The 72,089-nt window shown below is 43.7% G+C and overlaps 2 protein-coding genes across 4 annotated transcripts in view; both read left to right on the plus strand.

Moving 5' to 3' along the window:
* The window catches only part of LOC117756647 (intraflagellar transport protein 43 homolog A), a 13,772-nt gene extending 2,359 nt beyond the window's left edge, over nt 1-11,413 (plus strand). For both annotated transcript variants that reach the window (XM_034577260.1, XM_034577262.1), the window contains 7 exons: nt 1,730-1,800; nt 4,183-4,218; nt 5,025-5,071; nt 9,770-9,842; nt 10,580-10,655; nt 10,784-10,846; nt 11,109-11,413. In XM_034577260.1, the coding sequence (XP_034433151.1) occupies nt 1,730-1,800; nt 4,183-4,218; nt 5,025-5,071; nt 9,770-9,842; nt 10,580-10,655; nt 10,784-10,846; nt 11,109-11,219 (477 nt within the window). In that variant the 3' untranslated portion in view covers nt 11,220-11,413. The remainder of the gene's footprint in view (nt 1-1,729; nt 1,801-4,182; nt 4,219-5,024; nt 5,072-9,769; nt 9,843-10,579; nt 10,656-10,783; nt 10,847-11,108) is intronic.
* Nucleotides 11,414-32,482: 21,069 nt separating this feature from the next.
* LOC117755923 (G patch domain-containing protein 2-like) lies at nt 32,483-58,309 on the plus strand. Of its 2 annotated transcripts, none has more exons than XM_034576101.1 (10): nt 32,483-32,606; nt 35,088-35,753; nt 41,822-41,883; nt 42,588-42,746; nt 43,144-43,223; nt 43,317-43,384; nt 43,467-43,506; nt 43,602-43,693; nt 48,433-48,521; nt 54,798-58,309. In XM_034576101.1, exons 2-10 carry the CDS (start codon nt 35,092-35,094, stop codon nt 54,899-54,901), a joined length of 1,356 nt encoding a protein of 451 aa, XP_034431992.1. In that variant the 5' UTR covers nt 32,483-32,606; nt 35,088-35,091; the 3' UTR covers nt 54,902-58,309. The 2 variants fall into 2 exon arrangements, with proteins under 2 accessions (XP_034431992.1, XP_034431993.1); XM_034576102.1 differs by having other exon boundaries at nt 43,320-43,384.
* Nucleotides 58,310-72,089: the final 13,780 nt, after the last annotated feature.

Below are 72,089 nucleotides of genomic sequence, written 5' to 3' on the forward strand. Positions count from 1 at the left end.
CTCGCGCCCTCTCTGACCTGTTGTGCACATGCAATACATTTTTCCAGAGTGTCGTGCGACTGGGTGGGTTTATTTACAGTCTTCGTTTATCAACCCCCGGCCTCTTCTGTCTAAAATACCCAACTGATTGGTCACATTCCAGACATCCTTTTAAACAAAGACTCAATTGCTTTTATGGGCTCGTAGGGTTTGGCCACCATCAGTTCCTTGCCCCGGAGACCATTAGAAAATCCTAAATTAGAAACCACATGGGTCAAACTAATTGCCTTAACAGCCATAACTATTTTACTACAGCTGTGAGGTTCATATTTGGTCATGCAGAAACGGAGGCACACATTTGTTTTGTTTCTCACCACACTTATCGTCCTTCTCATATTTGTTGAGTGAAATAATGTCAGATGAATTTATTACACTCAAAGTCACTCGACCATATTATCTTGTCTCGTGAAAATCGGTTGTCATCATAAACATGCATGTAAACATTAAACACCGGGGATTTCACATCACTGGAAGGAATTTCTGCAAAGTTGCTTAAAAAAGCCTCAGTTGTCATTATTGTAATCAGTTCTTGGTTTTAATAAAGAGACAGTTATTAATTACACGAATTGAATTGAGCTTGTTCGGCCTCAGCTCTTTTGATTAATGGTAATAAAGAGCGGAGCAGTGTGGGCTCCCTCTGCCCTGCTTAATGATGACATTCGGATTTAGTAATGGCTTTGGTGACGGAAGCAGCCCTGAAAGATGATTTCTTCTTTCATCATAAACGAAAAATCACGAGCAATTTGTTCTCTGCAGACTCAATATAGTAATGAGAAATGTTGGGCATTATTTTTTCCTCCTTTCTTTCTTTCTTCTAATTCATTTGTCTCGTGTCCACCCCTGTGCACTCTGAGGAATTCATTCATTCATGTGCCGGTCTCAGGCTCCCGGTCTCAGGATTGAGATGCTTACTGAGTTTACTATTTTCAGAATCAAAGAATGAGAGGGAGAGGGTCATTTATTTTTTATTTTTACAGTGAATCTATTTAAGGGTCAGACTTACAGGCCCCAGGCAGTTCCCACGCTCTGCTCCATATGTTTTGGTGTATTGAAAACTATAATAAAAAAACAATGGAGCGCGTAGAGATGATGGTGCTGCACATACCAGGCATATTGTTTATTGTACAAGAGCTTTTTCTAGCTTTTTGCTTAAATATTGGAGTTCAAGATTTAAGTAGATATTTGGGTTAAGCCAAACATTTATTAGGACAATTAAACATACTCTTGCCTTTTGCATTCATGCTCTTAAGCTTTGGCGTCTGCTTTTCCTCTTTGGGTCCTGATTTTCTGTTGTAGACAAGAGAGCCCCCTACTGGCAAATGTCAATTTTTAAAAGCTCACAACAATAGTAATTTACTCTTGTCTCTTGATTATACATTTATTATCTTCATAAAGGCCTATTTTTTCAAATTCTTTCATTAGGAGTAACGCCTTGACATGCATTTACTAAGAAATAGAGTAATGAAAAAAGCAACATACAGACAGGAAACAGAAAAAAAACTGATAATAACAAATCACTATATCAAGTTAATGTTGTTTAAAAGAAGTGTGACACAATTTAAGCTATATTCTATACATACATAGGTATAATAACATCAGAAAAGCTCACAAACATGACTTTTGGGTCTTTTGTGTGAGTTAGTAAACATCAAATGAAGCTGTTTGCTATTAAAGGTGTCTCTTCCTCCAGGCCCCCCCTCCTAAACCGGCTCGGCGGCAGGGTGGCTGGGCAGAAGAAAGCTCCGGGTCTGGATCAGCCAAGTACGTATCTTCACGTTTCCCCCACCCCGCATCTCCCGTGGCTGAACTGAAGGCACGGACCTCAAGCCGTGGTCCTGGGTTATGTGTTATTAATGAACTCTCATGCTGTTGAATGAGCTTATTTATCAGTGCGTATTTGGCACTCGGGCAGTGAATCAACAAGGTTAGAGGGAGCCTGTCTGAGCAGGCAACTCTCCATTCGTCTTCATCTGCGAGCAAGGCGGTAATTGACATGGTTAATGCATCAGCCACAGGAGGGCACTGTTAGTCAGCTAGCCACTTCATCACCGGAGTTCAAGCCACTTAATCACCCCTTACCACTGCGGTCTGCTCTTTACATGGGGAGCACAACATGGAGAATTCAAGAAATATTTGGAACAGATGGAAGCTGCTCTCCAAAAGCTTTTGGGTGCAAAGAACAAATATAAATATAAATACTGCACAAGACCAACTGAAGGTGAGACTTATTACTCCCCTGCAGAACTACCTCCGTTGTATTTCTCTTCCACCTGCCACTGTTTTTGTCTTGTCTTCAGTCTCAGTGGAGCTGAAAGCACAGGAGATGCATCGAAGTGAACAGGCCCCGCCGATTGTGTTTGTTTATTTGTGTAGTGCACGCAGGGAAAATAGCAAAACAGCAAACTCAATAGATCTTTCCTTTCTCGCAGAAGGTCAGCGTGTCGCTCCTCTGCATTTACGTAACCCGGCTTGATACCCTGGTCTCAAAGCGATTGAAATACAGGAGGTGTAAAAGGGGTTTGCACGTGCATTGATCGTCTCTAAAACAAAGTAAGTAATGGTCCCCCCTGGAACCGGCAAGGACTTTTCCCTTCAATGTCACCTCTCATGCTCAATCACCGCCATCCTCCTCCCACTAATCCCAGCGCAGAAATCCCAGGATTTGTCGATCTATCACTTCTAATTGACACTAAATGATCTGTCAGTTTATTGATGAACCTTTGAAACCAGGTTGTCACAATATATTTTATCCCTAACAACTTTTTCCAGACAGTTTTACCATGTCTATCGCTTTGCCTTACATGAGTCTTAATCAAGGGGCCTGTAATGTGTCTTAAGTGTCGCCACCCCCGCCCTCCAGACAGGACACAGTCCAAGGGCAGGCAGGTAGGCTCCCTCAGCTCCTCTTCGCCTTGCTGGACCCTCGCACCTTCGAGGCAGTCGGTCTGGGCCCAGGAGACATTGATAAGGCAGATAATTCAAGGGAAAAGATTATTGGCGAAGAATTGGTTTATAAGTTGTGTGTTTCATCATTGTCTCCTTTTGTTTTGTTTCCTGCTTCAAAAGGACAAATTAAGAAGGTTCTAGTTACTTTGCTTGGAAAATATATTATAATTTAAATGTTAATTTTATGTTTTTAGATTAGTCAAAGTAAAATTGTTATTTTAGAAATAAGTCCCACTGAATGTATTTATGCACAAGCAGTAAAATGTTTTCGGTGGTGAATGTCCAGCTTGGATCTGATGGTCAAGTCAAGACAATTTCTTTTTATGAAGCCCAATATAACAACATTTTCTCAAATAATTCACAATCTACAGCGTAAAAAACCTAAAAAGGGGAAATGTCAGAAAAATCAAGAGAAGACAGATCAACTCTTTTATGTGTCCACTACATTCATTGTGTCAGAAGCTCCCGAACATCGTCATAAGTATACATAAGATTTGAATCCCAACAATACAGCTGATCTATTAATCTAATAAACACTGGAAAATATCTGTGAATATATATTTTATATAAATCAAGTATTTGTTGAATTTTAATAAATACTAGATGTCTGTACTCCTGATTTTTGATTGTGTGAAAGTACTGGATGTATTACCTTATATAACCAGTAGGGGGCACTACTCAACCAGGAGATCAACCAAAAATAATTTAGTATCTTTAAAAAAACCTCTTATACACATTTTAGTCTACTGATCAAAACTTACTCTGCTTTGATCAGTTTCTTTTATGATGATTGATGATGGTTAAGCGATTAGCTGCAACCTAATCATGCAGTTATATGTTTCTTCTCAGATGTGACGTTCGACTGCTGCATTTCTTAATACAGACCGTGTGCTAAAAATAATGTGATGAGGTAGAGAAGAGTCCAAACATAGTGTTTTGGTGTCTGGCATCCTCTGTTCAAGCTGAGCGGTGTAAATGGAGAGAAGTCCGAAAATAGCTGCCTGATCCAGCAGGAGACGGTGGAGGAAACAGGGGAGAGAAGACAACTGTGGTCGACCCCACTGTGTCTAATATCGCAGGATTACTATAATTAGAAGTTGTCCCTTTCAGGAAGTTTTATCCAACCATTATTCTGCAGGAAGGGAAATGTCATGTTATTTAATTTGTCTAACAGTTGCTGTTTCTGCTGATTCACAGATCCTCAAGACGACCTGCAGCTGAGGATCTGGAAGAGTAAGTTGACTCAGCCACCTTTAAGATACATATTTGAATGTTTTTCAGTGCGGATACTGATTAAATTCAATGGGAGTTCAATGTTTGCGTTTATGGATAAAAATGGGTACGTTTGCATGTTTGTAGTGAAGTGGAAACGGCGCCGTACTTTCAGATTGTCCTTTGTTGCATCTAATCCCAGCCTTCCAAGAACAATCACTTAACATGATTAAAAAAACAGCGTGACTGGGTTGTCATCACTTTTATTGCTGTTAGGAGCCAAGTTTTCCTGTTATTCCATTTTTTTTCCATCCCCCTCCCTCGCATCCTTCTGTGACTAGAATAGACATCACCGTGAGGGGAGGCAGGTATAGAGGACGTATCCCGGGTGCTTCACTCAACGCAGTAGCCTCGACGGCTGCAGAGGCTTTTGTGTGAAACTACAGATTTTGCCCTACAGAAAAATCCCTTTCGTTGTGTCTCTGTCACGAATGTCTTGTCTTAGTAAGACTTACTCAGACGGCTGCCCCAGCTGGGTTTGTTTTTTAAAAAATTCCTAGAGGTCGTCTTGTCCAGAGCCTCCAGGTTGGTCACTCAGAAAGCGTCTCAATTCACCATCAGTGCTTTTTGTCAGAGGCCACTGTTCCAGTCAACACAAAGCACACAGAGCCAGCATCCTGTCTACCATGAGAAGAAGAAGGAAAAAAAACATGCCCATGATCAAAGCAAAGTAGCCCAGGAGCCGACTCACTCACTCCCTGTGATGACCTCACCATCAGGCTCCATTTTTGAAAGCATTAAATAATTCACACTTCCTGTTTCTACAGCCGCCGCCTGCAACCACAAACTCCCCAGGGATCAGATGATGAAGGAGGTAAGAGCACCCTTGCAATCCTCCGCTCTGTGTCTCCTCACGGGTAAAGAGGAGCCCTCCTCTGCCTCCCCGGCACATTCATCCTCTGGAAGTGGAGCAGATAAGCAGGCAGTCAGATCATGCTCGAACTCCATTTCTCTTTGGATCCAGCATGGATTTGTGTGTTTGAACTCTGCCTTTGACCACAGAGTGTGTGTTACACTGTATAATCAAGGCCTCTTTGATGAAAATGACAAGTGCATATGTGCATCAAATGAAGTCAGATTCATAGTTGATGAAGAATATTGCGACAGGATTCAAGTGTTTCCCTCACCACCCAGAGTGACACAGTTAAACCACACACAGAGAGTCGGGCAGGTGCAGTTGAATGCAGATCTTGCGTTAACGTTGCTGCTTCGACTCAGTCACCTGAGGGCCCAACTCTGTGCGCCACAAACTCCAACTCCAGCCTGTTTTGTTCAGTTCCATTTTCCAGTGCAAAGCAGCTGAGGAATGGGTAGAATAGCCAGAGGACAGACAGGTTAGCAGCACGAGATGTTCATCTAACAACCTCATTCACATCAGTATCTCATATATTATTGATTTATAAACAGTTGATGATGGATATTTTTTTAGATTGAATTCGATTTATCCTGATCAGCAACAAAATGTATTGGATTCTTCCTTGGCCCATGTCTCATCCTTTCACCGAGTTCTGTGGAAATCTGCTTCGTTGTTTTTGTGAAATCATGCAAACAAACAACAAATAGACAAAAAACAGACAGGCAATCTTAGCTAATCAGGACAAGTTAATTCAAGTTATTCAACTCAAAACCAAGTTATGATTATGGGATAATATTTTAAAGAATGAATTCATTTTCATAAAATCAAATTGCTCTTTTGTGTTTTATTAAAACAAATTCGTCCTCATTCCTCACCTCTTCCTCCTCATGAGAAAATGAGGATTTTAGAAATGAGAGATTGTAACATTTAATAATCATTCAACTCTAGTAAAAATGTCACACTACCTAGCTACAGTGTCATATTGTATAGTAAATTGTATTTTATTTGCTTTTTTAATTCTTACTTGCTGGTGCGTGATGTTGAAAGTCGGACATTATCACAAAAGTATTACAAACCTGAAAACGATAAATAACAATGAATTGCAGACATAAAGTGTAGTGTGAAGGGCGCTGTGGTTTTGTTTTTTAATACTCTGTTTCTGTTACATGTATGTGTACACACACATGTGAAGTGTCCAGAGGTTTGGTTCTCTTGCAGTTAATGCCGCCGGAAAGATTATTACTCTGTGGAGGGAAACCTCTTAATACAGAGCCGGAGGCAGGGGCATTGGAAATTACAGTGCTGAGGGTTAGTGAGATAGCCTCTGCCATCTTGATTATGTCCCCTACCCTTATCCCTTATGTCCACTGGCTACAAGCACAGAGCGAGAAAGAGAGAGAGAAGGCGAGCTCAGCCCCCTGCTCCCATCTCCCCATCAGCTGCCCCCACAGCCTCCTGCTGGTCACTTAAAATAGCCCCAGTATCGGAAACACTCATGTGTTTCATGTCTCAGTGTCTCACTGTCAGTCACTGATGTGTTGGATATTGTCCCATAAGCCATTTCAAATGGATTCTGTGCCTAGGTAATCATTTGCCTGGGCCGCTGCATAGTAATGCAGAGTGATGTCCTGTTCTCCAAAGTCGCTGACTGGCGTGTGCCTGCCGGGAGTACGTCTACATTCACAGCAAATTATCCCCTTTTGATATTTACATGCTTCAGCGAGGAGGCCGGACGCAAACCGTGTAATAGGGGTACGTGAGGCTCGCTCGCTGCCAGACAAAATCCACATTGATACATGTCCAGCTGAGGGGAGGAAGTCAGAGCAGGTGATGGGAGCCGTGCTGAGGGGAGACGTGTCGTCCTGATGGAGTTGCCCTTTGCATCAGAAGAAAACAGTGGCTTGTTTGCAGCTGCTTTGATGCCCTGCTTGACCTCCAGTAATAGGTTGAATTTGAAGCTCGTTTAAAAACCTTGTTCCTTTTTTCACTTAATAATAGACTTTGCATATAGACAGCATATGCCTCTGCGCTTCACACTCAACACTCATGGAGTGTGTTCATAGCACATTAGTCGCTGAAATGGGAAAAAGGGTGTGTGTGGACAGATAGACAACCCAGGAAGCTGTTTGCAAAGAGTTGGACAGCAAGGCTTTTTGATGTCATTGCACTAAGACCATTAAATTTGATTGGGGGTCCAGGGGGGACAGATTCTGCTGAACGCTGTGCTTTGTAAATGAGAGGACAAAGTGTCACCGGGGCCTCATGAATATGAAATACCCGCGCCTGCATTTATTTGGATATCAGAAACACAGATGAATCTTGTCAGCAGCTAAACGAGTGTGGCATTTTTAATTTGGTTTAATTAAAAAAGAGAAAAGAAATAAGTTATCAACACAGGGTGAGGTTTCGTAATCTGTGGAAAGTTTCTGGGTTTCGGTTTTTGACCAAGTCTTCCTCTGTCTGACAATTATGTTTTAGAATCCAAATAATTTCTCATCATTGGAACACTAACTGTCACAGAGTATAGAAATCCAGCGTCCCACCAATGATCGATACATTTCTTCAACTCCACTTTATTTCCAGGAGTTATTTTTGAAGGAATGGTGACACAGATGCCGAGATATTTCCCCCCACATCAGATGCAGACTTCCATCTCTTCACCTCTATTTAGCTCCTCTATTGACTTTCCCCTCGGGGTGCAGTACTGTGGTTAGAGATTACCGACAACCCTCTCCATGCAGTCCGGCTCCCTTTTTCCTCCCACTATCTGTCTGTTCCTCTCTCTTTGTTTGCTTCCTCTCCCCCCCCTCTCTCTGTCCGTGTCACTGTCAACACTCAGCTGTAGAGCTAATAAGGATGTGCAGTCTGCTGCCTCCCAGAGAAAACATTGTACAGGAAACACTCATCACAGCCGGTTTCTAGAAGGACATCTGTGAAGTTTTTTTTCTAACTGTACTACACAAAAATGTTTTGAGTTCCAGTTTTATTAGTCATATGTAAATAACGGTGCAATGAAATCTGTTGGACGAGAAAACAAGTCAGCTCAGCAATAGAATGACGATCCGTATGAAATAGAATATAAGATAAAAGATAAATGAATAAAGATGGGTTGAGTTATAAATGAAATATAAAACTAGATACACACAAAACATGAGGATTTATTGGATTTAAGTCCTGGTTCAATAGCAGCCGTCATGGTCCACTGCCTTTTTTTATGTAAGCAGTGCAGTAAACAGTGCAGTAAACAGGAGGCAGTGCTGACAAGCAGGTAAGCAAATATGCCATGTGGAATATTTAGATACATGAGTTGAGAAGCCTGATGGACCGGTGGTTAAAAACTGTCCTGAAGCCTGGTGATACATGGGGCCATGCTCCTGTGTCATCTCTCAGATGGTATGGAGGACAATGTGTGTGTGTGTGCTGGGTGGCTGTGGTCCTGATGCTGTGTGCGTTCTGCAGGAAGGTGGACGGCATGCTGGATGGCTGTGAGTCTGTTGCTAGTGATGTGTTGAGCTGCCACCACTCCCTGTTGGGATTTGCCGCTGTGGGAAGAGCAGGTCTGTATGAGGCCCATCAGCGAGCTCCCAGTGGTGCACCTGGAGTAGTTACTGAGGATGCTGGTGATCGCCAAACCTCCCCAGTCTCTCAGGAAATGGAGCCGCTGACAAGCTTTCTTGAAAAAAGAGTCCTTACGTGGTGTAGTAGGATTCCTCGACCCTGAAGCTGCTGACCCTTTCTACTTCAGCATTGCCCATGTACATGATGTGGGTGTCTCCCCCCGCTGTCTCCTTTACTGATGTTGAGACATGATAAATGAAAGATCAAATATTGGGGGAAACCTTTTTTCCCCACTGATGTTTGAGCCCTTCATTTGTCTTTAGCGATACAAAATCCTTTTGATAATATATGTATATGCAAATCTCAATCAGTCTCTTTGTCTATCATTAATCTTTTCCCAACCAGTTCATCTGCACTCCTCATCATGCCTCTCTAATTTCCCTGCTCCAGCAAATGTGCATCTGAAAAATGCTGTGAAAGTTTGCCCTGTCCTTCTTGGGAGTGGAGCCATCCTCTGTCCTGTTGCGTTTTGCCAATTAAAGTGGGTTCCCACTGTTTGAGCAGCGGGCTGGCGGCTCCTGGCACAACAGCCCCTGCCAGGCCGCACTGTGACTTCCGACCCCACACAGATGGGCCCACAAGCAAATACTCTTGCACATTGCTGGATGCCGCCCCAGTCGGAGTGGCAGAGTGGACATGGAGGTCGGCCCACCGGCCACTGCAGGTCCTGGAGGTGGGCGGCGCTGACAGGGCCCAAATGCTAAGGTAGCAGGGGGTGCTTTCTGGGGAGCCCCTGGCCAGCGGCCCTCTCACAGCAGGAAGAGCTGCCGCCTCACCTCCTGAATATTCATGGCCGCATGGCTATTGTGACAGGGCAGCTCTTATGAGGATGTAGCCAGAGAGAGGGAGGGGAGAGTGTGTTTATGTGATCTCACATAAACATACTCATGCAAAAAATATGTGTTCCTAGAAGCCATATATGGAGATTCACTGTATTTTTTTATAAATGATTCTAGGATTGTCTCAAATTTTGACATAACTTAAGATGTAATCAGATCATCTTTAAAAAGCTATGGTCTCTGTTTTTGTTTTTTTTAGATATTCCAGTGATTCCAGATCTTGAAGAAGTACAGGAAGAAGACCTCACCATGCAAGTTGCAGCTCCACCAAGGTAGTGTGTGTCCTAAACTCATAAAGTTGTCCTTTATCCTTTAGGATTCACACACGCACACATGTCCCCTGTCTCGTGTGTGTGTGTGAGACATTTGACCTCTGTCGGTGCACAGGGCAGATCAGTCGCTCGCTCTGGTGACTTCGATGGTCACCTGTCCTCCACTCGTGTCATTGCAGAGTCTCGCTTTATCGGCTGAAATGGAGAAATAACAGTTGGGTGTGATTTATGCAACTCCGTTACCTGGGTCCTTACTAACTGGGCCCTTTGATTTACAGGGCAGTGAGAGACACGCCGACATGTGTCGAATATGTAGCAAGGCTATGACAGCGGTGGAGGTTATTAGGCTGGGGCTTGCTCTCTGTGCGAGATAATATCCACATTGAACTCATTGTGGGGGCAATGTAGCGTGTAATGTGCAGTAAGTAGGACTGGCATGCACTGCTAGGCCCCGGCCACTTTGAGAGCCCCCCCCACACTTAATTCCAACCCACAGATAAGCAGCTGGGTTTCAATTTGAAGCGTTTACCACTTGGCAACCATCTCCTGCTCTCTGTGGTCTTAGAGCCTCAATGTGCACAAACTTCTCCACCTCCACTTCTCAGTCTTGGTTTGCTGATAGTGTGAAAGTACTGCAGTAGAGGTGGCTAGTACTTTTCTGTGATGTGTAGTCTTGATTATAATACAAGTCTATCAGTGTATCAGAGGCCTATTCTGAATTTCTGCCTTCTTGTTAGCATTCAGGTGAACCGTGTAATGACCTACAGAGATCTGGACAATGATCTGAAGTATTACTCGGCCTTTCAGACCCTAGTAAGTCAAGAACATGTATTTTTATATATTCCTGATATTTTCACGTCTCTTTTCGTCAAGGTGGTTCATTTAATATTTCACCCCTGTTTGTGCAAGTTAAGTACATTTTTACTTCACTCTTTCTTCAGGACGGAGAGATCGACTTGAAGCTCCTCACCAAGGTTTTAGCGCCAGAGCAGGAGGTGAAAGAGGTGAGTGAGTTTTTAGTAAATATAGCTTGTGAGCTCCCAGCAAAGGCCTGTCCAGCTGTTTCTAGAGCACCAGGGGAGGTTGCCACTCTGTCTCCCAGGTAATCAAGATTTATGATGTGTACATTAACACCCTCTGCTCTCCTTCCCCAATTCTCCTCTCTTTGCTCCCTGTGTTCCCCATGCTCTCTTTCTTGGTACGTCTCCTCCTGCCTCCTAATTCTTCTTCTTCTCCTCCCTCCCTTGTCTCTGTGTTGCGCTGCAGGATGATGTGAGCTGGGACTGGGATCATCTGTTTACAGAGGTGTCCTCAGAGCTGCTGATGGAATGGGATCAAGGAGAGAATGAGGAGCAGGCTGCGTTGCCTGTAACATGAGGAGAGGAGGTTTGGACTGAGACTTTGAATGGCTCCAGTGGGAACTGGGTGAATGTCCATTACACAGAAGGGCCAGTGACTTTGGTTATATTAACTTTAATTACTGTTTGTTATCCAGGATATATATTCTGTAAAGTGTATATACAGCATTTCTTGTATTTTCCTAAATAAAGTTCACTGTGTAGTGAACAGTGTGGTGTTGTCTGACCCTGTCTTTATATAGGTTTTAGAATTTCTCCTTTTTTATTGTTTGTTACTATTTAACTTAAACAGCTAAAAGGCAAACTGCTTGTGTTTGAAAAGCCCCTGAATCTAGCTGTCATAGATAAAAAATGCCCTCCCTGTACTGTCCGCATTATCAGCAACCTCATACAAGTCCAAGGTTGATAATCAGCTAAGCTGAAATCCAGTTGATTGTCTTCAAATTAACATTCCTCATTAAAGCCCACAACCTTATTGTTATTGACTGTGCCATTGACTTTATCTTCCAGCTCTTCGATAGGAGCAACCCCTTCTTCACTATTATCTCAAATGCATTGAACAGAGTTTCCTATTGACACCTGGGGGATTAGCATACATTATACCTTTTGGATAAAGAAGAACGGCCGTGAGTCTGGTAGAAGACAACTGCTGGTGTCAGGTATGTGTTCTTTAAGGTGAAAGAACAGAAACAATGTTAAAAACTCTGTATGAAGAACAAACACTGTATCTCACACACTGGAACAAAATCGGACCTAATTGATGAAATATATTGTTTACCATGCCTTCGCCGCATGCTGCCCTCATGCATCAGCATTCAGTCTTGTCTTTGGTTCATGTGTGTGAATATAAAAGCAGGCCTCCAAAGTCCGGCCAGGTCTATTAGGGAAACAGCTGTAACATTTACAGATTGTGATTAGGTTTATTTCTGAGGCAGACGGCAGTCTCCTGGCATTTGGGGATGCACAGCAAAGTCCTCAAGGACACGAGTTCTATGCATCTAACAGCTCAATCACTTCCCATCACAAATAGATCCAGATTTTTTTCATTTGGTGCGCCTTGAATCAACTTCATCAAGTGCACTAGCTCCGGATGAAGCCGTCACACGGGGTGTTTGTGCTCAGAATATTTGATCTCGGTGCTCAAATTCAGTGTGTGATCTCAGTTTCTGTTTCTCTATCATATATACAAATGCACATTTTTTTTTTTTTACCGCCTCCACAATTGGCTTATTTAGCTAGACTTAATGAATTCTGCCCATATGCCCCGAGCAGCTGCTATGTTGCCCCTTCCTCCCGCCCCTGCCGAGCTGCGAAGTGTCCATCCATGTAGAGACAACCTCTAGCTGTCTCTCTGGAGAAGGCTAAGCCTGCCACTCCTCTGCTGGCAGCCGGCCGGTGCTGTTTGAGGTGGACTGCGGACGGGCCGGGGACTCAGATTAGGGCCCAGTGATCACGGGTTGCGGCCGGCCTCAAATGATTGGCCCGAGCATCGGTGGATCAGAGAGGGGATTAACGAAAGAGAGAGAGATCCAGAGACGCTGTTTGGCATGTGCATGCATCCAGCTTCTCAAAGTGACCTCTCTCCACTCCCTCTTCCCGCTGCTCCCTTCTCCCCCTTTATTCCCTGCATGTCTCTCGGTGTATAGAGTGTATCCTGATGCTGCAGTGAGGCTCAGAGTGACCTCTCCCTGTCTGAGTGCCCTGAATTCAATCACATCAACAGCTGCAATATATACATTATTTCCAGTGAGGAAGGCAGTTGTGTTCTCGGAGAGCTTTGTGGTTATGACGGTAGATTTCAGATGAACATGGTGTCACTGGGAGGTTAGCAGAGTCTGACGCTGTTCATATCAGATCAGACGATACATGCCTCACATGGGTTTAGGGCGTCATTTGTTTTTCCTTGACATTTTTCTATTAAAATAATGGAGCCATTACTGCTGTAAAAATCCACATTGCTCCGACGCGTTCTTCTGTAATCCAACATTTCATTCAAAACGTCCCCGTAATGACACAGTGTTTAGAATTCTTTGATTTGTTGGGAAATATGTGACACCAAATGTTTTGGTTTATGTCGGAAAAACAAGTTTTCATGTTGCGAATCTACGGTTTATTTTTAAAGCAGCAGTTTGTTACTCAGGTCCCTGTGTAAAAGCTTTGAGGCCAGTATGGACCAGCTGAGCTCACAGAGTTCCCAGGCCACTGGGTTTAAATGGGTAATATATCTGTGTTTTTATTGGGTCCCTTGGTGGAAATGACTTTTCATTTTGTGGCAAAGAAAACAAATGCAAGGAAGTTATACAAGTTTAATAAAAACCAGACGACGGCCCCTGTTAATGTAATGTTTTCCTGCTCCTCGTCGCCAGCCTTGTCTTAATGTATTTTGATATTGGGCTCTAATTGGAGGGATAGAATAGAGATAATGTGCTTCCAGCTCTGGCTAATATGCCGTGGTGTTGACAGAAGTTTATACATCTTATCTGGTCTCAATATCTGCCTTCCATATGGCCCAGAAGCAATATGCTGAGGTGTAATTAAAGAAAATGGGGAGATGTGAAGATAACTTGCGCCCGATGTCGGGGCCCCTCTGACACAGAGTGAGGGGTGAGGACAGACATGCTAAAGCTCAAGGAATATTAGGACCACTTCATTCCACCAGGGGCCGCGAGCCCGTCACTGGTTCCCCGTCGCTGACCTGGCCAGCGGCGCGTCAGTCAGGTGCCACGAAGCAACCACAAGAGGATGATTATGAGTTTACACAGGCACGAACACAAAGACATCCCCCCCCCCCATTTTATGCCATGTTTTACACATTAATTTATAACATAAATACATGCAAGGTCAATTTGAATTCTGATAGTAGAAATAATGTGTGCAAATGCGACCATATTCAAATGGCTCTTGCGCCCTTTGAAACGAGCCTCAAACAGCAGCCACTGTATTGATTTACCACAAAGACTCCATGATAATTTAAGTTTAAAGGAGAAATCCTCACCACACAACTAAGGCGGGCAGATCAATATCATTTCTTGATCAAAAGGGGATTTGCCTTTGAAACAGCGAGATTAAACAGATGTTTTATTTTTCATATACTGCACCTTTAAACGCCCCCACAGGGGATTGTGGGAGAGGAGCAGGAATAGCTCCACTAAAGAGACAATGAAAGTGATGTTTTTTTAAGACCCTAAAGTTTGACGGGTTGAAAAGTGTTATCAGTTTTGTCAGCGCTATTTCACCCCCCCTCTCTTCTTTAGTTAATATTCTATTGCTCCAAATCCTTTTTTTGTTTACCCCAGGTGGGCTTGGACATGAAATGGCGCGGACGGTGGCAGCTTGGAATGCCCCTGGGCATCCTACGGCCGTCATGTTGTCAAAGGACCTGGGAGGGGGAGTCAGAGGGCCAGGAGTGTTTTTTTCAAGTATAATCCATGAGATGTGGGGAGAAAAAAAAGCTTGTGTTGTTTTTGTTACTGAATTCATTATTATTACGATTATTATTATTTCCCCTCTTTCTCCTCGTATGTTTTTAGTGCGGCCGAGGGCGGGAAGGCGAGACGGGTTTGGGCATGAAATACAGTCGAGCCCCACATTTGTCAGGTATTTTATTATTTCCCTTCTTCACCTCTCAGTCCTGTGCGCGGGGTCCTTCATTTTTCACATGACTGGTTTTCTTATCATTGTGGGCCCTCTCCGCTGGCCTATGAGTGACTTAAAGGCAATAAAACACAAAACATTCTGTAAAACACGGAAGCCTCTCTGGTCGCGGAGGCCCTGCAATGCCTCTCCGGGAAATTATGATAATAACTCAGTGGCGGTTGGTGTGTCCAGGTCGCCGTGGGGGGTTGGCTGCGATGGGAAAAGGTTCACCAAGGTCCTAGGAGCAGGGGCAGGTCAAGGTGGCGTGTTGGGCCTCACCACCCACCCCCTTCTGTCATAAACTCTTTCCATCACGCGGGATGCCGGCTGCAGCCAGGTATACTGCAGAACCTCTTTGTCTTGTAGCTGCTGGCGATAAAGAAAGGGCTGATGGGAGAGTGGTTGTGTTGCCCCTCTGGCAGTGGCGAGGTCAGCCGAGGAGCTTATCATGGCCAGCAGAGGAAAACGCCTGAGTCAACACAACTCCACTGTTTGCCCTCTGAGGGTCACAAACACACACTTCTGCCGCTGTGCTTTGAACTTGGTACTTTTTTATTTTCGTTCCTTACGACATGAAAGTCACGAGACGGCGAGAGAACTGTGCGGCCATAATTTTTTGTTGCCTGGATTTGCTGCTGGGTGGAGGGAGGGGCTGGATGTAGCCCCACAACACCTCTCAAGTGTGTGAATGAGAAGGAGCGAGGACAGGAAGGGAGCGAGGGCTCCACCACTGAGGTGCTGACAGAGGGGATCGAGGGGCTGAGATTGCACCTGTTCCGGCCCGGCAGCCTCTCAGCAGGGCCTCGCCCGAGTCTCAGCCTTCTCCTGGCATCTGTGATGGGGGCCAGGGCCAGTCCCACCTCCAGCGCTCGCTCCACCTCTCCTTTGCTCGTGGAAGGGAGACGAGGAACGCGAGAGGCTCCATCTGCCGAGGGCTCGCCGTGGTCTCTGTGGCCCGGGGCTGCTGGTCCTCCACGACTCGGGGGTCTCTCAGTGGTAGACCACAGCGAGACACATCACACGTCACATGCCAGCTGGCCAGGCTCTCTCCACTGTAAACAGAGACTAATGACCACTCAACACACACACACACACACACACACACACACACACACACACATCCTTGGTAGAATGGAGGAGGGGGAGACGTTGTAGGTGAAAAAGCTTGGCGTGGTTTGGATAAAGGAAAGCAGCATCCTGAGGTTATTTAACAGGATTTGTTGCTGCAGGAGACGCTGTTTGAGCCTGGGGAGGGAGCTCGCCGTCACAGTGGGACGTTGCTAAAGCTACTGTCTGGGGTCTGACTCCATCAGTCCACCACATCACAGTCCACCGGTTTGCTGCATGCGTGCAACATCACAGGCCTCCCATCGCTCCACAAGCCCCCGGGCTCAAGCTGGTCCACCCACTGAGTCTGCAAAGCTCTCATGCAGGATCCCTGTTCTGAGGAAGTGCACGTATGGATGTAGCTATGAATTCTGGGAGGGAAACGTGAACTGGGCCTTTTTTGATATTTTCAGTTAATGAGTCTAATTTGTTTTTTGAGGCCTTTTCTACTTGTGGGTCTCCAGAACTGTCAGAGCCTTCATCCCACTTTCCTTAAAAATACAAAATGCAACCTGATTTATCAGCATCTCTCAGCGAGCCTTACCTTTACATAAACTCTACCATGCATTTAGTGTATGGCAGAGCAGCTGTGAGTTGTGCGTCCCCAGACTGAAGGACATTTGTGTCATGTCACCTGTCCCGTCTCACTCAGGATCTCCATGTCCTCGTCTCCGAAGCTCAGTTTTTCTCAAGAATTCCCCTCTTTCAATCAAATTACAATTATTTTTAGCATCCCCCCAACCAGATAGTTTCATATATGTCCCGCTATCTCATTTTTCCCTGATGTGCATAACACATGCATTTATAGATATAAATATATATGGGGATATAAATAAAAATATCAAATACAGGATGGGAGTAATGTGACATTGAGTGTTATTCCCCAGTTAGGCAGGGAGCGGCAGGGAGGTCACTCGGCTACACTGAGCCACTGGCGGCCCGGGCCCCGCCGGTCCACTGGAGTGACTTGGCTTCATCTACAAACTCGCAATAAATATCTGGCCATCATTTATTTTAATTCACTCCTTTCTTGCTCAGATGGAATGAATTCTTAACCTTGTAGGACAAGGACACCCGCATGCTGCCTGCCTTGCCTTAGCTGCTAAATTATTCTTCATTCTTCGGGGGGGAAATGAAAAAAAAAAAGGGGAGTCCAGCGTTGCTCAAACTGTCAGCTCCAATGAAAAGCGCGCCTGAAAACGTTGTCACTGAACCCCTGGACAAGGAAAAGAAGGGGAGTGGGCAGCGGAAAGACAGAGTGAAAGGAGTGGAGTGGGGGGGGGGGAGAGAAAAGAGCAGGGGGAAGGGGGGAGTCAGCAGCCTCCAGAGTGATTTATTTGCCAAATCAGGACACAATGAGTCGATTATGAGTCCTCTAATAAGAGAGAGTGTTTGGGGACCCACTAATTGGGCATGATTGAGTTGCAGTCTGGGAGCCGGGCGAAAAGGGAACCTGGTCGGCGGCTGTCATGCAATCATCAGCTAATCAGAGCTTTGAAATTAAAACTGCGTGTTTAGGGTAGAGGACGGGATAATGGCAGGGACCTGCCTGAGCTCCGAGGCCGTCTGAGGAGGAGGAGGCTGTCACTGTGTGTGTGGGTGGGTGTGCATGTGTGTACAGTATAAATGTGTGTGTTTGCTTGTGCATTTGCGTGTTTGTAAGTACAGTACTTGTGTGTGTGCATAGGCAGGACAGATTTGTGTGTGTGTGTGTGTGTGTGTGTGTGTGTGTGTGTGTGTGTGTGTGTGTGTGTGTGTGTGTGTGTGTGTGTGTGTGTGTGTGTGTGTGTGTGTGTGTGTGTGTGTGTGTGTGTGTGTGTTTGGGGCCTCTCATCCCTGTCTATGGTGTTTGCTGGTCTTGATGTGGAAAGTGAAGGAGCTGTAATCAGTCCAGTACTTGCACTAATGTGTGTGTTTGTGTGTTTGTGTGTGCGTGTGTGTGTGTGTCCTCAGTTGTGTAGTGTATCGCCAGGTTTATGACAAAACCTTATTTTGTATAGAATAATGAAAATAATAAAGATTTTAAGGATTTGTTTTTCATATATAAAAAAACTTTTTGATCGTTTTTTCAAATGTAAAACTGAATTACCTGTATAGACCTTTTCTTGTGTTTAACATGATATGAAACAAAATTACAAATCGTAATTTTGTTGAAGCAAAATGAACCAGTGTTTGTCTAATACACCTTAATACGTCTTTTTTTATTCTGACAACAAGAGGCTTGTTGTCCTGTATCTACATGACAATGTAGGGATTCTGTTTCGGTTTGAGCAGCTGTATGGACGTGCTGCCACTAGGGGGCAGTGTTTGTCTGCAGTGCGTCGCCACAGAGAACTGACGGGGCTAATTAATGTCAGCAGCCTCCTCTGGTTGTGTGTTTTAAACAGAGCTGCACAGAACAATATTACAACAACAGTTCAATGTAATGAGAGCATCTGTGTGTGAAAATGTAAAACATTCCTTTTAAAGACAATCGCTGTTTCCCCCCCCTTCCCAATTTTATTAAGCCTACAGTATGTTCACATGCTGACCGGGATTGTGTCAACTTCATGGACACAGTTAAGGGACAATATCTGCAACCGCTTGTGGACTAGTCCTGTTTTATTATAAACTGTTATAAATATTAGCATTAACATAAATTTGATTAATTCATGAAAATAAATAATAGTGGTGACCTGTGATATTAAAGTCCAACTTACACAGAGAAATCAGTCATGTAACACAAAGTAAAACACAACAAATCAAGCTTTTGGTAACTATATAACATTTTATAACATATAAGGTACAATTTTTATTTATTTATTTTTATCCCAAACTTATTTTTCTCATTTATACTGAATATATTCAGTATAAATATATATATATATATTGATTTATAAAGGACAATTTATAATTTAATGTTTTTTTTCCTCATCACAGAAAACAGACTGGTGGACTGGTGTGTGTGCAGGGCTGCTTCGATTGCATGGACCACTGTAAGTGTCTGTCGTGTGTCCAATATCTTTTAATTGATAATATAAAATCTCCTGTGATTTAAGACATATAATGGCAATGACTCTAAAAAAAACAATCCCTGTAAATAAATGATGCTGCTGTATTCATATATTCATATCAAAGTCAATATTTTGGATTCTCAATAGAAGCATAGAAGTTTTCATTCATCACAATTAATATATTTATACATCTGCTTGTGGTCATCTATGCCATAATAATAAAATTAATGGAGCATTTAAATACCTTGGTCACATGACATTTAAGCACCTGACATTTGGTGCAGATGAGTCTCAATGACGTCTGATTTTCAAGAATAACGTACAGTTTTATCTGTTTCTGTATTTGAGTCACTTTTCTCAGAGCTCCCCTGTTTCCTGTCTGCGTTTCCCAGATTTCCCGCCAAATAAACCAACACGCACAATATTTCTTTCAATCCTCCCAAGGCCTTGTCTAATTGTAAATGCGCCTTACGTCTAAAGAGGGCCTCACTATAAAAATCTGAAGTGGGTTTAGGCACAAATGGGATTAATTCCCAAAGAATGTCCTTTGCTCTTCCTCCCATAATTTCATTTGCAGGGTCCACAGGATGAATAGCCAAGCAGGCAGTGATGTGGAACTGGAGGACAGGCCTTGCGGGGCCTGCGCGGCTACACTGCAGCCTTCAGGTTATGTTACCTTGATAATGTCACAGCTGCAGGAACCACACCGCCCACCGTACAGGACTCAGGAAATCCAATTATCCGCCGTCTAATGTGTGGGAATTTTTTACGCTCTCGTTTCTTAGACTTTGGCTCTGCCCGAGGACAAACTTACCTGGGGAAAGATTCCTGGGATTATTTATCTATTTATTTATTTACCAGGTAAAAATGTCCACTGGCTTTTTGAGTGAAATCAATATTATAGGAAAGTTAGCGGAACCGAAAGAAAATGTTTTTTTCTCAACAAAACTTTGTGATTAAGAAAAAAAAATCTGTTTAATGAACTTCCGTGAGGTCATTGTTGTGCTTGTTGTTTAAGTTTGGTTTGAGTTTCACAAATACACTATAACTACACACAGTAACAAATAGGGGAAGAGCAGCAGCCCTGATTCATCCTGGAGTCAGCCTGGTCTTTGTGACAGCTGTGTATTGGAGCAGGTCCCACCTGCCCAGACCCCCGACTGTTTTTTGATTTAATTAAACGGAAGAGGGTGCATCAATTTTAGCCGCGTGGCGGGGAGATGACAGTACACAAATTGAAAGTAAGCATCTCTGTGGAGCGGGGAGGGGGCCGGTCCATCATTAACATGGGAGACAATTCAGTGTGCAATGTAACAAGATTAGAAACATTATTATCATTCAACAGCTCAACATAAAACCCTGTAGGAAAAAAAAGAAAAAAAACAATCACATGAAGGCTCTTTACTCAGGACAGGGTGAGACAGGCTTGAAAAAACAGAGGGCGCAGCGTGGTCGTAACGATATTGAGCTGATTCACGTGCCTGCGCGGGGAAAGCACACAGCAGCGGTTGTGTACAAGCGTTTGCTTTTGGTCCGAGCTGCAGGAGGAACCCCATTAATGAACAGTAAAGACAGATGAGTCTCGCTCATGCCAAGCAGGTTGCCTCAATTGGATTAGTGAAGCTGAGATTGGGATGGATAGCTGTCGATGTGCCAAGTGGCCATTAGCTCGGCCAATAGGACTGTACACAAAACAGGCCCAGGATTCCCATCAGTGATCTCAACACTCGGCAGCTGTGGATTTCTGCTGCGTTACAACTGGACGGAAATATTTATGTCCAATAAACATCTATCAGCCGTGATAATATGATGATTAAACAGCTGATTTAATGGCTGAAGTCACCAGTTTGCTGTCATTGTTCAGGAAACACAAAGATCAGCATGCCATCTGTCAGCGGCTGTCACACTGTACGTTGTGAATGGAAAGCTGCCCATTCCTGGCACGTATCTGTTTCCGAAGGCTGATGTCATGTTCTCCGCGCGGCATTGACGGGCACTGTAGATGTCAGTGGACACCGGGGGCCCTTCTCCAACCAACTATACAAATGGGCATGAGTGTGAAGAGCTGGGGAAATGTTATCAATCACCCTGCGTCCCAGCGGAGGAGCTGCTGCTGTTTGTGTAGAGAGTCCCGCTCATACTGATCCATATAAACGGCTGTGTGATGTATTAGAGCAGATGAGCAGGGGCCGGCTGTGATGCGTGACTGACAGCTCATTTGACAGCCCCGGGAAAGTGTGCTGCGAAGTTTCAATCTAATCTAATGCTGCTGAAGGAATGAAATTGTGGTGTGAGATTGTGTTTTCATGTTATATCCCCTCTTGGACAACACAGGCCGAATGGGACGAATATGATGTGGGTGACCCCCCCCCCCAGTGTAGAAGGTACCCATGGAGCCACAGATGCCACGGTCGAGGCCTCCCGAGCCGCGACACTCCGCGCGGTCCACGTCAGTCCAGTGATTCAGGTTTCTGAGGAAAAAACAGGAAACTCAAGCCAGACTCAAAGCCATATCTGTGGGTAAACAAAAACATTTTTGTGTCATGCATTATCAATCAGCTGTCTCGTGGGGCTTTCCAAACAGGTAATCTCTGTCATTCAATCGCTCCACCGCAGGAGCTGGGTCCTCCCGAAACATGATAGCCACAAAACAGACATTAATATTAAGTGCAAGGCAGATCAGCTTCTCTTCAGGCTGCTCTCCCTTCTCCCTGTTTTCATAAGAGCAGAATATCTGGGTCAATATTCTTTATCCTGTGGTGTAGGTTTACAATAATGTGTAATTGTAAGCTATACGTTTTCGTATAATTTCATATTTGTGGACACAACATAAAATGAGCCAAAGCTTACCTGTATATTTCCACACACCAAACTCAAAGGTCACAAGAGGTCACAGGATATTTCTTAATTACAGCAGAAGTGTAAAATTATTTTAGCAGAAAACTATTAAACGCCAGGAGATTCAACCTCCCAATGCATGCTCCCGCTATGATTAATCTAGATAGCTAATTAGCCATTTTACAGCTATAAAACACTCAACCATTTTCATTATGCCCCATCTATTTTCCCACCATTATGGCCTTTCCTCTCTTTTTTTCCCAACTTTTGAAAGTTATGAGAAACTGCTGCCGCACTGGAAGAATAAACGCATCAACTTTCCACATTCGACGCGCCAGGCTTTCTTCCCCTCCGTCCACATTTTATTCGAGGAATGAGGTCAGCTGCTGGCCCGCGAGCGTTGAGTGTCAGTTGCTGTTTTTCCATTGAAACAGACTATACCCGGGTGTTTAGCCCTGAGACAGGCTTGACGTCGGCCTCCTAGCAGGCCAGTGACCACAGAACCTGATCCCACGCAATCAAGCGTCCGTGTCTGCCCAGTCTAAACTCACCTTTCTCAAATATGTCACTCACACACACACACGCTCGCACACACTCTAATCTCCGTCTTCTGCTTCCTTTAGCGTGCGACTCGTCCCCGTCTCCTCTCTCTCTGTTTCCACACTTCGGCTTTTCTTTGTGACGGCGTCCATATTTCCCTGCTAATTTCGCCGAAGCCCCGGGAACGTGCGTATTGTCTAAGTGATCATTAAAATTTATGGCAGGCTGACTTCATCCAGCTTGCGAGACCACGCTGGCATAAGTCATAATTATGTGATGACACTGTAAGACAGTGGGGTCCACGCTGGCCCTCTTGTCCGGGCCAGTTAAATGATATAATTAGCTCAGTAAGAGGTGAGCGCTCCAGATTGGATAAGTTATTAAATGTTTGGATGAACCTGAGCTCCATTTCCCTAACTATCTCCGCCGTCCCCTCGCTCCTGCTCCCCCCCTCCCCCCTCTCCTTCCTCCATTAGCCCATTAGCAGTTATGTGATACTATATGCTGATGGGGCAGTGGACAGAGAAAGTGGGTAAATTAAGCCTGACCACTGCTTGTGTTATGGACTGCTCCTATAAGCTGCCATTGAAGGACACAGCCCCAGACTCAAGAGAACGGCACGTCAGTGGGGGACATGTGACCACCGCAGCCCTGATGGTACAGTAATGTGAGCTCAGCTGAGTTTGTAAACTTGAAAAATGTCACTCTGACCTTTTGTTGCGATCCGAGACAGCGCGTTATGCTGATTGCTTTCATTAAGAACTCATATATGCACAGTAACTCACTCTTTTCAGCCCACGAAGCTGTGCACTGTACGACTGACACGGGTCAGACGGGCAAACATGTCAAATTTAACCCATCAAATTGCTCAATTTGTCCCCGGTTAAGCTGTAAAGGAAGGCAGAGCGCTGAGGTTGACAGTGTGCCTAGTGCTGGGCCCTTGAGCCTCTCTGTGTGTGTGTGTGTGTGTGTGTGTGTGTGTGTGTGTGTGTGTGTGTGTGTGTGTGTGTGTGTGTGTGTGTGTGTGTGTGTGTGTGTGTGTGTGTGTGTGTGTGTGTGTGTGTGTGTCGCGCTCCACCAGAGGGTCTCACCAAGCGTGACTGCGTGTTATTCACACTGACGAGTTCCACTGTTCACTGTCACCTCTCATTGCGAGGGGAAACAAGCCTGTGGAGAGAGCTGTGGTCAGGGGGAGGGTGAGGGAGACAGAGGGGAGCCCCCCCCCCCCACACACACACACACACCACACACTACCACAGCCCAGGAAGTAGTTTCTCCTTCAAGGAGACCTGAGCTCCCATCAGCCTCCTGGTCGTCCCTCAATGTCACATGACACTAGGCAAGCAGGTAGAAGCGGATATTCAGACGCAGCACGCTTAAAAGTCCGCTTGTGCTTCCTGACACATTCTTCCAGACAGTAGAGGAGGCCCGAGCCACGTGTGTGGCCATGTTTTGGGAGGGGGCTGGGTGTTATGGTGTTTGATTTGTTGTGAAGACTCGCAGCAGCAGGACCCAGCAGAGTCCAGGCTGGCCCAGCAGGCCTGCAGAGAGCGACACTTCCTCTCTCTGTCTCACCCTGCGGTGAGTCTCCACAGCGGGGACCTGGTGCTGAGCCGCGTCCCCCGTTCATCATCACCACAACCGACCATTGGTGGGTGGGGAGGGGGGGGTTATCTGTGTCACTGCCTTATCCCTCACCCCATCACCTCTGCCCCCCCTCCCTCCTCCTCCTCTGTCTTTGGCCCTACTCCAGAGAGACCAAAGAGCCACTCTCTCTGTCTCTCTCTTTCTCTCTCTTTCTCTCTCTCCCTGTCTCTGGGCTCCCAGATTGTTTTTGTTCCTGCGAGCAGACAAATAGAGTTTGGCCTCTAACAAAAGAAAATGCCGGAGCTCATCTGATCTTACTGCCCTAAGGAGTGGCCTGGCCTGAAGGGCTGGTGATTGGAAAATTACAGTGCGGCTGCTCCAGCCGTATTGTCGGGGAACTCGGCCAGACTCTCTTTTTCTGATTGTGTGAAGGGCCATCAGCTGAATGGCCCATCGTGCACTTTTAGAACGCAGCCATCAATACCGTGGAGTGATTGGCTGTTGTCAGGCCAAATTTAGATCTGGGTGATTTGTGAGGTAATCCTGATTTGGGTCACTTAATGTCAGTACACCTAAATAAAGAGCTAAATTATGATGCTGGATGACGTCTTTGCATTTAAATTTAAAATCACGTCTGTCACCACTCTGCTTTTTTTGTATTTTTTTTAAAAAAAGATCAACACTTACAGTACATTAGTCAAACATGTGCCGACTGAACTGGTCAGCCGACTCAGTGTGAGACAACAATCAGACAGAGATTTGGTCTTGGAGACCTGTTGCGGCTGCAGAGTGATGTTGAAGCCGCCCATCGCTGCCACACAAGTGGCTCCCTCTGATAAGTGATTACAACTGGAGGGGAGGGGGTAAAAACGAGGGCCTTGTCAGAACAGACACTCCAGATTTGAGGTCAATTTCTCCACTGAGTGCGCGTCTTTTTGTGTGTGATGTGTGGTGTGTGGTGTGTGTGTGTGTGTGTGTGTGTGTGTGTGTGTGTGTGTCTGTCTGCAGGAGATAGAGAGAGTTTACTGTTGCCTCATTGAAGCCATCATCATCACCCTAAGAAGCCGAGGCTGAAGCCTAACAGTTGCCTCCCTCGCTGTCACTTTCATCCTTTTGTTTTTCCCCCCCACCACCCTTTCTTCACCCCCCCCGCCTATTTTTTCTTTCCTTACCCCCCCTCCATCCTCCATCCTCCATCCCCTCTCTCTGCTCCTCTTCCACCCCTTGGCCCTGGCCCTCTGCCTGCTCTTTCGCTCACCCCCCATGTTCGCAAATCACTTCTTCCCATGTCAGCAGGTAAATTGTTTTGTCCTCCCATTCCCTGCTTTCATTACCTTGTGTAAATTAAGCGATATGTCGTCCACCGGTGCGCGCCAGAGCCCTCACCGCGCCAACGCCAAAATCATGAGATTTGGCATAATAAATGAAGACAAACTGGCAGTAGCAGTGCTCCTCTCCGCGCGGGCTCGCCTTCATTATTCGCTTAACTTGCCGGAGAAAATGACTTAACCCTGACCTGTGTATTACGTCCCATATTCACTCCAGATAAAAGCCTTTTTACAGCGCACAACAATTTATATTCCAGCAAAGAGGCTGCTTTTCTCTGTCAGTTTTCCAATCTCAGCTCCTGAACACACGTCATTAAACTTGTCTTGCCTTCCTGTATTTGTCCATCAGTCCTTCTTTTTACATAAAATCTGGCAGCATTATTCTGGGATTTGATGGCACCCACTCATTTTTTCCCCTTGGAATGTTTGATTGGAAGAAATATAGCCATGCCGGGGCTATCTCCTCTCTTCTGTGGAATCATGCACTTGATGAAATAGTGTTCCCCCAGCAAGAATAATAAAAACAGACTTGTACATTACAGGAGGCTCTCAATCTGCCAGCTTGGCTGAGCTGAGTGGGAAAAAAAAGAAAAAAAAACCACCTTGTCTCTTGACAGATTTTTATAGTTATCCCGGCAAACAAATGGAAACGGGTGACCAGGCTGGGGAAGGCCACGCCGAGGCTGCTGGGGCTGCAGGAGTGGACAATAGCACGAGGGGCAGACATTAAAGAGCTGACCACAGACACTTCTTTGATTATTGTTCACAGTGGAACCTGCTAGAAAATGTTTGCTATGTGTAAAATGTACACAGTTATAGTTTTGTTACTAAACCTTGTGACTCAAACTGCAGTGACTTTAGGTCCTGTGTCACGCTGTGGTCGAGCTCCATTGAGAATGAACTGTAGGAGATGAAAAGGGTGATTGCAACTGTCCTCTGGGTGAAGGTGTTTCACTTCCAATTTGGACGTGTCAGCATTACTAGAATATCAAGCTCACTTGAATGTAAAAGGTCACAGACACTTTGCATAAAGTCTTTGTTTCACCGTTACTGGAGCAGAGCCCGTGGTGAGTTAGTTAGTTTTGCTTCTTCAGTTTCTCCTGAAGCACGAGATGGATGTTGTTCTTGCTTGACTTGGAGCGTGAGCACTGGAGAACCTATTCTGGGAAGTTTGTTTTTATATATGGCTCTAAGTCTGCAACTAAAGATTATTTTTTACTATCAACTAATCCGCTGATTGTCTTCTTGATTAGTGATTCGGTTTTTTAAATTTTAAAACTCCATCAGAGTTTACAAGGGCTCAAAAAGATTTGAATGCTGTTTCAACCCAAAGGTATTTAGTTTATAAAAAGTCAGAAAAGCATCACTTTTGCTGCTTTTTTGCTAGAAAAAAACATGATAATTAGATTAATTTGTTTAAAATTGTCATTTCAACTCTATATATTTAAAATGTAAATCATTTCTTTATATACTGTAATAAAACACCCTATACTATACTATAATGTACTATACTATACTATACTGTAGTGTACTATATGATACTATACTGTACTATACTAAACAATACAATGCGAAAATATACATTACTATACTACGCTGTGTTAGTGTTAGTGTTTACATTTGAACCTTTTTCATTGTTTTCATCTTGCTTTACAATACAGCACATTGTGTTATAATAATATTTATTATTGTTGACATTGTTGAAAGTTCATACATATGGAATTATAGAAGGGTTCTCTACTTTATATTGCGCATATGTATTGAGATGCATCCGGATCATTATCTGGATCTGCACCAAGTTTTATCTCTTTGTAGATATTAGTACTCTACACATGCCTGATTTCTTTCAGAAAGATTTCTGCATCATTTCTTTTTTTTGTTTTTTTTCCTGGATCTGCTACATTAATCTAATTCTCTCCAAAAGCCAAAGTTTATTACTTAATTCTTCTGACAAACAGACAAACAGCATTATAAACATAACGATAACAAATGCCATCATGTGTTGGTTTTCCCATACAACCGATACTGGTTCAAAACAAATTTTGAAAGTTGAAATAACATCAGGGCGTTGGTAAACTTAGTTAAAATAAAAGCATCATAATCATAATCATCAAATCACCTTTCTTCAACATTGATTAAAAGTAAATCAGCTTAATCAGGAGGTAACATATCTGTCATGACATGAATTTATCTGAAACAATGTTCATGTTGGTTTAAATACAGAAAAAAAAAATTGGGTTTGCTCCTCGTGCTTGTGTTTTATCAAGCTCAACACATGAAACTTGATTTTTATTACTAAAAGACAAAAGAAATAGAAATTCTTCGGTTTGAACGGGGGCTGAAAAGTTCCACTCTGGATTGTACCTTCAGATTTTGCCTTCTGGGAAGATAATCAGCCATAAATGGTGCTCGCTTCCACCTAACAGGCCCTGATTAATCAGCCAAACTTAGCAGGCTAATCAATCTACCTCTAGTGCTTTTCATGTGGGGCCTGGAGAGCTGCGTGTAGTCTTTGTTCTCCTCCTCCTCTTCCTCCTCCTGCTCTGCTCTGCAGCGGTGAAGAGGAGCAGTTCTGAGGGATGAATATAAAATGCACATGGTCGTAATTTTCGATGTAATGAGACATTTAAAGATGTTTTCTGTACATTGTGAATACTGCTCATGTGTCTCATGTGTGTTTTCAAACTTTAATATGGTCTTATTTACATTTTTATCAGCCTTGAACATTAACATTATTATTTTTACTTTCACCATAAAAATAATCCGGACAAACAAAACGTTTAACATATAACAAAGGTCTCCTGCTGGATTCAGATGAGGTGCATTCAGATTTCTTGGTATTTGCCTTTGACCAATCACCCACAAATAAACCCACAGAGGTAACTTATATTCCGATATATCTTCTTTCGAGTTCTTCTTAGTTATGGGGAGGACTCAAATGAGTTTTGATGAGAACTGCAATTGTATGCGTTGGATATTCCTTTGTCCATTTGTCCAGAAAGGATAAAAATATTAGTTATGTTAATTATATGTTTTTTTTTTTGAGCTGTTAAAATTGTTATTGTGTAACAGACTGCATCTTGTCTGCTGGACAAGCTTCTCCTCGTCTGTTTCTTCCATGAAAATGTGAACAAACAACAGACCTGGTACAGAATGGAACAGGCCTTTTTTTGGCTAAAGACATTTTGATGTCTCAACAGGAAAATCACGTTTCATTCAGTCCCTTTGATTCCTAATTAATACCAAACTTACTGGGAAAACGAGCACTTGAACATACATCAGTGTGATACCTAAAATCATAGACACCATCTTTAAAAAAAATTATATTTAACCTGTACTTTGACTTTTTTAGTTTGCTCCATGTCCAATCTGCTAACATGGTGGAGGAGGGGTGTGTGACCTGTACTGCAGTCAGCCACCAGGTGTTGATTGAGACACTCTGGCTAATACACTAATAATAATTCAGTAATATAACAAAAAAAACTTTCCGAGAACTATGCTGCAACCCTGTATTGAACACAATTGTTTATACTTCAAAAAATGTATGAAACTTTCATTGAATAAACTACAGAATATTGCAAAGGTCAAAGATTCAAACTGACACAAACACGAATGTAAAGGCATCAATTAATATTTCTTCCACTCATACTATGCACTGATTTAAATGCTGACTTTTAAATCTGCAGTTTATCCCCATGAAGTAGAGGAAGGAGCCCCAGTGCACGGTTGTTTGAGATCGGACAGGTTTGCTCACAGGGACTCGCCCGCCACGCAGCAGAGGACGAGGGAAAGAATGACACAAACAGAAGAGAGAAAAAACTTGAGAATCCAGCTCATTTTTTACTGTATGAAAGTTTCACAAGGTCGTTTAGAGAGTCGTGTTAACACAATACGTGAATACAGATTTGTTTCCTTGTTCTACAAGTCACGGAGCCGTGGGTCTTTAAGCGATCATTATTACCATACAAATAGACAGATCTATTTAACAACCCCCTTTTTATCGCATAACACTTATTCTTTAGTGTTGCTCCCTGAAAGGCACTGAAATGCGTCTCACCCCTCATTTTTTTTTTTTGCAGGGAAATCGTCTCCGGGTTGATAAAGGCTCAGAGCAATAGAAGAAGCAAGGCTGACATCTTCTTAAGAGATGATAGGAGAGCCAAATCAAATAGGATGGAGCAGTCACTCTTTTCACAGATAGGTAGCTCATTTCTTGTGGCTGAGAGTTTGCATCCCTAGTGGCGCTCTGCCCGGGAAAGATAGCTCACTTGGACTCCATTCATTATTTCATTCCCTGCCTCCTCTTTTCACATCATAGCTACTTCTTTCTTTCTTTCTTCTTCTTTCTCACCCCCCCCACCCCCCCCCCCCCTCCCCCCCCCCCCCCCCCCCCCCCCCCCCCCCCCCCCCCCCCCCCCCCCCCCCCCCCCCCCCCCTTGCTTTAATGAAATGCATATTTGTGTCGAGTGTTGATGGGGATCTTTAGGAATTTAGATTTGGAGACAAAATGTTTAATCAGAGGCGTTTTTCATTTGTGTAGAAGAGGCAAAATCAATTATTTCTATTAGACAATGCTGATTGGAAATGAATGAAAGTGGTAGCATTTGGAAACAAAGGCTCCGCGGAGGCTAAGATAAGTGTCAGTCTGCCACCCCTGAGGTATGATGTGTGGTTTGGCTTCATAAGCAGTTTGCAAACATTTGCCATTAAATCCATGCAAACAAAGGGGAAGAAATAATTTATTATAAAAGTGCCTAAATGTCAGTACTTGTAAAAACAAATCGTGAAAAATTCAGGTCGAGGTTTCTTTCGCATTGGTTAAACTACGATTATCATTTGAACTTAAACATCCATTTTGTCATCAGACGTCAAGGTTTTACTCTGCAACTCAACTTTCAGGAACTTTCCCCGCACACTATTTACAGCCAGACTCAACCAATGAGGCTCAAACTCTGCATGATATTCAGCCGGACGCTTCCTGAAGAGCACTCCGCTATCATATCCCACACATTCTTTCGCAAATCCCCTCAGAAAATTATTTATAAAAATTAACTTCTCTTGCAGAGGGCTCATTGAAAAGAAGAATTACACGACAGATAAAACACTTTATCGCCAGTGAAAGACTAGACAATGTACGTCGAGAAATTGGGAAGATGGCAGAAACAATGAATATTAAGTGCCTAAGAATCTGAAGCTGCTGACTAAATTGAAACTGTATATCCTAAGGGGGCAAGGTTTCCAAATTGCTAATTACTGCCTCTGAAAGGGGGCTGTTTCTGATATGTTTGCTTGTGAAAGGCGGCCGCTTAATGAAGCAGTGGCTCAAGTTTTTTTTTTCTTATATTCCCACTCTCCGGCTTTCAGGGCTCTCTCCGGACTCTCCTCCCCAGGCCAGAACAATGGCGGGCCCAGGAGCCCAGCTTCCCCACAGGCCCCGGCAAGAGGAGGCCGGGGGCTGGGTACTGAGGGAGACGCTCAGCATGCTGAAATATGGAGGCGACAGATAAGGTGGCAGCAGCACAGAGAGGCCCTCTCCCATGGGCCCAAGGGGAAATTTGCAGTTATTAAGAGGAAGATGAGAGCGATTAAATGGCTTTTGTACTCGTATTCACAGACTTTTCTTTTTTTTTTTATTATTTGGGGCTGCGTTCAACTGAGAGATGAAAGAAGTGGTAAATGACTTTTTTTTTTTTTTGCTTCATTCAGAAACACACTGGCTGAGAGTTGTCACACATCATAAAACACTTATTAGCTGACTATTGTTGTAAAAGGTGTGGATGTAATAGCATTACTGTAATCTTATAATCTACAACCACAGTAATTACAAACTTAACATGGTTTTGGATTTAGTTTAAAGAAATGAAAATGTTAACACACATGTAGATTTAAAACAATGGCCTGAAGTCTTTGTGAAACCTTGAGTATACGTTTTATTTTTGTAACGTATCATACAGCATTATATAGTAAGGCATATTGTAGGTTACTTCATTTGATGAGATGATACTATCAAACACATCATTAACTCATGTTTTCACAGTAATCTGTGTATTTTTTCCACTGTTACTGGTGTAACTACAGGATTGTGGGAACATTTATCACATCCACAACACAGTGGCAGCCCTATTTCTTCAGATCATGTTTTTGTTTGGCTTTAATCATTCAAAAATAACCATAAGTTGATTTACCACCTTGCAGTTTATACAAAAACTGAACATTTTAATTGGACAAATATAGGATATGGTTGGTAAATAGTATTTATGTAATATGTTAGAATTTACAATTGTTCCTTCTGTGACCAACCTACATTTAGGGTATTTGAGCAATAATAATACATTTTATACAATTCCACCGAAGGGCTGTTTACTTTTTGTGTAGTTTATTCTACTGTTAAGACTAATTTCAGAAGAACTTGTTCAATAACTATTTAACATGTATAACACAGTGTTTCCAGAATCTATATCCTTGTCGTGTAGCCCTGACAGCACAAACAAAATAGAAAGTCAGAACAGGATATGTTACATTCTGAAACCTGGCACTAACATCACCCACAATGCAACTGCTGCTAATCATCACATGAGGAAATTCTTTTATCTGGAACATAGTGTTGCTTCCTCTTTAGCCACGAATGACTTCATTTTGTTTTCACATACACAGCAGTGCTCTGTGAGAGAGCTGTTGTTGTTGTGTCAAATCTAACATATAGATAACAAACAGTGATCAACCAACTAGTTGAACTAATAAACAACAACAGTTCACTCTGGAACAATAAAGGACAAGACTCCACCAGCAGTGTATCATGTTATTTAATGAGTGTAACTGTGGTGAAGTTCACTGTGTTATCTACAGCACAGCAGACTTTCATATCTGCACTGACACTGGCAGTCTGTTACACTGACACTGACAGTCTGTTACACTGACAGTCTGGAACACTGAGTCTGGAACACTGAGTCTGGAACACTGACAATCTGTAGAACTGACACTGACACTGACACTGTAACACTGTAACACTGACACTGTAACACTGACACTGACAGTCTGTTACACCTACAGTCTGGATTACTGACAGTATGTAGCACTGACACTGACAGTCTGTAACACTGACAGTCTGTAACACTGACAGTCTGTGTCTGTAGCTCTGACACTGACAGTCTGTATTACTGACAGTCTGTAACACTGACAGTCTGTAGCACTGACAGTCTGTCGCCTGACACTGACAGTCTGTGTCTGTAGCTCTGACACCGCTGCTGCTGCTTAGGCTTAGGATGTTTTTGTAGACGCGTCACAGCGAGACAGATGCTCCTGATTGGCTGAGCCACAGGGCGGAAGTGCGGTGTCACAGCTGTGCAGCTGAAAACAAAACAAGACAAGCTTCGACTGGTGAGTTCACGGACTCTGTGGTTTCTTACTGTCACTGTTCAACGTTATGATCGCTGCTGCGCAACATCTACACGTATATAACACAGCGTGTCGCTGGCTGTACACAGCAGAGATGTGTGTGTGTGTGGGTGTGTGTCCTTGTGCCGAGCTCACGTGTGAGTTGTTATGTAACAGTCTGCACTGAGCATGGACACACACCAGCCTCTGCTATTGTTTAGCATCTGAGGCTCTGTAGCCTCCCTGCTGTTAGCTTAGCCGCTAATAAAGATGCTATGAGCGCTGTTGTGAATCCATTTTCCACAGTGACAACACACAGCCCAGTGTTTTATGATGCCGCCTAAAGGGAAACCAGCTTGGTCATATCCTAATACTCAGAAGAGCACAGAGCTAATGTAGCTGTGGTGTTTCCTATGTCATGGCCAAATGTAACTGATGCTGCACGTATTTCCATTGGGTTTACATGTGACTACAATTCACCTGTTCAAAGACAAGAGGCAGAGATATTCTCAGACAGGGGATGTTTTCAGTAATGTCAAGACCACATCAGGTCTTTTCCTGCCATCAATTAAAATAAAAAAAATAAAAAAATCTAATTTATAATCAAATCTTTTAATCTTGCTTTTTAATTCTGCCTGATTCTGTTTCATGGTTCATTCAATGTCCCTGTTTTTTTAAATCTCATTTACTTGTATATTGTGTGTCTTTTATTGCATCTTTCCCACGCACTGTTTTTACACTAATAATAATAACTTTATGTATATAGCACATTTCAAACCAGCCGTTACAGAGTGCTTCACAAAGAGGACAAATAAAAACAAGAATGCAAAATATTGAAGACAACAAGCCAGATAATACAATGTCATTTAAAATCAAAGACACCACATATAGTAATGCAACATATTTTAAAAATAATGTTCAAAGAAACATAAGTAATTGGAAAAAAACCTACACACAATCAATTAAGGAAAAGCCATTTGGTAAAAGGACGTTTTAAGCGATGACAGATACATTTGTGTTTCCTTCTTTTTATCAATACTTGAACTGTTTTTGTCTTTCCCCCGTGTTTGTAAAGCGCTTTGACTAAACTCCTGTAGTTTTTACAGGCTATATGAATAAATCTGACTTGACTTGACATCGTATTGTCAGTTTTACAATCCTGCCTCTTCTGTTATAACCCCACCTAACAGTTTTCAGGAAATTCTCTTAGATCCTGCATCCTCTGTACGAGATACCAAACCATTTCACAGCGCTGCATTTGGGACAATCAGCTTTTTCTGTAACAGTCACAAATCAATGGAACAGCCTGTCGGACGATGTGAGGGGCTGCAGCTCCATCAGCACTTTCAAAACCATCTCAGAAAGTCTGTTAGAAGCTGCTCAGCTCTGCACTCACAGAGTTTATTGTTCCATCAAATGGAATGGATTACTTGCTTGTATTTGACAAGCACATGTGCTATTGTGTGTAGTGTTGCGTTGCATAGCTCGTGTGTTTCTTCTTGCGTAATTTGATATGTTGTTTCTACTCTGCACTGCTTGTTATTGTGCTGTTTCTTTGTTCTAACAAGGGAAAACAGATGCACATGGGGTTGTGGCTTTTAACTGATACAGTGTGAGACATGTTGACATTTATATCTGAGCTGCACACTGTCCCTTTTAAATAAAAAAACTAACTAAACTGGAAGGGAACTCAGTAGAGCACATACAGGCCCAACAGTCCCCTTTTGAAACCTCATTTAAATTCACTAGATTATTATTACTGGTTTTTATTTGGATCTGCACCAAATTGCACAAACTCATAAATATCACATATGACATCACAAATATCATGACTCTGAGAAATAAAGGGAAATGTTGAAAAGTGCCCTATCACAAATTTAAAGAAAGCACCAAATTTTAATGGGTTCCTCACTGACCAATACCACGTCCTTCCACCAAATTTCATGGTAATCTGTCCTGTAGTTTTTACGTAATTTGCTCACAAACATACAAACCAACAAACAACCAAAAGCAGGCGAAAACATCAACACCTCCGTAGCAGAGGCAAAAGATATTTAAAGGGATGTTATGTCTTTCTGTGTTTTATATTTTTTGCTCAGCAACTTCAGAACAATAAAACCAAAATGGTTCATGGAGGGACAATAGGAATATCAATGCAATGTAATTTTATATTATGATGTCAATGTATACTATATTTTTGGTGGAATCTCAAATGAGAAACTATATAGATAAAATAACTTCATGGAAATATCACCTTTTGGCAAATCCAGGTAATTAACAGCCTGAATGATCAAGGTGATTCATCAATGCAGTGATGGAATTCCTGCAAATCTATAAATTATCAGTGAAACTGTTTTATATCAAGCGGACCAGAAGACCTATCTTCCCTTCTTATAGCTATTGTAGTTTATTTTAATGTACCATCATCCACCGTTGGAACTCTTTGTCACCACTAAACTTTCCTCTGTTGTGTCTCCTCTTCAGCACTATGATGGATGAGCTCGTGCAGGACCTGGTGTCTGCACTGGAGCAGTCCTCGGAGCAGAGTAAACTCGGGGAGCTGTGGGAGGAAATGGTCCTCAGTCCGCTGCAGCAGCGCCGTCAGATCCGCCGCCGCAGAGTCCGCAAGCGCTGCCGCGAGTCCGCGCTCTATCCGACGCAGCACAGACGATGCTGGATTGAGGCCTCGGAGTCCAGCTTGGATGAGGCGAAACAGTACAGGCAGAACCCTTCCTCAGCCATCGCTGCCTCTGTGGCCAACTGCAGCGACTCTGACGACCTGGCTTCAACCAACCAGTGGCACTCCATCATGAGAGGCCCGGCCAGGACGAGGCAGCCCTCCTGGCCCGAGTCCGACTCCTTCACTGAGAACAATACGGGACGGCCGCTCAGGAGGCGCAGGAAGGTCAAGCGTATGACCCCGGGCGTCACGGTCAGGCTGCAGCAGAAGTTGAACATTTCTGGTGTGGACGGGAAACGGAGGTACAGGTCGTCCAGGATGCAGCAGCTGTCAGGATCGAAGAAGAGGTCTGGTGGTTGGATGGGAGCGGACAGACATGCTGAGGGAGCCAGGCTGATGGGGAAAGAATGCTGGAAGAGGAAGATGGTCAAGGAACACGGAGATGGTGCAGATGAACACATGTCTGAGGGGTAATAGATTGTTCTTGTTTTAGATTTTCCTTTAGAGTTGAACCTAACCCTTTCATTCATTACAATGACGTAGAGGCAGGTCCCCATCTGGCTTCCATTTCGAAAATAGTGAGATCCGCTCTTTAGGAAAATTCAGCATTTCCAGTTTTCAGTACCTTTCATTTAACTTACAATTCTGCAACAAGCCAAATGTTAACCCTGTCAGTGTTTAACGAGTCAAGATTAAAACCATAGTGAAAAAAGGAGCTCAAACCCCTGAAAGCCCTTTTTTACCCTTTGAATGGAAAGTTACCAAGGCAGTTAAACCCATAACATAAAAGTCATGGGCATAACTACTATCAGACAGAAGCAATTAAACACGGCGACATTTAAGATGATCTATGCTGCCTCCCTTCATCGAGCCAGTTGTCAATATTCAGCGTGTCCTCAACTTAACCAAAAAAATGTATCACAATCATGCCACTCCACTTTAAAGTATTGAGTTGACATTAAAAATGAATGATAGAGTCTCTTCATCCTCATCTCCTATAGCTGGAATGATCACCAGGGAGGGATCTTTGATAGTTATGCCTCCGGGCATCTGCCAGCTCATTATTTCCTTTCGAGAAATATTGTCACAAATAAATAAGTGACTTGGTGTGGTATTGATTTGCTTTGAAATGAATTCCTGTCCTGGGCTGGGTAATTAAAGCTGAGCCTGTCCCAGTGTCCCAGAGTGCAACCTCCTGTGTCCATTTTATTTAGCCAAACTAAATGTGGCTGTAACTGGCAGCAGAGAGCACATTATATTATCACAGTGCAGTGGTTATTACAGTGTGGTGTGGAAACACAGGACCAAATTACGACGGAATAATAATTCTGACAATGAACTACTGTCACTTTAGAATCCTCGCTATACTTTCTTTATAAGAGAGACTCAGTGAGCACAGATATTTTAGATACATGAGAAAACTCCTCATTATGCACCATCACTGTCAAATTGCAATTTTGTTTGAATCTATATAACACATTGCATTGTGGGACTGTTGGCAGAATATAGCAGCTTTATAACATTACAACATTTGGTTTGTGCGTTCACTACTATGTAGGTATATGCAGGTGCAACATGGTGGACACTGGAAGAGAAGCCGCCCCTAATATATGACGGATTCTTTTGAAGATAATGAAAACACAACAATTCTTAGTGTCTGTAATGGAAAAACACATTATATTCAATTTCTGCAGATGGATCCTCCTAAATCCTAAACACTGATACTGTCATTTCAAATTCGAGGTACTTGTCCATTATCTATACCGCTTTTCATTTGAGTCACTTGTCTTTTAGCATTTTATAATTAAGTCTACATAATACTTAAAGTAGACTACATAAAATCCACTCCACTAGATTAAAAAACAGTTGTAGTCAATTAGTTAGTTTTCATACAGCACGTGTAGTCAACCAATCAGAAAAGATCTCAATGTTATAAACTACCCATCATTATATAAAGTATATAAGTATATAACATTTCTCCACGTCAAACAGATACAACTTTAGAATATATACAATGCAGCTTAATGCCTCAGTAATGATCATCCAGTGATATAATACTATAACAACACTGTGGAATGTGCTATGTTGCCTAATAGGTGCTTTTACTTTTAACACTTTAAGTAAATTTTAATGCAAATACCTGAAGTTACTAAGGTGTAGATCTGAATGCAGGACTCATGCAGAATTTGTACCTTTTGTAACTTTCTTTCTTCCATTGTGCGAAATATTTGAGGGCATTATTTAGTGCAATAATTTTACAGTCAGAATTTGGACATAATGGTTATAGGAAAAAAGTGCAATATACAGTAAATTGGGACTTAGATCATTGAGTTCTTCAAGGTAAAATGCACCTAAAAAAGGAGAGAACCAGGATTTCTTTTTTTATTGTTCAGTTTTTCCCATTTTAATGACGATAATATTAAGCAGTATTTATATTTCACAATGTAAAAATAGTGTCGTTGCCATTAAATGAATCACATTAGTGAATATGAGTAGATAAATAATCATATATGTTATAGAGTTGCTCATACTATCGTTTTTTGAAGCATTGGAGTTCCCACTCCTGAAGCCCTGTCCTGCTCCTGCACAGTAAATCTCCTCGCTGATCTGATTATCTGTTGATCGTATAAAAAATGTGAGAAGAAGACATTTGAGGTAACCAGTAATGGGACAGACAGAAGGCTTTACATCTTCTGGTTTCATTTGTGCTGACCTCCCTAGCCCCTAAACGGTACTTGTTTTCTTACTTTATGGAAAAATCAATAGCCGTTCTGACAGAAAACAGCTCCGGAGAAGAAATAAATGGGAACACCGTGGCACGCTGTCAATCATTTCTCACTTACACAACGCCGGCGCTCTTGATTGCTGCTCAGTAGACTGCCACACCGCACTGAGGCCTCGACAATCTAATGGTTAAGCCCTGGCGGAGGCAAAGGAAATGAACAAATGGCAGCAGTGATGAGGGGCTGACAGTCGTACAACAGCAGTATTTATACACAGAGCGTATACGGCACATTTCATGTCAGACACACATGCCATTGTTGAAATGTCCTTTGAAGCACTCAGATTTCTCTGGTCTCCGTTCATTCCATTAACCTTTTTCATATGGAGTGTCTGGTCCCTGAAAACATGCCTCTCCTCAAGGTCACTCCCCCTATGTGCATACTGAGCGGCGCTTCGCCTTCAGCCACCCAAGTGCAATCGGAGCAGATGTTGGCAGCTCCAGTTGGGCTCCACATCCTTGATTAGACTTGGCCCAGCCTGCTGGCAGTGAGGCCACCTGACGCCCAGGCTGGCCCGGCAAGCAGGCCTCACCTGTGGATAGACGCTGTCCCGGCTCAGCCTCGCGTCTCCAGCTGTGTGCGACGTCTATCTCGCCGATGTTGACTCCAGTGCTTCCACCAGGAAAAACAAAGCTGCTCCGTTCGCTTCTCTTACCCTCTGCTTTCATCACGCCGTCATTTATATTTTGAAAACTGTACAAGTAGTTTTTTTTTTTTTCTTTTTAGGAAAGCAGTGCGGCATTTGCTGAAGTTAATTTTCATAAATCTCTGCGACTAATCCAATTACTGCAGCTCAGGGAGAGTGGGATAACCTTATAATCAGACACCCATGGAAGAGAGCATGGATTTGGGTTGGGGCAGCTTGTTTGAAGAGCCCACAGATCCATTGTTATCGGAGCTTTGCCCCCCTTCGTCTCTGCCTCTTCTTTATTCCTCTGCAGAATGAGCCCAGGCTCAATAAATGGCAGCTAGCCTGTAATCTCTGTGCAAACTGGTCTGCCTCTCTCAGGAGCTGAGGATTATATCCTAATGATTAGTGCTCATCTGGATACTGTGTTTTGCTTCACCTCCTTGGCTTGTGTGGAGACAATCGGGTCATGTGCAGAGTTAAGTTCAGCTCTAAAACACTGGAATGCAGTTTTTGTCTTTGCCCTTGCTTTTGTTTCACCATAGACACACACTATAATGACTAGTTAAGACTTATTTGTTTTATGGCGCCTAATCCAAAATAGAATGTGACTTTTCACTCGGGGAACTGCTATTTTGTGCAGACGCCTTCCTGTAATTGAGCTCTCGTCACACACTGCAGTGATATGTGTTGGTTCTTTTCTCCGTGTGAGACGTAGACAAAGTTCGCCCCAAATGTTTGTCAACTTTTCTTGTCAAAGGTCAATGCTGAAGAAAGAAGACGTGTTTCTTTTGGTCCCCATGAAAAATGGGGGTCTCAATTATTCATAGCATTAATTAGGCAGTACTTAATGGAAACGGTTTCGCATCGGCCCTGTGCTGCTCCAAGCGACATCACATTACGCCTTTAATACAGATAAATACTTAATGGGTGTCTCTAATTAATTGTTTATACCTGTGATTCTTTTTCAAACTTTGCACAGAGTCCCTCCAATAAGAGGACGACCCATTTTTTATACTTGGAAAATGGTGGAAGACGCCATGCTGCTGGGTAGTTAATCATCAGAGGGAAGTTTGCTGCTTATTGTCGATCTCGTGGCTGGGTCCTCTGCTGACGCTGGAGCGCTGCTGCGTGCTCCAGATGCCAGCCAACGTGTCCAGAGGTTGGGTACGGCAGAGGAGAGGCCTTGGGGAGTCAGTCTGGGGAGAGGGCTGAGGGGGTTCGACGGGGGTGGAGGGGGTGGAGGGACAGTCCAGGGTCTCTCGGCGAGGCCAGACATCTTCCAGATTCCCCGGAGAGGCCCGCTCCCTCTCACATCTGCTTCTCGTGGTTGTGAGGGGAGATGATGCAGGGCCATCTGGCCCGGGAAGACGCACAGGCTGGATGGACATTTTTTCTGATCCCGCCATAACTGACAGGCCGCTGCAATATGGCAAAGCACCGTATCAGCGCATATCTGACCCTGCAGCTTTCTCCTTTAAGCAAGGTCAGCGATAATTAACAGGAGGCTAATTGCTCCATCTCTTGCATGAAAAAGTTGAATGGCACTTAGCTTTATGCAGCAGTGGTCTAATTGTATAGTTGTGTGATTGTCTACAAATCAAACCATCAACCAAAATCATCAATGTGTTGTACATCTGTCAATACTTGGTGACTTTATGACCACAGCCACTCTCAGCTGCAAACCCAGCTGTTTCTGCACAGGACAGATCGGTTCGCAAATTTATAATTTAACCGTGATCTGCTATCTGTTATCTTAACACTGCCACATTTACAGAAACGTTGGTAAAATAAAAAGGCTCAGTAATCTCCCAAAACAGCCAGGTATTGTAGTTTTAATCGAATGTTAACCCAACAGGAATAAATTACGAGTAGAGCCACATTGAGAAAAAAGTAAAAAAAACTCTAGCAAAATCCTTTCAAAGAGAAAGATGAGTTAAGTATTTGTGTTATTTATGAAACTCATACTGAAGAATAATTTAACAATATGCTCCACATTCCTCATTTTAAAGCAGGCGACAGGCAGATCTTCTGATGTCCCACCTGTAAAAATGTCCCTTATACTCTTAATAAATAGAGCTTTATTTGGGTACTATTTTCACGTGTGGATTAAGACACATTCATGAGTTTTTATGGGTGCTGTATGACTCAATTAACTAATGAAGAACCACATTGTATGGATATGACTTGTTCTTTGAGCTAAGTGGCATTTAGAAAAAGGCCCTTAGGAAATAGAAAAATATTTATTAGCACTTAAATACATTTGTTATGTTGCTTTAAAGTAAGCAGTGACGGCAGAGGGATAACTTGCTACATGTTCAGCAGAAATCCTTTTTCGAGCTCTCGTCCCTCCACCCTCATCCCTACCATCCCTCCCTGACCCCCCCTCCGTGACCTTGGAGTGTCTGGAGGATCCAGTCCAAGGTGGCTGAGGTGTGAGGAAGGCAGAGAAACCCAGGGTGGTCTGGGTGAGCGGAGGGGGCACAGAGGGTGTGGAGGGGAGTGTAACTGTGGGGTTGCCTGGGGGCGTTGAGAGGAGCGGCGATGGAGCAGGCTAGGCAATAAGAGGTGGCAGCCCACACAGCAGATGTTGGCCAGTTGTTGTGCGGAAGCAGCACGTCTGTGGGTCGCTCTGCGTGTGGGGCACACCCAGAGGGAGGGGCGGGCAGGGGAATGTGTTTCGCTCTCCTGTCATCCTCCACAACGCAGGCCAGATTAGATTGGAGCTGACAGCGGAGGATATTCAATTAGATTGTGCATGTCACTCAGTGGCTTCGATCAGAGTCTCTCCTCATGCCTTTGTGTTTGCTATCGCAACGAGGGAGAACACAGCACGCTCTGTCTTTTTGTGTCATTTCCATTTATGTCGACCTCTAGCTCCGGACTTCTTCATTATTTCCATTATTGAATGCTACACGTTAAATATTGACATCAGAGGGGCATGTAAATTTCTGATTTACATTGTTCCCTTTTCAGATGCTGTAACATTGTCCGACCTAAAGAACCCATCAGGTTTGAGGGGACAAATCTAAACAGAGTCCTCCGTCGTCAAATGTCATCGATACTAAAGGAAGAGGTCGACTGCGCTCGTTCACATGTGATGTTTGTCTGTTTTTCTTCTTTGCAGGGAAACCAGCAGTACATGCAGCAGTGACCCCGGCCTCTTCACCAATGATGAAGGAAGACAAGGTATTAAAAAAAATCACTTTTAACGCACAGTGAAGCTACTTCATCACTGTAATTAAAACCAGTAAGTCAAACAGCTAATTGCATCTTGAGTACTGGGATCGCACAGACTTTCTTTCTTTTCTTTATCGACTAAAGAAAGACGAGACGTTCTCAGATATGGACAATACCCTCCTCGACTCTGAGGGAATGCTGGGGCTAGAGAGGGAGGTTTTCGATACAATGGGCTGGGTACTGGGCACCCAGGCGACTCTAATAAGACGTTGTCATGTCGTGTTAATGAGCGCTGAAGCCTTTGCTAATCTCATTAGCCGTGGCGGGGCCAGGCGGCCTCTGATTTAACAGTTGTCACTACACCTTGACTGTGAGAGGCATGGTTCCTGTGTGCGCTTCGCTGACTGACAGGTCTGAGAAGAGCTGGCTGTGGTTAAAAGAGCTCCCACTTCATCATTTTTGCCTCCGCCGTTTTACTGCGGTGGGGATTTGGACTCCAGCATTTTAACGAAGGCTGCAGTGGCACTACTGAGGTGAATGGGTGTGTGTTTGGTGGCACTGCAGACTTAAGTGGAGCTTCGAGTGGGTTAGGAGTGGCACTACAGCACCATTTTTCAATTTGGAAATTCTGGTGTACGTTTGGTAAAAATATGATGGTTGCCGCGGTGACAGCTTCGCTCATGCCGCATCTTCTTCTCTCTCCTTGTGTGTAGGCGATGACGAGCAGAGTGACTGGATCTTCGAGGGGGAGTGCGGAGCTGGGACGGGCGTTTCCAGCTTGTTGCCCAGCTGGGACTCAGATAACCAGCTTTCCCTCGAGGATAACCTCCCACCAGCGACCTTCCTGCAACCTGCACGGCCTTCTCGGAGAGGTAACGCTGGATCCTTTAGTCTTTTAGACACAAGACATCAGTCCTGGAAAGACAGTTTTTTAAATCCTTTAAAATAGTATAAATAAATTGTATTAGTTCACTGCATTGGCTTCCAGTTTTCTAGAACTGTTTAATGTTTACATGTACTCTACTCCAAAGTTTACTGTACATTAGATATTGCTTTAATGCTGTGAACCTCTCTGACCTGGTTGGGCTAACTAGCACTGGTCTTTCCACTGTCCCCAGGGTCAAATAGACCTTAATTTCTTTTAATTATTATTATTAAATAAATTACGTGTGCCTTGCTTTCTCTATTTTTCTGATTCTTTTAAAAAGATTTTATGACTGTTATTTTCTGATCATTTTGCTTAACAGGAATATAAATGTATTTTTGCAGGGTATCGTTCACGTCTTAAACAGCTGCCTGGCTCTGCTGCCTGCTGCATCAGGAAGGACAGGCGGAGGATTCCCAGCAAGGTTAAAGCAAACTTGCATCTTTTCACTCAAGTAGATTTAATAAAACCACGTTTAATGTTTGTCTCTTACTGTGTCTGTTTCCTATGTGTTGAACAGGGCAACAGGATGCCAGTGTTTGTAGAGCGGCTGAGACATTTCTCCCCAAGTCCCTACCAGAGAGAGTAAGATTGACTCTAAGATAACATTTATTTCCATTATTGTTTTGTGTCCAATCATTAAACTTATTATAATATTTCCTTTCAGCTTTTGGCTTCCACCTGTTGGGAAACGAGATCGAAGCCAGGTATGTTACAATATCTTTTTCCAAGCCTTATTTTCTTTCTGACCGATTTACTCTGATTTCAAAATCTAAATGCTATTGATACTTTCAATTTCCAGTTGAATCCTTTGTGCCCATTACCCGTGTGTCCTATTGACATGATGTCAGAGAGCTCCCACCTCAGATGTTCCTCCTCAATCTGCACAAACAGGTAGTTGATGCCACGCTAAATAAAGCCGCCTCTCAAGGGCCTATTGGACACACCGGTCGTACAATCAAAGCTCAATATATTGATAAGGTCTGTGGCTCAGTCACTTAGATCAAACAAACACAGCTTAGGTCACTGTTTAGGAAAATAATCTATGTTAAAATTAGGCCTCAGAGACAGAAGGGCTCCAAAATCTGCTCCTCTATTAAAGGTGTATCAGAGGGGAACACACACACACACACACACACACACACACACACACACACACACACACACACACACACACACACACACACACACACACACACACACACACACACACACACACACACACACACACACACACACGTTTATTGTAAGTTGTGTTTGTGTAAATTTGTGAATTCAGTGCATGTTTTACAGCTAAAATATTTCTGTTGCAAATACACTAGAGAACTATTTAATATTTAATACATGCATACTTGATGCAGGTTCTTTGCTGTGGTGTATTATACACACAGAGGCACACAAATTATAAATGTCCACATTCATCCTAACCGTATGTGTTGACATTGGATTTACTTCCCCCTTCCTCCAATTGTTCTATGTAAATAAATATGATAACTGCTGAATAAACCTTTTTCCCCACATATATATTTATTTATATACATATATACACACACATGCATGTAAACACAAGCAAACCTTTTGGGGACCACATTAAACCCTTATGTGAAGTGGTAACTCTTGGGAGTTAAAAGTTACAAAACACAGAAGAGACCATAAAGCCTTGTTATTACACCAAATGAAAAAAATATGCAATATATTTTATGCAATGTGCATTATATATTTTTTGCTTTACCTGCCAAAAAGCCATCCACAATCACATACATTTAGAGTGTGTTATTCAATGTACTGATGTCACAGACCCAAAATAGGTCTAAATCTCTGTTAGACCTTATTATAACAAACTGTTATAAAACCACAATAAGAGAAATTAAATAAACTAATACATTTATTTGGAAGCGATTGAACATATATAAAAATCCATTGTATTTTACCATGTTGTGAGCAAACAGAAATAATGTGTCATTTTTCACCCATGTCATCAGTACAGAAGCCCATTGGTCGGTATAGGAGCCTATTGTTAGTGTTGTTGTGAATCCTGGCCCTAAGTCTGAGCTGAAGTGACAGCAGACGGCTACAGTTGGATGCAGTAGGATTTCAAGTCAATAGTTTTCAAGGTCACTGTTCCCAAATAGAGAAATACTGTGTGTTGAAGTCGTAGCTGTAATGCAGATTCAAATCCCTGCATTTCTGGGACTGCACAAAAAAACATTTAAAAAAAAGGGGGATTTATCCAAAAGATGTTTGTCAAAGCATCACATCGCTCCCAGTCATCCCTGCAACCGTTGGATCTGGATGGGGGACTTTGGGGGGACTTTAGAGGAGCCGAGCGGCCCCCTTGGCCTCGAGTCTGTGGGTCTCCTCATTGTATTGTTTCCACTCTGCCTATTTATGGTGCATTCTTAATTTTGTTTCACACACACACACACTCTTTCCGCTCGCGCTCTCTGGGGTTATTTCACAGAGCGCTCCAGCACTCCTTGATGAGGGGCAAAAACACGACTGCTATGAAAAGCCCCCGACTTCTTAGGGCTTTCTTTTTCTAAACTGGCCCTTTCTTCTCCACCTGAAAGGTTCCTTCAGATTCCAGTTTGAGGCATTGTGAATACTAATTTCTCTCTATTAAAAAGCCCTCATATCCCTGCCATGCTCTCATTTGAATGGCGGACTCAGGGGAGACCTCTTAATTCCTTTATAGTGGGATTCAAGACCCTTCACTTCAAAAAGTATAAATCATACTCCCAAATGAATGAGGGAGAGAGGGGGGATTGACGAGAGGGGCTTCTGATGTGTCCCGTTGGAAGGCACGAGCTGAATCTATCTCCCAAAGCTGCTCAAATCCACTCTCCAGTGAGACGGCTGCTCCGTCCTTACGACCCGGCTCCACACACATTTACGTCCTTTTAACTTCCTCCAAATTGCGCCCGTACACAAACACAACACCAGACAATTAGACAATTTCACTTTGCATGACAATGAGAAACGCTGCAGCTGCTCACGCCTGCTCCGAACAAACTTTTTAATGTCCACTCTTGATTTCACTTCACTACATTTTCATTTCTTTTCAACATCTCGCCCGTGTGATCGATTTCTCGCGCTGAGCTCCCCATACATCTGACTTTTCTTTGTTTCCAAACACCCTTGAGAGCAAAGTGTTTTCTCTGGTGGGGCCGAGTGTAAACATTAATCTTGCACCGCGGCCAGGTTGAAATGATACTGTATTAATAAAAGCTGTCATCTCCCGTTTGGCGCAGCTTGACGGCGACAATCAGAGATTTGATGTTAAGTGATAAAGGCTGTATGAGGTTGCATGCTGTTTATCCTGGTATTGGCGCGTGCGGGGGGAGCAATGCTTTGTGGGATTTGGCCGTAATGCTCCGGGTACGGCGGCCACGTTAAAATGCATAACTGCCTCCCACCTGAACCAGGCGGCAGCAGCTTTTATCTATTGACTTATTTATTTCTAAATGACACTTGTGCTGGGAGATAAATCATAGTCTTACGCCACTCCCTTCCCAGTTTTCATTTTAATTGTGAGATCTCGGTGTCAGCAGTTAGTATATTGGTGTGAGTGGCCTATTGATTATTGATTTGGAGCTATCGATTATGTTCCCTTGGGACCCTAATCCTTTCTGATTCATTTGAATACCTCTATTAATCTTGAGATCCTCCTCACACCTGAAGCACCATGTACCCTAATGAAAATAGATGGCCATTTTGTAACCGCAGCTCCTCACTCCTCTTTTGATTTATTATATTTAATTGATATATTTGCTTTTGGATGTGGGCGCCAAAATTACAATTGACCCTGTGTCAGTGCCGTTTTAGTTTGTACCCTATAGGGACAGCGCTGCATTTAAGTGTCTCATATGACCTGAAAAAAATCTATCTGGGGGACTTTTTTTTCCTTGTGTCCTTGTGTCTTTGTTCGAATTGAGTTGTTGTTTCGCACCGTCTTCATTACACATAAACTTGTTTTTTCATTGCTCATTGCCTCGAAGTCAATCTTTGTTTTCTCATCACACTTTCTGTAAATTTAGGGAGAAAACAACAGGCCGACATCTGTCACGCTGTGAAAGCTGATGAAGTAACAGATGTTAAATAATAAAAACGGTGTTGTGCATTTTTTTTACCGCTTCTTTCAGTTTTACACCGAGCCATGTAACATGCTTATTAAAATCCTTTAGGTTCTGCTCTGAGATGAATGGTGCTGTTTTGTCTTGGTTAATGATGCAGCTGATGGTATTCTCATGTTTGATTAACATTGTGCTGAGCGTCTCGGTGGGCTCCTGGTGGCCCCCCATGAGCTTTCGGCGGCACGGGGAGGGCCCTCGCCTCCCTCCAGGCGGCCAGGGGGCCCCGGGAGTGCCTCGGCCGCCGTGTAATGAGGGGAGAGACGGAGGGATGGACCTCCACACATTAAGACCAAATGCATCAGTGTATTACTTTTAATACCGCGGGCGTGCCTTGTGAAATAATGCGACGTTTAAACGCGGATCGATTTTGGAATTAAAAAGTTAGTTTGCAAAGATTTACTGTGGGGAGTTCAATGCCTGAGCTTTTTATCAGGGGCGCAAATGGCTGGTTATGTGCTATCCGACAGAGGTACGATTGAGGGATCGATAGGCACGTGATTTACTAACTGGAGTACAGCTAATCAATAAGTATAAAAGTAAATGAAATATGCATTACTGGGATTTTATTAGAGAGGGGTAGCAGCGAGAGAATAACGGTCAGGCCATTTATTTTTATATCTATTGATTATACAACATAGAGACTTCGCTCAAAGCGTGGCCTGCACTCGACAGCTCTCGACACCCCGCGCCTGCACACCCGTCGTGTGATTTATGGGTGTTGAGGTCATGGAACATGCTGCCTGTTAAAAGGCTGCCCTGACAGGGTCTTATTGTAGCATGTGCCGGTTAGGGTTGGTGAGCTTTATGTAGCCCGCAGCCTGAGATGAGCCGTGCTGGTTAACAAGGAGCTGTCTCCTGTGGGCTTCTCTGTTGTTCTGCGATCTGCGATGATGATTTTAACTTTTACAGGTTTTGTTTAGTTGCATTTTCAAACAGTTTGACATTGTCCTTAAATCCTCTCTGAGATGCCGTGTAGTTGATTATAACAAGCAGAATATGCCGGATTTTGTCTTCAATTTTTGGGTCTGTTTAGCTCCCTCACACACACACACACACAAATCACTCCTCCCATGCACAAACGTACACCCCACCCCCCCACCGATGTATCGGACCTTGACCTTAACTTTACATCTTTACATCTTGCAGTAAGCTGGTTGGGGGGGTTCCTATCTCAAGGCTCTTGAAATATGACACAGGAGGCACAGAGCAGGTGTAATTTGTTTACGTGAACTCTGCAGTGACTCAGCCACATGCACCCCCGGCACCTCTGCTCCCTGTTTTCAACAGGGATTAATGAAGAAAAATTAAGATGTGGCCAAAAAGAGGCCACAGTACTGAGGCTAACAGCGTTTACAAATGTGCTGTGCTTGCATTTATTGACCTCCTGTGAAATTACACATTTTTACATGTATGTTTGGTGGGAGGGAGCTACTTCATCATATCTGTGTGTAACATTTGCTCTGTGTGTGTGTGTGTGTGTCCCCTCCTCCCCCTCTGCAGGCAGACTAACCTCACCTCAGGATTGTCACGCTCAGGAGACTTCATGAGGAGGAGGAGGGAAACAGGAGCTTCACCCATCGCAACATCAGGTGACACCCTCCGCACATACTGATGAAACCTGCAGATTTGAAATTTGACGCATTTCTAAAGAAAGAGCCGCATGGTTTCATTCCTGAAGGGGAAACGCTTCTAAAGCTTTGCATTTTTAGTCACTGCAGGTGCTAAGGCTCTGAGGATGTTGGTACACAACTTTGGTTCCAGCTGAAATATCTCCACAATGTTTACATAGATAATCATGAATTTGTGTGCATTCACTTGTGGCGTCCAGATTAGAGTGTGGCTGCAATATTCTGTCTGAACACGAGAAAAAAAAGAACGTAGCCTGACCCGAACCAGACAGGCATTCAGTTTTTTGTATCCAAACCCAACCCGAGCCCCATGTTTTCCCCAAATGTGACCAAAACTGACTCAAACGTGAATATTACTTCAACATTTTGTTGAAGTAATATTCCCAAACCCAGATCCCGAAGGGCTCAGTTCGGGTATCTACACTCTAGTCCAGACGATGGATCCTTATGACTTTGGTGATCCACTGACTTTCTGACCATGAGGTCAAACAACAACTTTTCCAAAATGTTACTTCCTTTCATCCTCAGCTGTTCCCGGGTGTTTAGTGCTTTAGAAAATGTTAGCATGCCACCACACTAAACTAAGGACATGTAAACATTACACCTGCTTAACATCAGCATGTTATGATTGTTATTGAGCACAGCTTTAGGCTCTTAGACTTGTCAATACATTTTGCCTTATTCCACCAAATTTAGCAATAACATATATGTAAAATATGTGGTGCTTTAGAGGAAGTGTGCAGTGAGAAGGAGAAGTGTGTTGTGGAGCTCACCCTGTCGGAGGTGGCATCCAGCAGCAGCCGACGTGTTTTGTTTGGACCAGTGGAGCTGCCTTATTTCATTAGACTGATGGCTCGGGGCCTCGTGTCTTTGCTGGATTGAAATCTGAATTGGTTTGTCCACCTCTTCTTCTGCGTCCCCTTTCTCCGTGCTTTCACTCCTGCCGCTGCTGTTTGTCATTTAAATAACAAATGCTGGTGGTTCCTTGATTTAGTGAGGGGTGCAGGCCTCTGATGTATATTAATATTGCCACACAGTGTGCCGTACCGGGGTCCATCATTCATTTGGATAAAAGAGGTGGAATTTAAAAACAGCCAATGCTTTACTTGGATACAGATTGCATCCATTTATTGCACTGAGTGATGGAACAGCCCGCAGTTCTGTCCTTCACCTCCCCAGCGCTGAACCACTTCCCATAAAAGTAAAAAAGGATTCACCCCTGACCCTTAAGGACCCTTCATATTCAACATGCGGAACGAGGGGCATCCCTCAGCTTGTCGACAGTTAACAGATCCAGTCTGTTGTAAAGGAAGCATGAGGGGAATGCATGTTTTTGAATCCCAAAAATTATTGTTTTCCAAAAATGAAATCAATTATTCGTGTTTTTTTTTATTTATTTGCAAACTACAAATAAAAAAAATCATAAGTAATGTGTAATTTAATGTTTTTTAACTGGATACAGTTAAAAAAACTAGACCCTGATGGGCACATCCTCCCCCCAGCAACACAACAGAGTGTTTTCCTGCTTCTTGAGTCTAGTTCCCCCTGTCCACCGTGATTTATCATGCATTCCATGTCGCCCAATGTCAGTTTCTGCAGCTGCAACTGCTCTATATAAATCTTTACCTTGGCAGCCTGCTGCACCGTGTCTCTCCTCAGTAATCTCGCCGCCGCCAGGAGATGCACATTCACCCTGACAAGCTTTCACACTCTCTGTGTACAAATTTTGGTTCGTCGCCATCCTGACATAAATGTTGCCACGTGTGACATAAATGAGACAAAATCTGATTCAACACTTTGTCGAGCGGAGTTGTTCCTCGGTAAACATCTTGTTTGCATTGGGAGATGTCGCCTGGTGTTGCTCTTAGCGAACACGACAGCCGAGTCTTTGTTTGAGTTGGCCACAGGAAGTGGATTGTTGTATGTGTTAGTGGTTGATTTGAAACTCTGTAATCAGGAGTGAAAATGGTCTGCGTATCGAGGTGTCCTCCAGGGCTCCCGGGGGAATTACTCCTCCGGTACCCAGCTGTTGCTTTGTCTTCCTTCTTTACCCTTTTAGCACTTCCACAGCGGTGCTGGAGCTGGCTGTGAAAAAAAGCACACACCCCAACTTATCAAGTCAGGTTTCTGTTTGGATTAGATGACCACTCCATTTCTCAGCCTTAAATTGGCCATCTTCTAGTTTTCTCAGCACCATCAATCCAGAAATCCAACTCAATCCAACACATCTTCACTTGATATAGAACAAATCACCCAACTCTCTTTTTTATGTTATAAATAATACATATTAATATTATTTATGTATTATTTGGCTTGGCTTTTACAATAGTTTGCACATTTTCTTAATAAAAAAGGTTTGTATTTTGGTCGATAATTGAATCTACACACTAATCAAACGTATGTGGAACATATCACTTGTGAACTGTTCATCATATCGGCTTCGAGGAAGTGCAGTGTTGAATTTGGTGCGATACCCTCAATATTAAACAGGCAAATCAGTAATAGGCAGTCTGAGGTGAACATGTCTTCTTCTACGCCATCGGATAAATTACAGTAGTGGCCGACAACTGACAGCCCGCAGGTTAAAAGTGCCCTGTCAGCACTAATATCTGTCCCGTTACATCATTTTGATCATTTGGATATTTCTATTTCACCATGTCAGACTGACAGACATTCCCAGGTGCTGTTCTTCATCATGACAACTACCCGCATAGAATCACTTCCTCTTTAGCAATTTGTCTGCCAAATAAGCACATGTTTGTTCTGTTGTTGCAATGCTTTTTACTGAGCTGAATTAATCAGTTTTTATTTTGAAAAATTGTGAAATCGGGTCTGGAGATTATTCTGATTTCTTAACACACCTCTGAAATAGTTGACATGCAGTTTATTAAAAAATAACACCAGTTAAGTAAATCATTCAGTAATGAAGCGAATTTTGTTTCATTTTATGAAAAACATTGAAGCTGCATTTAAAGAGCTCGTTCCAAATAGAAATGTTTAGAACTGGCACTGCACTAGTTTTCGATTTTGTCACACATGAAATTGAATATATTCTAAGCGCTCTACAATTTTGGGAGAATTATTTCTAAGGCAGAGATGAATCAGTACGTGTGAAGATCCTGATGGATTTTAATAGCCTTGGCTGGTCTCACACACAGACTAATTAAATATTGCGATTTTACCCCTCCCTCACTGTCTCCGCTGATGCCCTTCATCTTTATCTCTACAAAAGGATGAAGGTAATAAACCCAAACTTGAACTTCTTCAGTGTTCTACATTTCAAAAAGAGTTTAAAGTAAATAAGTCGGGTTAAATGTGGTTTGATTAATCTTGCCAGACGTGCGTTATCTCTGTGTGCTGGTTAAGTGCCACACGAGGGTGCCCATGTGGAGGCCGGCCCGCCCCTCACTCAGCCCCGCCGCCTCTCCTCTCCCCTTTGTCTTCATGTGTCTCCTTGCCCGAGCAAGATGGCTGCGTGACAGATCACCTGCGTCGGAGGCCTGCCGTGTTCCTGCCCGGCGGTCCGGCCCCCCTCTCATTAATGCCCAGGTTGGTGCGAGGGCCGTGTGGCAGCACAAGACAAATAACGCTACCACTCAGCCATCACTTCTGCTGACAGAAATGCAGCCCACCGCACTATTTCGCCCTCTCCGGCTCCACTCCACACCCTGCCCGCGTCCTTCAAAAACCCCCCCACATCTCCTCCGTCTCCACCTGCACCTGCCTGCACTGGTCCACCAAACTTTCATGGGTTTTTTCCGCTGTTGCTGGAGGCTTCTCGGAAGTCGATGTGGTGTAACCACAAAGCTGCTGCTTTTCTAACTCACTCTAATTGTTTTCTGTTTGGTCTCTTCTGTGTGGGGACAGATTTGTTTTGAGCAGCCTAGTCTGTCAGGTGCTGCTTAACTGACTTGTGTGCAAACCTTCTCACCAGGAGGTCTGATTTTGAATGTCCTGTTTGTGTGAGTGTGTTTGTGCGTGTATGTGTGTGTGTGTGTGTGTGTGTGTGTGTGTGTGTGTGTGTGTGTGTGTGTGTGTGTGTGTGTGTGTGTGTGTGTGTGTGTGAGAGTGTGTGTGTGTGTGTGTGTGTGTGTGTGTGTGTGTGTGTGTGTGTGTGTGTTGTGAGTGTGTGTGTGTGTGTGTGTGTGTGCGAGCAAGTGAAAGGAAAGAGAGCAGTAGTGAGAAACACAAAGGCTAATCATTAAAGAGCTATTCAGCCCTGTTCATTTAAGTGTGGGAATCAGCAGGCCCATTACTGTCAATGTGTAATTAGCTGATTAATAAACAGGGGGAAGGGGGCTGCTCCAGGAAGGCCTGTAATGATTGTTTTTAGAGAGCATCACATGAGAGCTTATTAAGATGGTAAGATGGTTCCATTCAACCTCCCATTATTACCCACAACAAATGCGTGTACTGTAATTCTGCCACAGTCCTCCCTTTTAATGTATCTGTATTTTAATAGATGTTATTTCATCAACAGTTTATTATTTACATTCATCATTTTTATTTTTCTCATACACATTAATATACAAGGATAATAACAATTGAATGAGCTGTATATGAATGCTATTATTTACCTACACAGAGTCAGTAGAGGACACTAGTGCATTTACTCCTGTACTCTTTCTATATGTTCTAGTGTAATACAGTTACCAGCAACTTGTCAAATGTTAATCCAGTAAAATGCAATATATTGTTAATGATAAAACCAGTGGTTCCCACCCTTTTTGGCATATGACCCATTTTTTTCTTTTATGTCATATATTAATCATCTCACAACCACTGGGCAAAGCTGCCTAACTTTATACAGGTTCTAGTAATAGCTGCAGTCCTAATAATCTAACAATTTCATATATAATACTATATCAGTCATTGGGGCCACGTTACAGCAGAAAAAGTATTTACAATTTCAGGCAGTATGAGGCAAATATGAAGAGCATTTTGTTGATACTTCTGTATTTTACCAAAGGAAGATTTTGAATGCAGGATTTTAACTTGTAATGTAGTATTTTCACATAGTTTTATTGGTATTTTTATGTACAAATATATAGCCATGAGCAATAATAATGTGACTTTCTTCATTTTTTATTTCCCAAAATGTGTAGAGCCTTCACTTATGTTTAAGCATTTAAAAATATGAATCTTCTTTATTCTCTGTCATTCTCAGTCACATTATAAAAACCTGCGTACAGAGCTTCTCCTGCCTCTGACCTTAGCCCGTGACAGAGGCTCTGCCCTGTGTATGTTGACACACTCCCAGACTCAATGTTTCCAGCCATTTCTTTGTTTCTGTCGAATATGAAAACCCTCCGAGTTTTGATCGAGCCCTTTGACTGTGTTTAACCTGAGTGTTTGGGTTGAACCTCAGCAACGGTTAGTCATCGTTCCCTCAAGAAATATTAATCAATTATCTTGCCCGCCGGATCAGTTTGGGGAAGAAGTCATCTGGAAAGAGGCACAAGCAGATATAATGGGAACGAGCAAAAGCACATGCCAGTGAATGCTGTAATGCCTAATCCTTTGAGACAGCCCAGAGCCACAATGTCACTTCTAGTTCCCTTGTCCTCTGCTCTGGGACTGCCTCGAAAATGTCTTGTGTGACCGCCACTAACTTTTCTTTTTTTTTTGTGGGGGGGGGGGGTGGCAGCAGGGGGGATCCGAAAAGATTTTTTATCAACCCGAAGTAGGAAAAGCAGGAAAGCATGTTAGGGAGCGCAATTGTTTTAGAGTTTCTCTTTCTCCTGCGGAAATTGGCCCCGTTTCTCCCTCAGATATCTTCACTTGTGTTGAGGAAAAGCTTTAAAGGTGAGTGAGAAGAGAAAAGAGGATCTTTAAGGAAGGAAGGAAGTCAGTGAGATGTGAACGTGTGATGAATGGAGTTAAAAACATACAGCTTCTTACAGCATAACCAGAGAGAAGAGAGTGGGGGAGTTAAGCCATAGGAGCAGCACAGATTGGCCTTTTAATAACCATGTCCACAAGTTATATGGGGCCAAATTGGATTTGGCTCACTTGACCAAAACCTCATTAATATTTAACCCATTAGAAGAGGATTGCTTAAGGTTTTATTCCAATACACCTAAAACACAGAGAGATCCATGACTCATGGACCAAATCTAATTTTTATTTGAGGGGCATTGCATTGACAGGAAAATATGATTTATGTATCTTTTGCTTTTTTTCTTTCTGTTGGGCTACATGTCCAGAATGTGATATGTGTTGTCTTTCTCTCTGCAGCTAGCAACTCATTTCATAAGGATCACCAGAGAGAAGAGGCGCAGGGAGCCAGTAACACCTCAACCCCAGAGACGAGTGCAGCCGGTTCACAGACTTTCCTCTAGGGGGACCGTGGAGACGCCTGAACACTGGACACGAGCGTGGAAGAACTTGACAAAAGGAAATCTGTTGTGCCTGAGAATGAAACGGCTTCAGCTCCTCTCACTACACAAACTTAATGACAAAAAAAAAAAAAAAAAAAATACAAAGCACATCATTAGTCTTCAAATCAGCACGTTACTGCGAGATTCAGTCTTTCCCACGTGGCAAATGTTAACGCAATCAAGCCTCGTTAAGTCATCTCCTCAAGAAAGACGGCAGCTTCAAGGGGCTCCTCGCTCGACTCGAGACCCGCCAGCCGCTCCTGTTTCCAAACGCAGCCTCCCGAACATGTGCCACCACACAATCCAACCGATTTTTGTCCACTCTAGTAGTGCAGCGTTTCTCAGCAGGAACTCAGGGAGCATTGTCAGGTGAGGCTGGGGGGGGATGGAGGCGGGGGTCTTCTGTACTTTTTGGAATCCAACAATGGCTGTGCAGCAGCACGTAGCGAGCTCTGAGACAGGAGAGCATCAGAATGTTTAGCTACCACACGCTGCTACCGGGTTCAGAGAGGCGACCGCCGGTAGAGAGCCACACAAAGTACAGGCCTCCTATTAGCATGGATTTGAAAAGCTACAGTTTGTACAAAGGTGCTCATTAGCACAACACAGAGGGAGTGTAGTCGCGGTCCTTGGAGGGCCGCCTCTGTTCTCTCCAGCTCACCTTCCATATTCAAACCCTCCCCCCTAAACGTATTTAAGTTCAAGGCCAGTTGCAAAGTCTGTTTGAACAGGCTGTTTTTCAGCGGCGGTGGAATCGCTGCTTTTTCGGAGCTGTGTGCCGAGTGGATGAGAGCCAGCAGAGAGGGGTTGGAGGGGCCCTTGCAGACAGGAGAGGAGAGTTGTACACACTATTTTCACCTCCCCTTGGGGTATACATTTCCCTGGCTCCCTTGGCATTAGATGCATTAAAAGATCAATGGCAGCAAACAGTGCGATTAAACACAGCAGTTCTCGCTAAGCTGGTAAACAAGCGGCATTTTCAGAAAAATGCATTTTTATGCAGGAGTCAAGTGACGCGAGTATGGGTGGTAAACAATTCTAAAACATAAATAATAAAATAATAAAAACTACCAAGTCATCTCTGCTGTTGTGTCCTGAGAAGGTACATTACAGTAAAATGTCAACCTGACGAGCGACAGCAGAGTGAACTTGGTTGTTTAAAAAATAATGAAGCCTATTTAACATCTTCTTCATGCCAGGAGGAATAGGTACATGCACTTTCTATAATGATTACAAGATATCTTTCTTAGTGAAATGAGCTGCATAATTATCAGATGTCTTTTCCGACGTTTCAAAGCCGTATTTAAGTGAAGAATCGCGTTTCGTCGAATGAGATTTGCCAATTAACGTGAGTTATATGTCTGCAATAATCCGTCTGAGAAGGCTTTATGTGATCATGTTGGCCAGGGATGACATTTATAAATGCTGTGTGTGCACACTCGTCTAAATGGATGCCTCACACGAGAAGACATCCTGCCACGGGAATCAGTCAAAGTGTTGAAGCAGCGAGCGCTCACCCCCTGCACCCCCCCAGAGTCCAGCAGCAGCAGCAGCAGCCCGGGCCCCTCCAGCGCCAGGAATAAACACCTGATTAATAGGAAAACCACGGGTTAAGCTCCCCAATTAGAAAGGAAGGAGATTTTGATGAATACTTTGATGCCTTTTTTAAGACGTATGTCCCTGAACACGTTGACAGGTATTGACTGCGTGGTGTTTTAAGGGGAGCTCCTCGCAGTCCCCTTATCCGTCAGTCGGTGTTTTGGTGCCAGGGCATTGACAGGGGAGGAAGGCGCATCACTTCAGATACATTTCCATTAGTGGGAAAAGGGGAAACACCTCACTCGCGTCTCTTGTAATTAGCAGTCACCATGATGACATCTCAGCCCGGCCGCGTGCCCCAAAATGAATTTCCAGTGGCCAGGAAGTGGGGGAAATGGCTTCCGTGCCGCCAGTCAATTGCCCTGTTACAGTTAAGGAATCCAGCAGGCTGGTACAACTCATATTTCATCCCAGGTAAAGATTACCTGTCAGGCCCATGGGAGATGTATTGATCTGTTTTCCTTTTTCCGCCAAGCAATCACCTGACAAAGGCACCTAGGAGGCGAGTGAATGAGTGATGCCTGGTCTGTCTGCTCCAGCGCGGTGGCTCCCAGTGTCCACTGATGGGTGGAGAGGTGATGAGGAGGAGGAGAGATAATGCAGTCATAAACTCTGTTTGAACCTCCTCTGTATGCATGCAGGGCGGCCCCTCCGAGCCCCGGGTCATAGGTCACCGGGGAGTTTGCTTCTTTTCCTTTTTTTTTTGGGCTCCTTTCTTGTCAGAGGCGTTTGTTCTTGCTATGTCGTGTGCAGTGATGACACAAACACATGCAAAAGAGGCTCTCTGGTTCCTGCTGACAAACGCATGTTGCGAGTCACCGGAGTTCAACTCACTCTGGGTTTCAAAACGCGACTCGCTTTGATCTGGGCGCTCCCTCACTATGAAATCCAACCTTGTGCGGTCTCTGGGTTTTTCCCGCGACTGTCAATGCGGCAGTGATCAATATATCTTGACATTATCTCATGTTTTCATGGCAGCTAAAAGTATTTATATATTTGCCTCGTTCAATGGAATGTTAGAGTTTATATTATCCGTGAAGCCATGCATTTAAAGTGATTGCACTGTGTATAATGTGTAGTATTTATGATGTGGTGCGTAATTATAGGTCCATTAATTGAGGATTTAGGTCTGAAGTCATTAAATTCATAAATTCAGTTTCATGATAGATAGTACAGTAGATATATCTAAATTTTTTTACTATCTTATTTTTAATTTCATTTACAAGGATTTAAATATATCTCCCTGATATCAGGGCTCTTAGGCAGCTATCCACATTTGATACGTGGTACAAATAGCATCTTATCTCATAGGCTGTTATCTTTATATTTAATAGCATTGGAGGCATGCCTAATTGCTTTGCAAATGATCTAAAGAGGATTACTCCTCCTGTAGAACGCACGGTGTCACTAGGTGAGACATTACAATGGTAAAATTCAGACAAACGTGCAGTGTAGCTCTGTTTTCATGTGACCGTCTCTCAGTGTTATGTCAAAAATATTTGTCAGTACGAGGTGGATCCTCTGCTCTTATATAAACTCTGTATGATTATGGACTATTGTGGATAAGAAGCTGTTTTAAGACATTGCACTTAAGTCGTTTGTGTATTTTAAAATGATAAGATGTGTCGTGACTTTGGGGGATTAGATAATGCCTTGACTTGATGTCATACAGTAGGTGATGTTAAGCATTCCTCTGACTATGTAAAGAAAAACTGCAATACCTGTTCTATACTGAATGTGGATGCAATAAATGAATTTTGGTGATCATGATGTTGGGAAATGTGTGTGTGAATATTTTCAGTCATCCAGGTCGTTGTATCTTTAGAAGTTGTACTCGTGTACGTAGGCAACTGGATTTACTTCAAGTTCTGAAGAACTGAAGAAGCCTCCTGGATGAGAGGTGACACGTCTTCAAGAAACAGTCCAGCAAGTCTGAAGATGTTTTGGCTTGATGTAAGGTTAAATAGTCTGGACAATTTACTTATTTAGACATTCATATTCACATGTCAATTTAAGATTTCAATGACATTTTTTTTTACGTTTTAATCATTGTGGATAGACCGTAAACTCGAAGAAAGAGGGGATAATGACGTCTGGCAAAGTTCTCTGACTCAAACATATGCCGACTAAAACATGGACGACATGACAGCTCACCAAAAGTGAAGCCAAAGTGTCTGGATCGCCCCCTGGTGGCTGTCTGCAGTATAGGTGATAAACCACGTCCCCTCCATGTAAGCAGATGGGAAATGGTTTTGCAAACTAAAAGTCAAAATATACATCAAATACTTTTTTTCTCAACTTTGGTTGAACATATCACAGCGATGTATATTTAAGAGTTTGTTTGGTATTAATTAGTTATTTTAATGAATTATGAACAATTTAAACGTTGACTTGAAAAGTCTGAGCTTTTAGTAGCAATGTCAAAAAAGCCAAATTATCCATCTCCATCTTTTGAAATGGATTTGCTACTTTTCCCAGTATCTTTGGGTTTGGTTGTCAATTTGGGCTTCAGGAGGATTTCACTATTAAATAGACAAAATAATTATTGGTAAATCAAGATAATATTTAAGAAAACAATCGATAATGAAGACAGTTGCTTGCCGCCTGCAGCAAAATCATACTTTTCGAGACGGGCCGACACAATCCCCCCCAAGATTTGACAGAGATCCTCTTCAATTCAAATGTTAGTGTGGCTGACAGAGAAAATACTCCCTCAGCCACCGGAGATTATCAGCAGATCCCCCCGCTGTTAATCTTGTGGCTGAATGCCGAAGACGGCGTTAGTCACTTTGCTACGTGTTGAGAGTCGGAGCAATTCTCCCCGCTCACCGGTGGTCCACAGTTACAAATCACATCATCAGCTGTCTGAGCACCCACAGCCACCTCTTCTCCACCAGACTGATGGCGAAAAGGAGGAAAAATCAATGCTTTCCTCTCGTCAGAAAGGACCAAGCTCTGTTATGTTTGGGAGTTTGATGTTAGCCTCTATGCCACCGTGAGAAATTGAAAAGCTGGGGTTTCGAACCGACTGACTGACCGCGAACAGACGGGAGTCTCTCAAGTCGATATGACTGATTTCAATCTGCTGCTTTACCTGGTGTTGGGTGTCACTTCTGCCTTTTTTAAAAACACCTCCGAGCCGCTGGACAAGATCTCAGCGATCAGGTTGAGTTGGTTGAGTTTCTAGTAAATAATGGTTAGTCTTCAGAAGCGTCTGTGTAGGTGACCCTGTGAGTAACAGCAGCCACTTTTGTAGTCCCCCCCCCCCCCCCCCCCCCCCCCCCCCCCTCCATCACTTCATCCTTATCACAACGATGACAAGGTTTCCATCCACTGCCTCCTCTGGAATGAACAAGCATCACTGAGGTTTTTCACCCCGACACACATTCCGCCTCTAATGGGAAATTCAAATATCACATATCAGCTGAATGCAATATTCACTTAGCCAGAGATAACACCGCGTGTCTCATGTATCCGCGGCTCAGAATAGGCCCGGCTCGGTCTGCAGCACCAGATGTGACGGCGAAACACTGTGTATAAATTGAGTCCACAGCAGCCTACTGTGTGTGCAGCCTGTTCAGTCACCCTGTACTTTATTGGTGCATGTGTTGGTCCTCTTGTGTGTTTTGAGCGAGAGGCAGATTCCCGGGGCATCTGTGCTTGTCCTGCTGCTTCCCCGGTGTCTCCACGCCGCCATCATCCCTTTTCATTTCTGCTGGCATTCTAATCAGAGCATTACGAGCTTCAGCGGGTGAAGTACGCAGAAAGTTGTGTTTCCTGACAGCCAATAAAAACCTTATAATCTCCCTGATTCAAGTGGCCCATTTAAAAAAAAAAACACTAACTAGTGCTATCACTCAGACCACCCCCTTCCCTTTTTCTTTAATGCCTTTTTTTATTTAATATATAGCCCATGAAAAATGAGAGACTCCCGCTTCACCGTGTAGATATTTTGTTGCTGATGATGCGAGACGAATTTCCATCACAGCTTTGTTTCCAGCGGGTGAGCGGATAATCTTTTACAGCGCAGGGAGGGAGGGCACCGCTCCCATCAATCTCCAGGGCTTATAGCCGCCGCATGGTTGCCTTTACCTGACCGTGGCGCCTGGACGGACCCACGCCGGCGGCCCACATGGATTCAGGAGCCACTGTGGGACGTGGCCGCACTGGAAGCTCACTTATGGGGCATCAACCCCCCCAAACCCACCTTAACCTGCAGAACAGTGCTTCTCTGCTGTGCCATTATTCCTGTCATTGTTATTATGTCATTTTTCTAACAAGTCGGTCATGTCTGAGAGAACAGCATCGCTTTTCCTGCCGACAGCCCTGTGAATCTGTGTGTGCGGCGAGGGGCCCCAGCTGCTCCTTTTGTCGACACAGAGCTGCTCCAGAGGTCTCGCTTCTCAGCCACGTGCATTATGTATTGGAAAAGCAAAAAGGTCTCAGTTTTAGCCGTGGCAGGCTGCCCAGGCGGCCTCTAGAGGAGGGCCCCCGGTGGCCCCAACGCTGGTGCAGTGGCTGGCAGGCATACAGAGCATGCTGCTCTCCGCACCCCGCTGCCCTGGCAGTCGCCTGCCGCACAGCTCCTCCCGTGGAGATGATGCCGCTCTGATTGACAATAATGGGAAGTGGCAGAATCGATGGGAGACAAGAGAGGGGTGCGCATGAAATTCTCCCAGAGCTTCCAGTCAGAGCTGTGGCACCGCTCACCTGTCCATCCCCCCCCCCCCCCCCCCCCACCCCCCCCCCCCCCCCCCCCCCCCCCCCCCCCCCCCCCCCCCCCCCCCCCCCCCCCCCCCCCTCCCCCCCCCCCCCCCCCCCCCCCCCCCCCCCCCCCCCCCCCCACCCCCCCCCCCCCCCCCCCCCCCCCCCCCCCCCCCCCCCCCCCCCCCCCCCCCCCCCCCCCCCCCCCCCCCCCCCCCCCCCCCCCCCCCCCCCCCCCCTCCCCCCCCCCCCCCCCCCCCCCCCCCCCCCCCCCCCCCCCCCCCCCCCCCCCCCCCCCCCCCCCCCCCCCCCCCCCCCCCCCCCCCCCCCCCCCCCCCCCCCCCCCCCCCCCCCCCCCCCCCCCCCCCCCAGCTCCAGGATTAGGCCTGAGACAAAGCTGTACCACCACTGACGGCCTAGAAATGGTGACTCTCCTGCACGCTTACGTTTTCATTCTTACGAAAAATCGTTCTTACCAGAAGACAAGATACAAATAATTAAACACAAGAGCATAAGATGTTGAATAACCTAAAAGAAGTGGATATCATGGCCTTAATGATCCATTGAAGAGAGCACTTTTAAAATGTATCTAAATATCTAATTTCTAGGATTATAATGACCATTCACCTTGTGCATGTGTGTGTGTGTGTGTGTGTGTGTGTGCGCGCGCAGCAGTGGATGGAGGGCAGGTGTCGTGACAGGGGGGGGCACTCCATTCTCTAATTGATCGGCAAAAGATGCACATGAAGAAGACGTTAAAGCAAAATGAAGTCATAACAGTGGATTGAGACATTTATTAAGTCAGACGCGAGGCCCTCAGAAACGTTGAGATTGTTTATTGATTTTTGTGTTTTGGCTGGCTGCGCAGGAGTAATCGCTCGCGCTGCTGCCACGGAGGGCTACAGGGCTCGGGTGCAGGCCAATGTTTGTGCGAAGGCGCCAACTTCCTCCGAAAATGGAGGCAACTTTAAGCAGCAGAACACAGTCGTCATTATGGCTTCAGTTGTTCCGTCATTTATACAAAGGTCCTGACCTGAAACGCTGGCAGTCAGTTAGCTGAGTGCCAACCACTGTCACACGATGTCAAATGATCCCTGGCAGACTGGGTTTGCTGATTTGTAGAAAGTGGTGTTTCTTCATTGACTGATGGAGCGACAGAGTGTTATTGCATGGAGATCTCTCTGTATATGAATAATATCATTTTGTATGAACATCTTTCTGGATGTATGTTGTTTTAAATCCTAAAAACACACTGGAGTAAATACATTTTCTGACTATCGCTGTGTTTAACGTGTTGCAAAACTTACCTGAATGGATTTTAAATTATTTTTTTTAGCTCTGCTGGAAAAGAAGATTGTAAGATTGCACAAGTTTGTTATTATAATTTTTTTTGCCGTATTTTTTTTCCCTTTGTGATTATATTTGTGCTGAAACCATTATTTCATTGATTTATGAATCAGGGAATTGATTAGTGAATTAAAGCTACTTGCCTAATAAAATACCTGCTCAAGTTCCTGTCAAGACATGATAACATGGTCCAGATTTACATGTGTGATAATATCCTTCTGTCACCATTTTATATCACAACATTTTATGACGTTGACTTAATTGATTTTCAAATAATAGAAACACTAATACTGACAATAACCAGGAGTTTCAACTCTATATTACATATTTAAGTATAATTAACTGTAAACCATAGCTACTATAATCTTTACTCTGCCAGGAACGAAAATAAAACGATTTCACTGCTTCACAATTGTCCCACATGTGCCCTCCTGTGTATGTGTGTGTGTGTGTGTGTGTGTGTGTGTGTGTGTGTGTGTGTGTGTGTGTGTGTGTGTGTGTGTGTGTGTGTGTGTGTGTGTGTGTGTGTGTGTGTGGTGCTGGTGAGTGTTAGGTAGAGTTCAACCATACTGGTGACATCAATCTGCCTGTTCTTTATTAGATGGAGCAGTGAGGTGTAACTGACTGCATTGTCCACAGATGGACTGGGGCCCACAGCACACGGGACCCTGGTCAGCCACCCTGACAATACAATCAATAACCACACACTCATTACAGGAGCCCTGGCTGCGCTCTCCTGCCTTCCTGTCCCGTGGAGGCTCCCTCTATGCTTCACCCTATCTTTAACTCTGTCCTTCTTTTTGTTCTCTGTTTCAACAACCCACTAACTGAGTCTTCTACTTTCTCCTCCGTGTATCATTTCTGAGTTTGGACGTGAAACTCTCTCCTCTCTCAAAATGATGTCAAAAGCCAGCGACTGAACGGGTGAGGGGACATGTCGACGTCCCGTCTCCTTCTACTTCAGGATGCTGTGGTATTCAGCAGTCGGGCTGGACAGTAGAGGATGACAATGATCCAGCATGGAGCCTGGGGCCTATAAATGGTAATGCCCTCCACTTGCCTTCCTCATAAAGCATAATAAAAGGAGGTTATAAATCCTACCAATTAGCTGCGTCCATCAGTCGCCTTAATTGGAGTGTCGTGACTGGCCAGGGGATGACCTTGTGTGCCGGAGAGCCAAGACAGACGAGGGGACCAGGGGGGGGGGAGATCTTGGTGCATGTGGACGACTTGGGCTTCTTTAAATCACCTGTATCTAACAGGCCATACTGTAGTTAAGGGTGGAGCCATATGGTGGTAAACGATTATGCTGATTGGTCATGTTGGTGTCATCAGTGCAAATGTGTAGGTTTTTTACATAGAGGCCAACAGTTGGTGATGGTTAGAGCCTGAAGCAACTGTGCAGGATGCAATGTTACTCCAGGCAAAGAAATGTTTAACTTTGTTGGACTGATAAACAATATACATATAGCATTAAAATGACCTTTTACATTTACCTAAAAGCTGAGGCAGCACAATCCAACCGTCTCTGGTTCAACAGTTACCTAGTTATAACCAATACTTCTCCAAAAATCACTTAACCTATTAATTATGACCTCTCATACTCAATCGGTGGACAGAAGTCTGAGGTGGTATCACATCCCCTCATCAGTTTTCTTTCAGTCACTATAGAGTTAGTCAGCGAGGTCACTGCCTGAGATATAAAAAGCGAATAAGTATCGAAAGATGCAGTTATATAGGACTGTTCCCCTGTGCACTGTGTTATTCATTTTGTACTGAACACTGAGAGAGACAAAAGCATAATGGGTAAAACGTTTTACCTAGAGCTCAGAGTCTCAACAGTAGCTGTGAGTATAGAAACAAGATGGCGGATATACACTGTATGGCCACAGCATTGACTTTGATACGTGAGCACAGGTGTCCTGGCTTCAATAGGGTCCTCACATCCTGTCTCTTCCCCTCGGCGCAGCAGTCAAATCCACCCTCTGTCCTCCCCAGGCCCGGCCACCACACCTTTCCTCTCAACACCTCAGTCAAGCGCTCTCTGTGGCCACTCAAACCTGAGACCTCGGCTTCCGCTATCTCATGACACTGCTCTCTCCGGGGAGGAAACACTGAACCCGTTTGTCTGCGTAGAGCGCTGTGTGCAGACGCAGTGTCCTCACAGTGCACCTTCTCTCTCTCTCCCTGCTCCCATCCCACCACCTCGGGATTAGGCAGCGAGGACCAGTTAACCAACCAGCTGTCGGGGGACAGTTTCTGTCCGGCTGACCGAGAGCTGCCGACAGTTGTTTCCTTTCTCCCTTTACCGTCCGGAGATAATTCAGTCAACAGGCTTTGAACTGCAGATAAGGGAGGAAGAGGATGATCCTGGGGAATGGGCCGGCAGTATATGGGGCAGGGGAGTGGGGGGGGGGGGGGTGGCAGAGGGAAGCAGGGGGCCGGTGTATGGGAACTGGAGAGGGCCAAGAAAGACAAGACAGATGTAACTCTACAATTTACACTGTGCTTTTAGTATTATATGGTTTTATATTTTTGTGCTCTTACATGATAATCATAATTTCAATGATGTTGATTTTATTGACATATTCTATTATATATCATTATTAGTGTATGTTGCAAACAGCCTTTTATAACCTATAATAACGTGATTATTTAACTGCTGCATGATGATATAAATCTGAAATCTTATAGCCTTATAATTTCCGTGGTGAAGTATTTAGTCCTAAGTCCCATGACTGAGCGTTGCCTGGGATCATCCTGTCCTTTTATGAATGTAAAAAAAAATGACGGTGGGAGAGGAAATTAATTTCCAATAAATGCTCGACAGAGTGGCTTTTGTTTTGGCTCGGGGCACGTGGGCTTGCATACCTGCCAGGTGTTGTGTGGCATGAACCCCCCCTCCTCCAAACCCCCAGGTCTCGTTGTTCCGTGGCGAGGTGCACGATGAAAGGCCCCGGGTGGCCCATCAAAGGGCCCATTGAGCTGCGGCCACGAGCAGCACAGAGGGCCACAGTGTGGGCCGTGGAAATGTGACACCCTCTGACAGAAGCTCCGCACAGCCCCACTCAGGGCCACGCTGACAGGAGATCATGCGCTCGCTCGCTCTCGTTCACTTCTCGTGACTCGCTACCTGCTGACCCCGGGTGGAGAGACAGTCAGTGAAAGAGAGTTTCACAGACAGAGAGAGAGACTGAGCTGCACAGGACGTGGTTGATTATCTTCTTAAAATGTTCTTTATCTAAAACAACTGATGACACTTTGAAAGGATTTTTGCAGCATAGTTTTCAATCCGTTTTTAATATAAAAATATATTTTATTTTATTGAAAAATCATAAAGACTAACATTGGTTGTATCACATGACGGTGGTTTGCTCTTACAAGAGGAAGGATGTCTGATAAGTGATGGTCTGAACTGACTCCCTCTGCACTATACTAATCTTCAGAGTTTGAATATAGATTGCAGATCTGCAGTTAGTAGACAAAAACCTAACATGTATTACAGTTTTATACACACAAGAATTACACAAGAGAAAAGTTGATGTTTTCCAAGCTGGTCAAGGTTAAGCTTTTAAACTCAAATGTTTTATATGTAAAACATTAATGTACTAAGTAGCTGTCAGACAGATGTATTGTCGTGTAAAAAAGTACAATAATTCTCTATAAACACAGTAGATTGTATCATTGGGGGATCACTGCTAACTCACCTGGGTAAGTGCGAACCATATACATCAAGGCTGAGTCCTTGCAGCGGCGGCCTGGGTTTGAATCTGTCCCCTGTATATCTCTAATGTCACTATCATTAAAGGCAAAAATAAAGTATAATGTAGCATGAAATGAATGTACTCAAGTACAAGTACCTTACTTGAGTAAATGCAGTTAGTTACAGTACCTCTCTATTATGCATTACATGCATCAAAACGTACTTATATAGTAGTATAAATAGTGGAATGCAGATTGTGACAGAGTTTAGGACCAGACAATATTTTAACAGCTAAATAAAAAAAACGATAGCTGGTCAGTGAGATTACTTCAACCACAACTGCTGTGAAGTTGCTTCAGAGAAAAGTAAGAAAATGGCATCTTCATTTTCCTAAAACTAATAAGTTCTTGAATATGAATAAGTTTCAATTAGGTATTCTGATTGTACAAAGGAAAAAAAATGTGGTGAAAAGTTCATCCCAAATCACCTCAAGCCTTCCAGAGGTCTTTGCTCGACCGAGGCTTTTCCACTAACGTGCCTCACGCCCGCTTCAAAGTTGAGGATCCTTCAGCAGAATGATCTTATTAACCAAGCACCTCCTGAATGTCATTCCTACACAGATAAAAAAGAAGTGTGTTTTAATGAAGCGTAATATAATTTTAACTGTAAGTCTCTCAAATTAGCAGCGGCCGGGTCGTGACTGGGCAGCTGCTCTCGTCGATGGCCTCAAATAAGCCTCACCTGTCGGGCATTAAAAGTGCACGAGGGCTCTTCAATCACCAGCAAGTGGACAGATCGTTGTTCCCCAGCCAACAAGTATAGGTGTATATACTACAGGTATACATACTTAGATACAAACACACATGTATATGTTATATATCTCCTCCACATTCATCAACCCCACAGTTCACGTAAATAATTTGAACAACATTCAAACACCCCACCCCCCCACCCCCCCCGACTTGTTTCCACCGCCTCGCCATTCAAGCTCATCACCTTTAAAAGACACAGCCTTAAATAATGACAGTTGTTCCTGTTGTCACCCTGGCTGATGTCTGTGGCTCGGTAATATATTGCCTCGGCAGAGCAGAGCAGTTGTCAGTGTTCTGCACCTGCACAAGCCATTCAGTCCTGAGTCTATAAATCCCCGTGCAGGGAGGAATCACAGAGCTGAAGTGTCCCGGTGGGTCCGCTCACCGGCTGCCTGTGTTCTGTCACCTCACACAACGTGAACCCGAAGGTATGCGGTTGGGTCGCGTGTTGGTGCACGTCGGTGTACGCAGGAACCTTTAGCATGTGTGGCGGCGCTTTGATTAGCTGCCCTCGCCACACGGGTGAATTCCACAAGAGATCCTCCCCCCCACCTTCTCCTCTGACGCCCCCCCCACCCCACCCCAGTGCCACGTGCCACCAGGCTGTGCATATACAAATCACTACGGCCTTGTTAGCATAGTTTAGTGAAGATGTCAGCTTTACGAGGGCCAGGATGCTTGCTATGCGTGTCAGGGACAGCAGGGGAGGGGTTGACTCACAAGGGGGGGGGGGGGACACAAGCCCCGCACTGTAAATTTAGGTCTGAGGTATGGGAGCCTGTGAAATAACAAGCCCGGACCTCAGTGGAACAGTGTGAACCCACAATGCACCGTGTGATTTATCAGAGGCACAAGCAGAATGGAAACTGAGAGGATGAGATTCCTGCATCAGTTAAAAAAAAACAGGCTCCTTGTTTTCGGATAAATCGTAAATTTTGTTCATGTAGACGTATCGCTGCAGACGCCCGTTGTGGAGCTCGTAATTAAAAGCTACAATAACTGGTCATTTGGTTTGTATTGTATTGTTTTGTGTGTGTGTGTGTGTGTGTGTGAGTGGAAGGAGGCGGGGGGGTAGCTGGCATCATTAGATTGTTAATCTCATTTCCTTTCTGATGATTGAAAATGGAGAGATGCTCTGAGTTTATCAGGCAGATAAATGGACAGCCCATCCTCTGAGAAGATCTAATCTGTCATGCGCCAAGGCTGGGGTTCACCTGCCTCCGGATAATAACCGTGTCGAAGGGCACCGGTGATTTAGGAGAGCCCGGCTCTTTGTTTGCCTTTGCAAACACCTGACGCTTTCATTAATTAACTGGCCACAATTAGCATGGCGCGTCACGCCGGATAGACTCCTTCAAGAGAAATATGAGATATTAAAAAGCAGGGAGGGACTCCATTAGAGCTGACCTTTCCTGCGAAATTACTGATATTTGAGATTTAATTCAGAATTCAATGAAAACTTCATTTTTATTCTTACGACTGAGGCCCCCCTCTGTGTCCAACCTGAAATGGGGTCTCCTGCAGCCTGCAGGTCGTTAATTATGATCTTTATAAATTAAATTAAGAGGATGTCACTGCTTGATTTTTTTTATCTTCATGTCCTACAGGTTAAAGACAAAGATATTTATCACCTCCGGTACGACAGGCAAAATATGGCCTCTTAGGAATTAATTATAACGTAGACAAAATTCCAAATTGGCTTCCTTTTCGCATTTAAATATCAGGAAAATGTTTATTATATATTACCAGAACGCCCGGTGAATATCCTTTTTTTGTATTTAAACAAACTGAGGTAAGAAAACACTCTCACCTGCTGCTTGGTTAAAATATTCAGTGACTGTCGTTGCCTTTGACATGTGACAGATACAGACGCTGCGACAGAAAAGACAATGTAATTCTGAGTTTATCCGTCCTGATGAAAATGCCTTTAGCGAGATTAAGTGCATGGGTAGAGTTACGCATGTGAAGTTTTCAGATGTGTACTGCAGATGATTTTACTTAAAGCTGAGGGTACTGTCCCGGTGATCAACATCATTTTACCTTTTCGTTTCACTCCCTTTTCTCTCCGTCTTTCTCTTACTCTCAAACAGAAAGACTTCAGCACAGACGACCACCGCACTCATCTCTCTAACTCTCCCATTACCGTCTCCTGCTTTGACTGAGGGCCACCGCAGCCGCCTGCTCTCATCTCATCTTATCTCTTTCTCTCTCTCTCTCTCTCACACACAGACACAAACGCACACAGACGCACACAAACACACACATCCACTGCCACCCGCATGCATTTATTTATTCGTTATATTTCCTAATTCAGTTTGACGAATGAGTGACAGCTTGACACTTCATTCGGCAAGATTAATAGAACGACACAATATTTACGTGGCAGAGACAGCCAATTATCCCACCATCTATCATCCAGATTATCTTTCTGATTGAAAACTACTCGTCCATGTAATCGGAATTATTTGGAATTAGAAGAGAATTTATGGCTTCTTGTGTCACTTTTCCTGGACGGTGGTAAATTAGAAATATTAGATACATAAAGAGAGTATAGAAAATGGGATAAATAGAGGCCTCGGAATTGATGTCGCACAGTTCCATTTTATTTTTCTTGCCAATCTCTGTGCCTGTGAATGAACTCTCATTTCAACTCCCCACTTTATCATCACACATTGTGAACGTATCATTTTCTGCAGATGATACTGTATAATTCACACATGAAGAGTTGTCACAACATCTGCGGCTGCCGATATGTTTGGTGGAACAAGCCGTTGTTTTAATTAGAGAGCAAAATGAAATGTGTTGAAGTTTGAGGACAGTAATGGATAGATGTTATCTGCAGAGATAGCCTTGTGTGTATTGATCCCTGGCTATGTTTTTAAATGTCCATCTCACTCAAAAGCAGAGCCGACATTAGTTTACTCCTTCAACCTCTGTCCTTCAGCCTCTGTTGATTAATTCGCCCGACTCTTTCTATCTCACCCGACAATACTTTGTATTCTGTTTTCATTCATCACCTTTTTGTACCATTCTCTCCCCAAACTTTTCGCCACTTGATTAATTAACCTAATCTCTCCGCTCGTGTTTAATGTCTCGGAGTATCTACTTTTCATAGCCAAACCACACTTTCACTCCACTTTTAATGGGAATCAGAAGTTCGAGAACAAATGGAGACTGTACAGGTATGTGTGTGTTGTCAGGTCAGCTGCGACGCCCCAGATGGAGAGGGGCCGACGGTGAAGCTCCAGCACGTCTGCGTCTCGCCCGCGGGAATCGATACGCTCCACTTCTGCAGAATTTGAAACTTGTTTTTAAACAGCTATATCGTAAATTAAAATAGGCTTATAATGTAATCTGGTGGCAGAGTGGTCAATAGCTGCACTAAAAATAAACGTACCTAATATTTGCTATGGTACATGAATTGACTGAGCATTTTCCACCGTAGGTCTTTAGTAATGGAATTTGGAAAGTGACGTTTCATCCATTTAGTAAATCCTGGTGCTCTAAAAGCCTAGCACTCAGTCATTTCTTGTTTTAGAAATGGTGAAAATTGCAACACATAACAATGTTGCTGGGGTTTGATTTTATTGGCCAGAGTGCGTTCAGACTTGTAAATGGGATTATGCCATCCCAATATAGTGCTTCAACAACTCGCCTGTTTATTTTTATCCTCTTATTAGGGGAGCTGAATCCTTAAAGGGTGCCAAAATTATCCTGCAAATCGCTGACAGGGAAAAATGAAAGGTCTCTAACGGTCATTATAAGCAATCTGTCTGCATTGAGGCACAATGTGACTGCTGCGCTTGCGATACCAACGAGGTGACCTCAGTGAGATGGGGAGGAGAGACGTGTTGAAAGTCAGACACACCGTCTGGATGGGACCACCAGGACGATACACACGCACCACGTTCACACCACACCCACCGCACCCCCCCGTCCAAAAGGACACAGAGACGACTGTTTAAAGTGTCTGAATATTTCACGTGTGCGTTTAACAGAATGTGGAATAAGGAGAGGTGCAAAAATGTAATTTGTCTTAATGTGTGTCCAGTGTTTTATTGACAAGCTGCACTTCAACTATATATGCACTGTATGCATATAAGGGGGAGTTTAGTCTCATGTCAGTCTGTGTAGTATTCCATGATACTGCACTGTAATAATAATAATAATGATGATGATACAGTAGAGGCTGTGCAGGGTGGAAGATGGGAGGGGGGTGGGGGATTCATATTGATAACACTGAATCATTTTTTCACATTAGCAACATTGATTCAGAAACCAAAACACGATCAGATGGATATATATACATTTGACAGTGAAGAAAAGAATAATAGATTATCATCAACTTACACGTCAGTCATACACGAAAGACTATGTTCTGCTACTAGCTATGTATGGAAGCTTATTGCTGCCAAAACAGAAAAAGTCAAATTTCAATTATAATTATATTATTATAATGTGATACGTTTTACATTATAACAGTTATATATTATATATTATAAAAGTTTTATGTTTTAACATGTTTTAACATGTTTTAACATGTTTTAACATGTTTTCACGTTATAATGTGATATTTTTGATGGTATAACTCGATACATCGTTTTCCAGTGTGGCAGCAATACACTCCCATAGTTTCACTGTCTGTTTGAGACAAGTGTTTTGTTGTGTAAAATATAAATGATCGGAAATTCAATCTACAGAGAGTGGAAATATACTGTTTGTTCTCTTGATAATGTTATTACCATAACAAAATATTGAATGTGTTTTTTCTTTCTCCAACATTATTAATAAATAATGAAATAAAATTGGCTTATGTGGGGAGTCAGGGGAAAAACTGAAAAATTATTTGTAGTTATAATTGTAATGACACAGACACAGGAATGCATTGAGTTATCGGAAAGAAAAATGGTGGCTGTTATTCCCTTCTCCTTCCCCAGTCTGATACATGTCATGAAGTTGCTCTCTGTCCAACTTCTTTATCATA

This window comes from Hippoglossus hippoglossus, chromosome 22 (genome assembly GCF_009819705.1).
Source record: "Hippoglossus hippoglossus isolate fHipHip1 chromosome 22, fHipHip1.pri, whole genome shotgun sequence".
NCBI classification, from domain to species: domain Eukaryota; kingdom Metazoa; phylum Chordata; class Actinopteri; order Pleuronectiformes; family Pleuronectidae; genus Hippoglossus; species Hippoglossus hippoglossus.

Excerpts from the sequence above, each read along its gene's own strand:
- LOC117755923 (XM_034576101.1), top strand. The coding sequence starts at position 35,092 with ATGATGGATGAGCTCGTGCAGGACCTGGTGTCTGCACTGGAGCAGTCC. Across the intron at positions 41,884-42,587 it reads CAATGATGAAGGAAGACAAG|GCGATGACGAGCAGAGTGAC; the intron begins GTATTAAAAAAA and ends CCTTGTGTGTAG. Across the intron at positions 43,694-48,432 it reads TCCTCAATCTGCACAAACAG|GCAGACTAACCTCACCTCAG; the intron begins GTAGTTGATGCC and ends CCCCCTCTGCAG.